Below are 72,089 nucleotides of genomic sequence, written 5' to 3' on the forward strand. Positions count from 1 at the left end.
TACTCGCTAAAATGTAATCTAACTTAAAATTAAGAGGCATAGTTTACCAAAATAGGAGTAATATATTGTTTGGAGGCCAAATCAAAACAACTATGAAATTATATGTGCTAAAATATAATTAGGAGATCATTGTGACCTATCAAAAAGATGGTATATAATTATTTTAGGAGTTGGGCCAAAGTGTAATTACTCAACAAATAAATTACAGGTGATACCCCAAATGTTCAATTAATTTTACACCAAATATTAAATGTTGGAAGCATATGATTTAAGGAATTAGATGTTATTAAATTTTGAATTATTAAACACTGAGAATTTTGAGGACAACATTTGTTGTAAAATTACGTATTTTTATAAATGAAATTAGTATATTTTTCTGAATTTTTTCTGTATAATTATTCACATTTTTTTAAATTTAATAATTTGTATATTTTTATACTGAAAATTATTTCAAAAAAAATAATTTTAACTTTTTATTATTATTTGATATTATTTTCTGAGTATTATGATATTTTATTATATTTTTCCTAAACTAAAATACACTAAAACGTAACCTTTTCTATATAATAAGGATGCATACCCCCAATTCTCTTGCTGTCCACGCCTTCTCCCCTATAAATAGAGATGTTCACCTTTTGCGTCAACATCATGTCCTAACCCAAACTCTCTTCTTCTCCCTTTTTCAGCACTTCTCTCTCTAATTGTTTTATAAAATTTTGAGTTTAGTTGGGAGCACAGTGAACGGAAAGTAAAAAGTTGAAATCAACACTAAGGCGAGTTATATTATACCTTGAATTACCACAACATATTTTACGTATATTTTGAGTTATCATAATTTATTTTATACAAGTTATGTTTTTAACTTATATTTTGATTTCAAGTACGTTAATTATTTTTTTGAACTTCATTTTCTTCAAATGAAACACATTGATATGATTGTTTAAATTTTAGAAATTATTTGGCAATAATTTTATAAATAATAATTCTTGTAAGTACCACCACGGGAATCCCATGCTTTGAGAGATTTAAATAACCACTGATTTCTGATTAGTCACTTTGTGACCTTCTGTTTGTCATGGATCTATTGACTTTTATTCTGGTTGTCACTCCAGTGACCTCTGTTCTGTTCTGTATTATGGTTATGATTATTTGATTATGTGATTTCCGCATTCTGCTTCTGTTATTTAAAATTAATTATGTATTTCAGTTACCAAATTAATCTTTGTTTAGCCAAATAATTATCTATGGTAATTTTTGTATCCTCATGCTCATTGTATAATATTTCTCACTCTGACATGTGCTTATAGCTATTAACCGCTTTCAAGTGACATGTCAAGACCAGTGCATAAGGTAGGCACAAGACACTTTGTAGTCATAGTATAACTCTGGTATTGCAATCGAATAGAAGCTCCAATGTATACGTTTTCGTTATACTTAAATAAAGATTTGGGTACGCTTTTATTTTACTCCGCTGCACTATTAATTTGTTATGACTTCAGTTATTGTCTTGTTACGACGCCGAACCTTTGGATATCGGGTTTGGGTCATGACAACAAGTGGTATCTAATAATTGGATTTGATTTGTAGAGAAGTAGATGATGTCATTCTATCCAGTAAATTAAAGTGTTCTAGAGAACCACAAAGAAATAATAGAGAGAAAGAGGGTATGCTTGGCCCTGATTTGTTATGTAATGTTTGAGGTAGTTATAGTAATTATGCATCTCTTCCTCATCATTGTTGATCTTTTCATAAAATGCCAATGTTTGTTGTTGCTAGTAATTAATTTGGACCCCATCCAGAGGAATAATCACTTGACCAAGTCTTCGAGTTTCCAAACCTGCCAACGACACTATAAATGATCTCCCAATTAAAAGTTGTAGATTTGAAATCATGATTAAGTAGTTGCAGAGAGAAATTAAGGCTCTGTTTGGTTGTATTTTCAAATTACATTTCCACCCTATCATTCGTGCTTCACGTTTGGATACCATTTTGAAAATACAATTCCATCATATCATTCAAAATACATTTTGACTTCTCGTTTGGCAGCTTTCTTTTTCATTTCTCCACTGTCAAAAGCTTTCAATGTCTTTAGTCTTCTTCATTTTTGAAAAGCCTTCCATGTTCTTCATTTCTGAAAAGGTTCATGTGCAAAAAGAAATTTAAAGCTAAACTGATCTACTCATCTTCCTCTGCTTGAAAGATCACGGTTGATGATTCATCACGGGTAGCGTTCGTTCCTGTGAACTGAGACCATTTTATAAACTATGTCTGTGAACCCCCTTCCTACCCATACCATCTCCCACAAATCAAGTGAGTTATAATTTGTGTGTTGTGGAAGATTCATTCTTCGGGCAATCAAACAACGACGACACCGAGGTCAAATAAATCACAAATTTCTTCCAAATATTTTTTTACAGCTCACTGATTTTCTGAAACATCCCCAATTTTATTCCAATTTTTTTTGTCATAGGTCAAATTTGTCAAACCTTTTCTCAAATCAAACGACTACCAAATAAGCGCACATTCACTCACTGTACCCACTCCATCACCGGTGACAACTATTCAACTCCCACTGATCTAGTACGTATATCCTTCAATCCATCTGGTATGTAGAAATGAGTTCTGAAATGGTTTATGAGAAGTCGACATGATGATAGAGATGGTTTTTGATCTCTCTAAACTATTTGAACAGTTTAAGCTGAGCCAGTCAACCGCCAGGACAACTGGCCGGTCGTCCTCCAGGTCATCCGACCGATCGTCCCCTAGGTCATCCGGCCGATCGACTGGCCGGTCGACCGCCATGCTTTCCCAGCCACCCTTTCATGCTTCTCTTCTTCTGCTCTTCTTCTCCTGCTTATTTCTTCTTCTGCTTCTTCTGGTTATTTTTTTTACTACATACACTTGTTTCACAAACTTTTTACAAACAATATTATCTTATTTTTATTTTGTATGTGTTTTGCCCTTCAATTAATCTACTTTTCCTAATATTATTTAACAAGTTCAGATAAACATTAATTTTGATTCGTACTTAAACATAAATAATAATAGTTGATTTTTGCTCTGTTATTTTTTTATATCCACTCCAGAGTAATTTAAATATAAATTGTGTGTTTTTAGATAGATGAAAACAATTCAGATGACAATTAGGATACAAGAATGTGGACTCCCAGAATTGAAATGAAATTAATAAACATGTTGAGAGAAGAGGTTAAAAAAAAATAAACAACCGGTCGTAGTACTGTGTGGACAATTAGGCATTGGAATCATTTTACAAATCAGTTGCAAAATCCGTATGAATTTCGGTATACATCAAAGCAGGTGCGACAAAAATATTAGCGATTGAAAGCTGATTACCAAACGTTTAAGCGACTGCAGGCACAGACTGGTCTGGGATAGGATCCCATTGTAGGAACTGTTGTTGCACCCGATGAATTTTGGGATAAGGTTTTTCATCAACCTGTACCATTTTTAATTTTTATTTTTTTGTAACATTTCATCACACGTACATTATGCTTATTTTCAATATTTTCAATTGCTGTAGGCTACAAAAAATGTAAAGAAGTTTAGGACAAAAGGATTTAAGTATTTCCAAGAAATGGTGAAAATTGTTGTGCCACAAGGGCCTTGTCTCGTGCATCCACACAAGGAGCCCTTGACTCAGATGAAGAAGATGAAATGCTTAATAAATTTTCGAGCCCTGAAGCGGTGGGAGTAATGCTGCTGAAGCCATTCCTGTTGACTTATTCGGCGATGAATACATGGATCCAGCGAAGGGCAAAAGTCACAAGAGGGGCCCTACAAGCAGCCAGACTGACAGTGGTCATTCTAAAAATTCATGGTCAAGTGGGTTCAATGATGTGTGCGCATCTTTCACTACTTATGCACAGGCAAAAACAGAACATTCATGTGCACGATCAACTGACACAGAGGCTGTAAGTACAGGTGGTGATGAGTATTCCCTTAATGCATGTCAAGATGCATTGCTAGAGCTTGGGGACATACCATCGGTCCAGTACGTTAGGGCACTAACACTATTTAAAGACAAGGAATGGTGAAGGTTTTTTATGCGTACTCCTACCTATATGCGCCTAGCTATGATCCTAGCTTTGCAGTGAAATGGGAAGTTGTGTTTTGATTGAGTTAGCGATTCTCTTTATTGTTGTGCAAGATGATTTGATGGTTCCTGATTTGTTTTTTATCATTTTTTTTATCCCATGATATGCGTTTTTTATCCATCTTCGTATGTTTATTTTTATTGAATTCTTAAGTAGTTTCTATTTTACATCAATATGTTGTGTTATTGTTCTGTGTTCTTTCATGTCCGTATTCTTATGACAAGATGAATACATATTAAACAAATTTTCTTCGCGTATATATTTTTGTGGATGCTGGTAAATGACTAAGGCCGACTAAATGTAGCCACTTGTTAATTCAGTTTCACCAATAATGGTAACAGTTAGTATGTTGTCAAACATTATTTTATAATTATACTTTTGCTGTGATGTAGAAGAAACAATATGTCATCCGATACAGAAAACAATGCAATGGAGATCTCATCAAAGGAGGATGAGGTTATTGAAGATTTTATGAATTTTTTGATGATTGCTTTTATGCATGACCATATGAATGTGTCAAGTAGCAGACAACTGCAGCGAACTTGTCCATTCAAAGGTGATGATTACATCTTCAATTTATTAAATGGCCATCCAGAAATAATAATAGACATTGTGCGAATGGATGCACAAACATTCATTTTATTGAAAAACACCTTACTTCAAAATGGCTTTATCGATACTGAACATATGTATATCAGTGTTGAGGAATCGCTTGAAATTTTTTTATACACTTTCACACAAAATGACCGCCATCGACTACGGGCCGATAGATTTCAACACTCTACAGAAACTATTTGTCGGCACATCAAAATTGTTATGCGGCACTGTGCAAGCTTGCATTAACGGTTATCAAACCACGTAACCAAGACGAGATACTGGCAAAAATTTTAAATGATAGGAGGTTTTTTCTCTGGTTCAAGGTATGACTATATGTTTGTCCTGTAAGTTTTCAATAACAATAAGGAACGATATATATATATTTTTTTCATGTTATAAAAGTAATATCCAAGTTTGTTTCGCTTTTAATGTCAAACAAATATCTTTCAAGTAGGATTGTGTCAGTGCTATTAATGGCACATTGGTGGATGCATGGTTCCCTACTTTAAGACAAAATACATTCCGCAATTGCAAATCTACGGTATCACAAAATGTACTCGAAGCTTGCAACTTCGACATGTTGTTTACATTTATTAATTCTAAATGGGAAGGTAGTGCTCACAACAACGCTATTTTAGTTGACTTTATTACAATAGCTGATTTACAGTTCCCACACCCACCCCCACCCCATGGTGAGTGTCACTAAATAACACACTGTACATTTTTTGAAATTATTTTTTTGTACATCTATTTGACAGAGCAGTGCATTCATTATTTACATGTAGGCAAGTATTATTTAGTGGATGCTGGTTTCATGAACATACCTAGATTTCTAGCCCCATTTCGTTCCCAATGCTATCACTTGCAAGAGTTTTATGGCCGTCATTATTCTAGACCCAAGGAATTGTTTAACCATTGACATTCGTCATTACGCAATGTCATAGAAAGAACATTTGGTGTTCTAAAGAAGCGATTCCCAATATTGCGGTCCATGCCAAATTACAAGTCTACAAGACAAAGCCCTCTCGTGATTGCATGTTGTGTACTGCACAATTGGATCCGTTTGCATGCAAATATGGACCCATTCTTCATGGAAGCTAATAATGAAATGGCGGCAGAAGCGGAAGCAGACAGGTTTGTTGGAGAGCAAGCTGACTATGTTGACATGTCACAACATGGGTTGACGTACCAATCGAACTTTAGAGATGCAATTGTTACTGCTGTGTGGCAAAATCATGTTGGCTGTGTGAGTGATTTTTTGACCACACTGCCAACTCAGTATTCAGCTGGAAAGCACTGGAAGAATAGATGACACCTGACTGACCTGTAACAGAAAGAAGAGACTCTGGCAGTGGTTCGTCCACCCGGGAGTACTCCGACGATCAAGCCAGTACTCAATGTCTCTCAAAGATAACCAATAATGCTTAACTCTCTAAACAGAATATCAAAAGCATACCTTAGACCCATGGGGGTGCCTCCCTTTTATAGCCAACACAATCCTAGTCCCAAATAGAAGCCTAGCTCTAATGGACTTAGGATTACTGCTAATCTTGGACTCCCAGTAGAATTAGGATAAACTCTCTAAGAGCCTCATCTTTACCCAAACTGAAGTCTTCTCCCATTCTAGGACTCTTGTCCCTTATCCTCTTATCTCGAATTCTGATATCTTCGGAGATAACCTCGGCCTTGCCGAGATCACCTCGGCGTCATGACCAGGACACGTGGCACCTCGGCTGGCACTTCGGTGACATCTCAGCCATGTGTCGTTATTCAAAAATTATGTCCCCACAACTGCCCCCTAGGTTTTATTACCTCGGCATTCTGAGGTGATGGAGCATATATCACTTCTTCCATTTAGAACATCGGCTAAGCTCACTCCATTATTTGTTGCCGAAGTTAGAACTTATCGGCTCAATATGACCAAGACCTATAGTTTGCTTTCATCAATGTTTTGGAACTAACAACCAAGCTTTGTTCAAGTTTCCCAGCCGAAATCGTCCTCCTAGCCGAGGCATTTGCTTCATTGAATCAAGAACTCCAAGAGTGTCATCACGCGTGAAAGCTGTCACGCACAGCAACCCAACCGTTTCAGCCATGCGTCTTTGCCTCACTGGATTGTACTTTGTTTTTCTTTTTGAAGTAATGTAAACTCTTTACATCGTCGATGTGGCTTTAATTCAACTCTTTTGTTTTGAATACTTATATGTTTGCCTTGTATGCTTCCATACTTAGAATATTTTGCATATCTTTAATAAGCACTTCAATCGTTTTGCAACCTTCTCGGGGTGACACACCTCGGTTATACAAACTGATGATTTACCTCGGCAAGTACCCAAGTACCTAATTTGACACAACCTTAGCCCTGACATGTAAATTATCTACAAATTTCAACAAGTGTTAAACAATGATCTCGGTTTAACTTCAACTTGTAAATTGTCCACAAATTTCAACAAGTGTTAAACAATGATCTCGGTTTAACTTCAACTAGTAAATTGTCCACAAATTTCAACAAGTATTAAACAATGATCTCGGTTTAACTTCAACTTGTAAATTGTCCACAAATTTCAACAAGTGTTAAATAATGACCTCGGTTTAACTTCAACTTGTAAATTGTCCACAAATTTCAACAAGTATTAAACAATGATCTCGGTTTAACTTCAACTTGTAAATTGGTTTAACTTAAACTTGTAAATTGTCCACAAATTTCAACAAGTGTTAAACAATGACCTCGGTTTAACTTCAACTTGTAAATTGTCCACAAATTTCAACAAGTGTTAAACAATGATTTCGATTTAACTTCAACTTGTAAATTGTCTACAAATTTCAACAAGTGTTAAACAATGATCTCGGTTTAACTTCAACTTATAAATTGTCTACAAATTTCAACAAGTGTTAAACAATGATCTCGGTTTAACTTCAATTTATAAATTGTCCACAAATTTCAACAAGTGTTAAACAATGACCTCGGTTTAACTTCAACTTGTAAATTGTCCACAAATTTCAACATGTGTTAAACAATGATTTCGGTTTAACTTCAACTTGTAAATTGTTCACAAATTTCAACAAGTGTTAAACAATGATCTCGGTTTAACTTCAACTTATAAATTGTCTACAAATTTCAACAAGTGTTAAACAATGATCTCGGTTTAACTTCAACTTGTAAATTGTCCACAAATTTCAACAAGCGTTAAACAATGACCTCGGTTTAACTTCAACTTATAAATTGTCCACAAATTTCAACAAGTGTTAAACAATGATTTCGGTTTAACTTCAACTTGTAAATTGCCCACAAATTTCAACAAGTGTTAAACAATGATTTCGGTTTAACTTCAACTTGTAAATTGTCCACAAATTTCAACAAGTGTTAAACAATGACTTCGGTAAGCTTTTCTCATCTCGGACCTAATCATCTAGGCCGAGATCTTGTCTTCTGGGATCTGGGATCCGAGATCTGGAATCCGGGATCTGCTTACTTGGGCTGAGCTCTTGTCTTCTCATATCCGATGTTATCTCGGCTTTGCTATGGCGAGCCATTTCTCTTATCTGTTTTGGACGCCTTTGTAAGCATCTTTCTTTCCATACCTGGAGGTCGTCCTCGTTATAATACTCGCTTCAGTCTGACTTCTTCGGCACGTCGCCCTCCTGGCCGACATCCTCTTCTCCGTGATTCTTATCATGAGTTTCTTCGTTGTAGTTGTCTTCTTCGACGCCAAGGTCAATATGTTTCCCACTCTCAGTAGGGGTGTCGCCCCCAACCTTATCTTTCTGTCCGTCGTTGGCCATCTATTCTCCTTTCTTTCCCACAGACGGAGCCAAATTGGCGTCATGACCAGGACACGTGGCACCTCGACTGGCACTTCGGTGACACCTCGACCACGTGTCGTTATTCAAAAATTATGTCCGCTAGATTTGTGACGTGAACAAGGCAAGTGAATTTCGTCGTGATTAATGGTTGAAAATGTATAATTATTTTACTAGTTTCAATCATTATGACACCTTTATTACATAACTTCCTCCATTTTTTTGTAATTGTGATTTTAATGACTTTTTTTCTCTTTTTTTAGGATAACTGACAATGAGGATAATGATTGGGCTAAATGGCAATTAAAGGAAAGGGAACCCAAATCAAATTTCTTTCCCAAATAGCATCACATGGTCAATCAACAAAATATAATTACGTGGATGAAGACACTTAATATGTTGTTGATGCAATGTATAATATGCAGGGGCAAACAGTTTTTTTTGGTTGATGGTTAAATGATGCATGCAGAAATTGTAGTTTATGATGTTTATTCAGTTTATGATGTTCATTAATTTTTTTTTTCATTTTATTAAAATAATGGTTTTGTAATCAACTTTAATTGTTTTATTAATTTGTATATTAATTATTATACGAATTTTTTTTAATTAAATTTTTTTTCATTTTATTCAAATAATGGTTTTGTTATTAACTTTAATTGTTCTATTAATTTTTATACGAAATTTTTTTTATTAATTTTTTTATTTTATTAAAATAATGGTTTTGTTATTAATTTTAATTGTTCTATTAATTTTCTTTATTAATTCTTATACAATTTTTTTTTATTAATTTTAATTTCAAATTAATTGTTCTATTAATTTTTATGATGTTGTAGACGAAAGTTGTAATTGTTATTGTAGTTAACATTCGTGCATCAGTTATGGGAGATGTATAATATGCACTTTTTAAAAAAATGCATATGGCATCTTCACTTCATAATACAACTCACAAATTGTTATAACATTGTCACTGATTAATTTTAGAGTGCACACAAAAAATTTACTATTCATAACGTTAATATAAAATACTACAACAAAATAAGAAAACAAAATAACCACAATAAAATAAGAAAACAAAATAACCACAGCATGTGTGAACCATTTAATTGCTCATCGAAACAAGTTAAACATCATTGTCAGGTGGTGGTGGGGGTGGAGGTGGAGGTGGAGGGAAGCAGTGATGGTACACCTGAGTGACTCGATGGTCAATCTGATCAATGCGGTTACTTGTCACTTCATCACGTCTTGCAGAGTCTACACGAAACTCACCAAATTGTTGAATTAGTGAGTTCTGAGCGGCGGCAAATTCATCGAACTGAGTACCCAATGTATTGACCTGATTAGCTATTTGTTGTTCCCATTGTAGGTGCTGATTGTACCGTTCTCATTCCAACGCTAAATAATCAGTCTAGTATTAGAGTTGTTGATTTGGTGGCATGGCATTGTCATTGGGGTCTTCCGGATCAGGTATTGGTTCATTTGCAAAATTAATAGCGCCTAGTAAGTTTTCAGCACCACCAGCTCGGGTCAGTGTATACTCAGAAATTGGTGAAGTGATTTTCACTTCTACTTCACCTTCAAGGTTGACATGATGCGCTTTAAAAATTTTGGTTAATAAAGCTCCAAAAGGTAGTGACTGGCCACTGAGAGTACTAAGATTTGCAACCATCATTTCTTTCAGTAATATGTAGCATAAATCTAATGTTTGTCCAATTTCAAAACAATATAACAAATAAACATTAAAACATGGAACAATATCAAAATGTTCTTTTTTGGGAATGACGTTTTCAACTATCCATCGATGAAGAATACAAAGGTGGGGTTTTTAAATGTCTTGTTTGTAAATTAGTGCTGGTAAATCGGTTCTCACAAATTGTGGCATAAACCTCAGTTAGATCACCAACAATGTTAGCTAACTGAGACTCAGTTTGAAAATGGCATTGCAAATTCCCTGTCTGAACTCCAATAATTTGTGCGAAAGTGTGAGGGTTTAGTGTGATTACTTTACCTTTCACATAAGAGATCAAACTACACTGTTCCACTTCTCCCTCAGTAGGTCTCAAGTGAAGGTAAAATAAATATACAAGACGGGGATATATTTTTTATGGTAAATTAGTTAAAGGTAACCATCCCATCGTATCCAGTCTGCCAAGCAACAGTGGATCATATTGAAAAGGTAGATTTACCTTTCTCCCCGTAACAATTGGTCAATTGGCAAAATTTGAATAAGCTTGTTTGTGATTGTATGTGAGAAAATCAATAATTGGATAGTGATGGTGTTTTTACTGTTGTTGACGTTGTGAAGGGTTAGAGGTTTCGCCACGTGAATATACCTACAGACGACAAACTGGGTCTCGCTCTTTTTGTTCTTGACATGATGACTGCAAGTTAAGAAAAATGTATCAAAAATGTATGAAAGATGTATAGCAAAATGTATGAAAATGGTGTAAAAAAAAAGCAACAGATAATCAAACTGAACCTATGCTGCTGGTGCAAAAGGCAAGCAACAGATAGCCAAACTGAGCGCAAAAGGCAAACAAACTGGTGAAAGTTGGGATTGAAATCGGTTGACGGTTGTCCTTTTTGCTGAAACATTCGGTTTTGTGCAGCTCGGCTCTGAAATTGTGAAGCTTAGTTATGAAATTGTGAAGCTATGAAGAATATGAAGCTGTGGTTCAAACTAACCTCTTATGAAAGCTCTTCGTCTCTTCTTTTACACGAATATCTACACTGAATTTATGATATTTTATGGTGAAGAAATTGCTGAAGTTGTTAGAATGAAGATGGTGAAGATGGTGTAGTTAAACAAATGAAGATGCTGACTTATATAAAGCCTCAGTTTCAGAATTTATTTATTTTTTTCATCGAATACTGACTTATAGCACTTTTTATTTATTTTTCATTTCTTTCGTATACTGATCACTGACAATTTGTGGCTCAATTTTGGCCCTTTTTTTTTTCTTTTCCTTTATCAAATAGTGACCAACTGACACCCAGCAGAGGAGAGAGAGAAGGGTCTATTGCATGAGTGAAATTACACTATTGCCCTTTTCATTTATACTTACATAGCAATTGGACATTCTATGAAAGAGGGGCAAGTTACTCATTTTATAGTCAAATACATCAATCAATAGCCCCCAATAACATGAGCTTCACGAGTGACCCCAATAATATGAGTTTCACGGGTGAGGCAGGAGTGAGAGACAATAATGAAGCTAAAAAAAGGGTACAACATAAAGAATTTTTTATTAAATTAATAAAATTTAACAAATGAAAAAATATTGATAATGTTTGGTAACATTTACGTTTTGGTTTGTATTTAAAAAAATTTAATAAATTGGTTTTTGTTAATTTTGATCAATATGTAATGTCCAAATGTGTTGGTTTAAACAAATTTTTTGAAATATATTAAAAACGTATTGCACAAAATGTTTATACAGGCCTTAAAAATGAATTGATAGAAAAATTAATTGACATAAAATAATTGACATAAAAGTTATTTGAAAAAAAAATTATTCAAAAAAATTACTTAAAAACAAATAATTGAAAAAAAAATCAATTTTTTATTTGAGTATTTTAAAAATAGTTTGGTTATGACTGTTAATCAAAAACACGGATATCGAGTTGTAAGTTGTGTGTTTGATTATCAATTATAGGTTGAATTAAGTTTTGAAAGCTATTTTGAAAACTCCTCACCAAACAAATTTTCTTATTTCACATGTCACATCAAACTTTTAAAACTTAATTCCACATACAATTCAACACTCAATTCAAAAACTATAACCAAACAAATTTTCTACACTCAAATCATAATTCACAAACTCAAAATATAACTCTTACTCTTAAATCATATTTAGAAAGCTTTACCAAACGCAAACTAATTTTGCCAATTTTATGTGGGATGATATTTTCAAAATATATATCTGAATTTTTTTATTGATAAATCTCATTTAAAAGTGTTCTAATCCAATAAGTCCATCAATAAAATTTTTAACATAGTTAGTCCTATATATTTATACTTTTACTCTATGAGGTCTCTTTCTTCTGATTTATATTGTTTGTTAGACTGTTATATCCTTATGTCTATTGTTGATATGTATTATATAGAAAAATGATATATAGATTTTCTTTTTGTTGCTATCTTCATTTTGGTAGTTACCATTATTCATGTTTTTCTTTTTGATCAATTTCATTCACATTTGTGATATTGTTTCATTGCGCTAGGGTTTCAAAACTCTCTATTTGGTAGGGTTTGGAGACTCTAGCTTACACATGGCAGTGAAATAATATTATGTTCCTCCATTGTTGCGATAAAGTTTTGTGTTCCTCCATTGTCAATTTGTATTCGAAGTTCTGTATTCGTCCATTGTTACTCTGTGTTCGAAACTCTATGTTTCTCCATTGTTGTAAGTTGAAACTTTGTTTATATCCAATCAATTTTGTTACAAACATATTCTTCAAATGTGAGTTTGGTTTGATTTGAATTGGTGGAATAGTGAAATTGCATAAATTGTTGATGATAGTGATAATGATAAAGATAAAGATGAGAATGTAGGTGATATATATATATATATATATATTTTAGAGTGATTGAGTTTTTTTGGATTTTTAATTCTATTACTGCCATTATTTCTATTTTTTTGTCAAGCAGTGTGAATGTTCACATTGCACATTATTTGAAAGTCTGAATAATAAATGTTGGAATATAGATATAGACGTAATTATATATTTTGCAAGATGTGAATGTTCACATATCATTGGTTATTTGTTACTATACTTGTTGTTTGAACAATCATTTTTTGTTATCATTAAACAATTGAAATAGTTTTTTTTTTTTTTTTTCTTTCAATTTTGTTTCATGTTGCAGTGTGAATGTTTACATTGGTATGAGTTTAGTCTTTCTAAGGTTAGTTGTATGTTAATTGCAAATTGTGAACATTCGTATTGTATTTTGATGTAACTTTTTTTTTAAAAGTTTTTTTCGAAAATTAGTTGTGACATGGATAGGCCCACAAGGCTTACGGCCCACAGCAAACAACCCCAAACCCATCGTTTAGGACCCATAGCATAACTCGGTTGGCAAAGCCCAGGACAGCTGGAGGCCATCTGGACATGGAGGGCCAATGGCATTCGGGCACATGGCAGGTGAAACACAGGCCACATCAGCAGACAAAGATCTGCAGAGTTATTGCCACAACACATCACCATTAATGCAGCCCATCACAGCATTTATTACGACAACACCTCTCCGTCGGAACAGAGCCTCCTCACCCTGAACAAGGTAAGCTACGGCACAGGCTTTCGGCGGAACGGGGCACGTCACAAGGGACAGTGAAATGATTACCAAAGGATATAAGCAAGAATCGAAGACAAGAGGAAGGTTAAGCTTTCTATCTCTCTCTCTCTCTATATATATATATATTTCCTTCTTCCTCTACTGATTTGCTTGCCGGAGGGTTCACTGGGGGACTACCCCGTCCCCTTTTGGACTTGCTTGCAGGTCATCTAGTGGAATCATCCGTCTGAATCGGAACTTGAAGAGCTTGGACCAACCCGACCCATCCACCCAGGACGAACTGCATTATCAGTTGGCGCCGTCTGTGGGAAACTGTGGTTTATTCGTGCGCTAGTTGTGTTCACTATCGCCGGAGCCCTCCTTTCTCACCGTTACCTTTTCCTCTCACCCGTCCAAGTGTATGGTCACGACTAGGTCCATGGCTTCTCACCATAATACCGCCGATCCTCAAACAGACCCTTCCCGTCCAAACAACCCACCACAATACATCATCGAACTTACTAACAGCATTAACCGCATAGCCGAGCAAAACCAGGCCCTGATCAGTGCTTTACTCCAAAGAAACCTGCCCGCTCCACCTCCAGATATTCCACCCAACCAAGAAAGAACCCCGGTCCACACTGCTCCATAACCCCCTCCGCTCAACCCAGAAAATTTACAATCCCCTCATCCTCCACATATGAGCCTACCACCTCCACCTCCACGCCCGTCAGTCGTGGCACTAGCCCCTGAGGGGGAAGCCAGCAGTGTCCAGCCTCCATTAACTAACCATGGCGACAACATTCCCCTCTGGGACGCTGAACTCCGAGCTATGAAGCTCCAACTACAAGGGGTCATGCAGAACATTCAGCACAAGCCATCAGTCACCGCCAACTCGTCTTTTGTTGCCTCCATCCGCGACAAACCATTGCCCGCCAAGTTCAAAGTGCCCACCATTGACTCATTCGATGGCACGACGGACCCAGTCGACCATCTGGAAACCTACCGCACCCTCATGATCCTCCATGCTTTCCCTGACGAGATCATGTGCCGAGCTTTTCCCGTGACACTGAAGGGATCAGCTCGGTTGTGGTTTAGCCAGTTACCAGCGGACTCCGTCTCCACCTTTCAACACCTCAGTGACTCTTTCCTGAGCCATTTTATCGGAGCCCAGCGTCAGAGACGCCCAGCCACCCAACTCCTTAACATTCGTCAGACCGAGGGGGAGTCGCTTCGCAGCTTCGTCACCCGCTTCAACACCGAAGCCCTTCAAGTAGCGGAGAATGACGACAAGGTCATCCTCACGGCTTTCATGGCCAGCCTGTGGTCGTCCGATTTTCTTTTCTCCCTCTGCAAAAACCCTCCAACCACCATGGCAGCCCTACTATCCAAAGCCCAGAAATACATGAATGCTGAAGATTCCTTGGCCGCTTGGCAAGAGCCGATCACTAAAAATCCGACCCCCAGAGACAAGAGGAAAGACTCAGAACCCAAGACCGCCCAGTATAATAGCCAAACACCCCACTATAATGACCGACCCCACCGAGCCGACCGGTCGGCTCCGACCTGACCGCCCGGTCGGTTCGAGCGGTACACACCACTCAACTCTCCCATGGAGCACGTCCTCAATCAGATCCAGCGGGACGACCCTCTCAAGTGGCCCCTGCCTTCACGAAACCCTTCCAATCGCAAAGATCAGTCCAAGTACTGCCGTTTCCACCAAGACCATGGCCATACCACCAACGAGTGTATCAACCTTAAAGATCAGATTAAGACTTTCATACATCAGGGCCGCCTTAGCCGATTCACAGACACCCGCCCTCAACAGAGGCAAAGAACCGACCTTCCCAGGAACAATCGCCGGCATACACCACCTCGCAACCAAGCCCCACCTAACCAAGGCCACGATCCCCCCACCACCACAGCCTCGACCTCCAGGCAATCCCCCTCCACCAGTCGGAGAAATCAGAGTCATTTCAGACGGCCTTGCTTGCGGGGGACCATCCCACTCGGCTCAGAAGGCAGAGCTCAGAAAAATCAGGCAGGGCTCAGACAAAGCAGTGGCGGCGGTGGACCGACCTCCCAAACAGTCAAAACAGTGGATCGAACCCATCACCTTCACAGACACCGACTGTGTAGGAGTCCGTTACCCACATGATGACCCCCTTGTCATTTCTGCCATCCTCTCCAACTACAAGGTTAGATGAGTCCTCATAGACAACGGCAGCTCTTCAGACATTATCTTCCTCAATTGCTTCCGCCAGCTCAAGATTGGGAAAGAAAGCTTGTCTCCTCTCCAAACCCCTCTGGTCGGTTTCACCGGCGACCGTGTAACCTCCATCGGCTCCATCGATCTACCTATCACCATTGGCGAACACCCGAGGCAGACCACTAAGTTGCTCACCTTCCTTGTGGTCGACTGCCCCTTTGCTTACAACATTATCCTTGGCCGCACAGCCCTAAACGCCTTCCAAGCCATCACATCCACCTATCACCTTGCCATCAAATTTCCTACCGATCTCGGTGTCGGAACTGTCAAAGGAGAACAGACTGTGGCCAGGGAGTGTTATGTCGCCTCACTCAAAGAAGTCAAGCTAAAAGAGGCCATGATCATCGAAGGGCTTGACGTCCGAGACGAGGACGAGCTGGTCAGAGGCGAACCCGTAGAGGAACTTGTTGAAGTTAACATTGACCCCACTAACCCAATCAAAACTGCCAAAATTGGCAGCCAACTACCTTCCCAAGCCAAGGCCGACCTTACCGCTCTTCTGACCGAGCACAGAGATGTATTCGCCTGGACCCATTCTGACATGCCAGGCATTGACCCCTCCTTCATAACCCACCGCCTCAGCATCGAACCCCACTTTCGACCCCACCGCCAGAAGCAACGCGTTTTCCATCCGGAGCGCAACACTCTTATAGCCACAGAAGTTGACAAGCTCCTCGAGGCCCAATTCATCAAAAATGTGGACTACCCTAGATGGTTGTCCAACGTGGTCCTCGTCCGCAAACATAATGGCAAATGGCGACTCTGTGTCGATTACTCTGACCTGAACCGAGCTTGCCCCAAAGACAGCTACCCCCTTCCCCGCATAGATCTGCTGGTCGACGCCACGGCCGGTCATCAAATGCTCAGCTTCATGGATGCCTTCTCTTGGTACAACCAAATCCTGATGCACACATCTGATCGGGAACACACATCATTTATTACCGACCGAGGTACCTACCACTATTGTGTAATGCCGTTCGGATTGAAGAATGCTGGGGCCACCTATCAACGGTTGGTTAATGCCGTTTTCCACCACCAAATAGGCTGGAATATGGAAGTCTACGTCGATGACATGCTAGTCAAAAGCAAATACTCCTCTGATCACCTCACTGATTTACGAGAGACCTTCGCCACCTTGCGCAAGTACCAGATGAAGCTCAATTGCCTACCCTTCTTCAAAGTTCTTCGGCAGACTTTTGAATGGACAGCCGAATCCGAAGAGGCCTTCCAACAGTTAAAGCAATGCATGGCCAACCCCCCATTCTTTCCCAAGCAATCACGGGCGAGCCCCTCTTCCTCTACTTAGCAGTATCGAGCACCGCAGTCAGTGCAGCTCTCCTCAGAAAAGATGGCTGAATCCAACGGCCGGTCTACTACATCAGTCGGGCTCTCAGGGGAGCGGAGCAGAACTATCCCTTATTAGAAAAACTGTCCCTGGCCTTGGTCATTGCCTCCAGACGACTCCGCCCATACTTCTAAGCCCACTCCATAGTGGTCCTCACCGACCAGCCCCTGAAAAAGGTCATGTAGCAACCAGAACTCTCAGGCAGACTGATGCAGTGGTCAGTAGAACTCAGCCAGTTCAACATCTCCTACCGCCCTCGGACAGCAATCAAGGGGCAAGCTGTAGCTGACTTCATCCTGGAGTTCACCAATCCGGCCCTGACCACTACACCTCCACTCCCACCACCTCCAACAGAGCCAGAAGATCCTCATTCTTGGACTCTCAATGTCGACGGTTCGTCTCGCAGAGAAGGAAGTGGGGCCGACATCATCCTCACCTCCCCCGAGGGCGGCTATTTCAAGTGTGCCCTCCGTTTCTTGTTTGAAGCAAGCAACAATGAGGCCGAGTATGAGGCATTGATAGCAGGACTCCGCATTGCCAAGGACATTAGGGTCAACCACCTCCGACTATTCAGCGACTCCCAGCTCGTCGTCGGTCAGATGACGGGGGACTTCGACGCCAAGGAAGACACAATGCGAGCTTACAGGGATATGGCACTCCCCCTTGCTCGCCTTTTCAATACCTTCCACATCAGCCACATTTCTCGGGCGAAAAACTCCAAAGCAGATGAAATGGCTCAGCTGGCCTCTACTGACCATCCTAATCTCAGCCATGATGTCCGTCTCGAATATCTATACCACCCGGCCATTTCACCCGACCTGCAAGCTGTACAGTTCATCCAAAACGAACCCATCCCTTGGGCATCCGACATTCTCCTATTCTTGACCACAGGGACACTCCCAGATGACCAACAGCAGGCAGCCAAAGTCCGATCTCGAGCATCCAATTACATCATTGTCGACGGTATATTGTACAAGCGCGGCTTTTCCCGGCCATATCTACGGTGCCTCAATCCAGCTCAAGCAACCTATGTAATGCAGGAGATCCATGAGGGAATTTGTGGTAATCATTCAGGCGACAGGTCCCTTGCCCAGAAGATACTCCGTACTGGGTATTTTTGGCCAACTCTTAATCAGGATGCGACCGATTTCGTGCTCAAATGCGATAAATGTCAACGTTTCGCCAACATCCCCCATGCTCCTCCTACAGAACTAATCACACTCTGCAGCCCTTATCCGTTTGCCAAATGGGGGATCGACTTGGTTGGTCCACTTCCCACTGGTCGAAGCCAGACCAAGTTCGCGATTATCGCCATTGATTACTTCACCAAATGGGTCAAGGCTGAACCCCTTGCCACAATCACTGAGCGGAACACCACCAGGTTTATCTGGCAATCGATCATTTGTCGATTTGGCATCCCTTAAGCCATCATCTCTGACAACGGCAAACAATTCGATAACGCGAAGTACAGAAAATTTTGTGCAGATCTCCAGATTCAACCATGCTTCTCTTCCCCCGGTCACCCCCAAGCAAATGGCCAAGTTGAGGTCACCAACCGTTCCCTTCTGAAAATCATCAAAACTAAGCTCGAAGCCGCTAAAGGCCTTTGGGCTGAGGAACTACCAAATGTACTTTAGGCCTACCGCACCACTGCTCGCACTCCCACTGGGGAAACCCCTTTTCGCTTAACATATGGCGCTAAGGCGGTTATTCCGATAGAAGTCGGTCTGCTGCCCACCCCCAGGGTTTTACATCCAGATCTGGCCTCCACCGAAGAGCTCCATCGAACAAACCTAGACCTCGTCGAAGAGCTCAGAGAGACTGCTGCTGTCAGATTGGCTTCGTACCAGCAGAAAATGAGAACACACTACAACCGCAAAGTTCGACCACGAGAGTTCTCTGTGGGGGACCTTGTCTTGAGAGAAGCAACTCTTGCCACAAAGAATCCAATCGAGGGCAAACTAGTAGCCAAATGGGAGGGACCCTACGTTGTGAAAGACCGACCACGACCAGGCACTTACCGACTTCAAGACATGGAAGGCCGAGACCTCCCCCACCCCTGGAATGCGGAACATTTGCAGCGATACTATCAATAAGTTCATACTTTTGTATCGTCAACATTGTTGTCTTTCCCTCTTTAATACATAATACAAATTCTGACTGAAGTTCTCAGCTTTTATAATTCAATTGTCTGTATGTCACTCCCATGACACTTTCACTTGCAGCACTTCAAAGCCTCGGCCAGACCAAGCACTCAAAGCCTCAGCCAAACTGAGCACTTCAAAGCCTTGGCCAGACCGAGCACTCAAAGCCTCAGCCAAACTGAGCACTTCAAAGCCTCGGTCAGACCGAGCACTCAAAGCCTCAGCCAGGCGGAGCACTTCCAAGCCTCAGCCAGACTGAGCACTTCAAAGCCTCGGCCAGACCGAGCACTCAAAGCCTCGGCCAGACCGAGCACTCAAAGCCTCAGCCAGACTGAGCACTTCAAAGCCTCGGCCAGACCGAGCACTCAAAGCCTCAGCCAGATCGAGCACTCAAAGCCTCGGCCAGACCGAGCACTCAAAGCCTCAGCCAGACTGAGCACTTCAAAGGCTCGCCTAGACCGAGCACTCAAAGCCTCAGCCAGACTGAGCACTTCAAAGCCAAGCAGGACCACATTTTTAACACTTAGTCACATTTTGAAGCTTATTCACAATTCCAGGACCACGTTTTTACCTAGTTAAATTCCAAAGATGTTCTCACGTAATTCATTTACTAATCAGATTATCTACCACCCCACCCAATTTGTTTCACCAACCTCTTCTCTACAAGTTTACAACTAACTGTTTAGTTACGATTTGTAACCCACTTTTCTATTCCCATCCATGGATCCTTCATCCCTCCTTATTAAACTAAAAGTCCTAACCCCATTCGAATATTATGTTCTACAATTTCATAATCCAATTTTTCAATAAACCACTATCACCCTTTCAATTTTCATACAAATCCAATCTCGCTCTGCAGGGAGAAACGTTTAACTTAACAATTTTTAATTTTCATACACATTTTTATTGCACAATTTTTATGACCAGTTTTTATAACAAGACTTCATTCATTTTAGCCAGTACAGGTCAACACAGTCAATTGACAACATAAACGAAATTTTATTCATTTACAATGTGTACACAAGTTCATTACAATAATACAAAAAAAAAACAAAAAAAAACAAAAACACAAAACAAGCATAGAGAGGGGGCTCTTCATCTCCCTTAATTACTCCTCCTCGCTGGACACAAGCTCTTCTTCTTCAATGCCCTCGTCCAGGGGGGTCTGGGCCACATCATCTTCACTAATCGTTACACTACTCAGGTCCAAGTCTGGGAACAGCTCTTCAGCTCTGCGTTTGAACATCTTCCAACCGCTGTCCCAGAACTCAGTCATTTCGTGCTTGTAGAAGTCGGATTGCTGGAACCTCTCAATAATTTCTGCCTCTGTCCTACCTCCAGCAGTCGTCCTTGATGGGCCCACCCCACCAGATTCTTGCCCAGCCAGACTCCTGGCGACTGCGGCATCTACCGCCATCTGAAATTCGGGAGACCCTTTGTATTGCTCCACTGCTGCGACGCACAGATCAGGGTAGGCCGCCCTCTCAGAAGCCGCCTTCGCCCTCTCTTCGTCCAGCTCTCTCTGCAGGGTCCCCCTTTCAGCAGCCGCCGTCGCCCTCTCCTCTTCCACCCCCTTCTTCAGACTCTCCATCTCCGCTATCGCCTTCGCCTTCTCTGTTTCCAACTCCCTCATCAGCCTCCCCTTCTCCTCCTCTGTTTTGACGCGCTCATCCTCCAACCCCTTCAACAGATCTCCAATTCTGGCATCTGCCTCATCTTTTTGCCTAACCAGCTCTTCATTGCTGCTCATGGCCTCTTCATGCCGCTCGATCGCAACGGCGCAGGCTCTTTCAGACTCCTCCAACTTCTTCTGTTCGCCAGCCAGTTGGAACTCGAGCAACACGACCTTACGGTGTGTGTCCTCCAGCTCCAACTTGACTGCTTGCAGTTCAGCATGGGCAGTCTTCCAGTCGGCGCTCTCCTTCTTCAACTTGGCCAACTGGGCCTTGGCCTCTTCAGCATTTAACTTGGAAGCCCCTGCCTTCCTTAGAAGGGCCCCTGCCAAGGTAGTTACCTCCATTTGGGCGGAGCATAACCCCCTCAGCAGGTCAGCCTCATTATATCCTGATGCCGAGCACAAGGCTGTCTCCTCCACAATCTTCACCAAGCGGTCTGCCCCCGCCCTAGCTGGGCCTCCTTCTCCCTCCAACCTTCCAGCTACCGTGCGAGCGTGATAAATCGCCGTAGCCAGACGGACCCCTCCTTCCTGGGGGGCAGGCCCCTTTTGGGTCTGCTCCCTCCCGCGCGGCACAACCTCAGTCAACTCAGCTCCTACTTGCACTGTTGGGGCAGTCTCCACAACCTCCAGTGTTGGGGTGACCCCCACCACCTCTGGGGCATCCTTGGCCACAGGGACCTCCACCTCAGCTGGGGCCACCTTAGCCCTCTTGGCCCCAGACTCATCTGCAGCTCCCTCTGGGGCACTCTTCTTCTTCTTCAGAGCCTCCGCCTCCTTTCTGGCCTGTTCTTTTACAGGATCTACGGGGGGCGGTCGTGGCTCAAAACTGCTTAAGTCCTTCCCCCTAGCGGCCTTGGGTGCGGCCGGATCCTCTCCCGCGCGATCGGTTGAGGTGGTCGGTCTCCTCGCGCTTCCTTCAACTTCGTGGCTTTGGCCAGTACGGCCTGATCCTCTACCTCCTGAGCTTCTCTTCTCGCCTCCAATTCTGCTCGGTCGAGGTCCCCACCCCTCGCCTGCGGTCCCAGCCCTGCCTCGAACAATGCAGACGGCTGAACAAGCTCGTCCCATTTGGCCTTCTCTTTCTCCCTCCACTCCTTTACCCTCTTCACCCTCTCTTCTGTCGCTGCCCCCAGTCTTGACTCCATCGACCTAATGGGCACCTTCCAGATGGTGCGCAGCCCCAGTCCCCCATTAGCAGACACGTAGAATCACCGTGGCCGCCACCCCTTGATCGATGTCGACAGCCCCGCCACCAATTCCCTCCCCATCACTGCCTGTAGGGTGACCCACATCTCTTGCTGCCCCGAAGCCTTATAACAGGAAAAGAACTCGTCTACCGCCATGGCCTCCTGTAACAACCCTCATACTGTTTACTGATTAATGACTGATTGATTACCGATAATCACCGATTACTGTTAAACGAAACTGATAATGACTGATAACTGACTGAGAATTGAACTGATTAAAGTACTGAACTGACTGACCGAAATTGAAACTGAATTGAGTGAATACATCTGTTTGAATTGCATTTTATCTGTTGACTGTTTGTTTGATCTGTTCGTGTTTTATGTTTAAACTATTAATTGAAGGCCTTATCGGCGGCCGAACCGAAAATTGGTTAGTGTATTATGATCGTCATATTTAATATGATTTTATGGTATAATTATCTGAAAACTGATTAGGTATGATTAAATTAGTTTAAATATTGACCAATTGCAGAGTTGGCCTTATTTACCGAACTACCCCTAGTGGGCCATTATCTCACACACACACTTGAGCCTTATACATTGAATCAAACATTTCTTTAGCCTATTTGTGAGACCCTTAGCCGACCATAGAGAGAGAGAGACTTGAGGAGTTGAGTTAATCTCAATATTGCTTAGAATTTGAAGAGAATTGAAGTGTAGATTGCTAAATTGAGCTCCTAGTCTTCTAATTCAAGACCTAAGGTAGAGTAATTACCCTCTTGTTTATGAATTGAGCTTGTTCTTGCATGATTCATGTCAAATTGAGGAGCTAAGTCTTGTTTTAGTTCATACATGTTGAAATAGAACATAATTCATGCATGCATGCTTGAATTGTTGGATTTTGAGTTGAATTCATGGCAAATTGTCACATGCAAGTTCATAATTATGTTTAAGTCCATGTTTTCATCTTGTTTGTGAATCAATTGGCTCACTAGAGCATGTTTTTAAGCTTGAAAGTTATTTAAAGATCATGCATGTCATGTTTGAAGATTGTTCTTGACAATGATTTGAAATTGAGTTTGAATTAAACACCCTTGGGCTTTGATTTCTCAAAATTGAGCTTTGAACCATGTTATACTATGTGTTTATAAATGTTTTCCAGAAAATGGGCCCAAGAGGATTGGTTTTGATGCATTTGAATGTGAGTTTGAGCTTGGAGGTGCAATATGGAATTCCCAGATTTTGCACTTACGCTCGAGCGGGGAAAGTGGCGCTCGAGCGTGGAATCCGAGCAATCAGCATCTCTCTGCACTGTTTTGCAGTCCGCTCGAGCGGAGGATTGGGCGCTCGAGCGGAGTCAGGTCTCACGCTCGAGCGGGCGTCGAGCGGAGATTTCACCCATCCAGTACTTTTACAGTACGCTCGAGTGTGTGCCTTTGTTGCATGACCGCTCGACGGGGAAACCTGCGCTCGAGCGGGACTCTGTTTTTCTGAAAATGCTTTTAAATGTACATCTTTGCATCCTCATCCCATTCTAGGCATTCTTAGGCCTAGTTTAAGGCATCTTGTTGAGGATATAGATGTAGAACACACCGAGGCATTAGGGATTAAGTTATTACCGTTCCCAATTGTGTGGCTTAGTGTGTTCAATCTGTTAACTGTGTAGGGTTGGCGACTGGGGAGACACGCTCTAGCATACTGTAGCCCGAACTCTGTGAGTAACAATTGTGTAAAGATATGTTCAACTGATATCTTTTGAATACTGAACTGAACTGTTTACTGAACTGGTATTACTAAATGAATGTATGTCCTTTATTTCTGAACTGTACTGTGGCATCCTTAGTACCTACTGTTTACTGTTACTGTTACTGTTACAGAGATCTCTGTCGGTTCCCTTGTGGAGCCACTACTGTTTACTGACTGATGGCCATCATAACTGTTCGGTCTTTTAAGACCTACTGTTACTGTTATGCTAATGGATGTACCACATATGACTGTTTACGGTACTGAACAACTGAAATACTGTTTGAATTGAACTGTTTTCATTACTGTAAGGACATTCATTCTAAACCCCTTTACGCTTTATGTTATTCACTGGGCTTTAGCTCACTGCTCATATATATATGTAGGTGTACAGGCACCAGACCGCGGCTAGAGGCGTCAGGGTAACTCCAGTTTTGTCAAGCCAGCCTTTGTGCCTCACTGTGAGGTTCCGAGCCTATCGTGTTAAGGCTTAGGGGTGTTTTACAATTCCCCCTTCTGTACCGTCTACTGTTCTGTATAGACTGAATGTTTACTGTACTGCTATCAAGGGATTAGGTCCCTGTACTGTGTGACTGTAAATTTTGTATAGACTGCACTGTTTGTTTATGTGAATGCATGAAAAGTCTTTTTGCATACAGACTGTCATAGCTCATTGGGCATTGTTTATTTACTGTTTTGGCTTCCGCCAGGCCCTTTGCTCTGTTTTACTGTATTACTGTTCAGCAGGCCTTCGGTAATCTCGGATTACTAGCCGGTTACAGTGCTAAACCCATAGGGCCGGGTTTGGGTCGTGACAGAGTGGTATCAGAGCGATACTTAACCACGATTTATACCACACACACGTGTCCAAATGAGCTATATGGTGTCCTAGAAACGTAATTAGGGCATCTCATGAGCATGATAAGTGTGTGATATGACTGACTGAATATATGCTAACGTGAACTGTTAAACAAATGACTGCTTATGTTTAAAACTGTTGTAACTGCTTATAGTGAAAATGGATAATGCAAATGAACCCGAATCCTCATCTACTGAGGCAAGAATGGAAAGAATGGAAAGAATGATGGAACTGATAACTGCTAGACTTGAGCAACAGAACCAACAGCCCCCACCTCTTCCTCCTCCGGTACAGCTGGAACCTAATGTTAATGTGAATGACGGGGATATAATTGCTCTGACCCAGAAGTTCAGCAAAATGAAACCGCCATCCTTTCAGGGAGGCCTTGAACCGTTAAAAGCTGAAGCTTGGGTTCTGGAAACAGAAAAACTATTTGAAGTATTCCCGTGCTCAGAAGCGAATAAAGTACTGTTAGCTACCTTCACTCTACAAGAAGAAGCTAGAAGGTGGTGGATGTTGATCCGCGATACAAATACTGTTCTGACTTGGGCTCAGTTCAAGGAGTCTTTCTTTGAAAAGTACTTCCCACAGTGTGTCAGGGATAGGAAAGTAACTGAGTTTGAACAACTGAAACAGGGCACCACGTCGGTTGCCGAATATGAAACAAAATTTACTGAACTTGCCCGTTATGCACCGCATATGGTGGATACTGAGTATAAGAAGGCCATAAAATTTGAAGGTGGCCTTAATGTTGCAATTCTTGACCGAATAAATGTTTTGAAACTACCGACTTTTGTGAGTGTTCTCGACCGGGCGTTGATGGCCGAGTCGAACATTGCAGCAGTGAAACAATCTGAAATACCAGCAACTGAATGGCATGGTAAAAGGCAGGGTTTTAAGTTCAAGAAAGGCAAGCATAACCCGACCAACAAGAAACAGAATACGGGGTCGACAGCTAGCCCCAGCCAAGGGAGTGGGTTCATACCACCCTGTTCTGAGTGTGGCAAGAAGCACAAAGGGGTCTGCTACAAAATATCTGGAGCCTGCTACAGGTGTGGCAAGGTGGGCCACATGGTTAAAGACTGCCCCTCTGTCCCACAAGCCAGTAATAAAGCTGCACCAAGCGTGGCAGCATCAACTGTAGCACCAAAGCCTAACCCCAAAGCTATCGGGAAAGAGCCCATGAGGCAGGGCCGAGTGTTCGCCCTAGTACCGGGAGACGTGCAAAATACAGAGACCGTCGTGTCAGGTATCCTCTCTATTTGTGCACAAAATGCATATGTATTGATTGATTCGGGGTCTATACATTCTTATGTATCGCATGCTTTCTCACGGAAATTGAATAAACCCTTAGAACCCATGAACTATCTGCTAGCCGTATCATCACCCATAGGGGGATCCATGACATGTGCTTATTTGTACCCCGCATGTGAAATTATTGTTGGGGATATGCATCTGTTTATCGATTTACTGCCATTGAACATTGATCATTTTGATGTAATATTGGGAATGGATTGGTTACAAAAATATCATGCCACTATTGACTGTGTGACCAAGCAAGTTGTTTTCCGTCCACCTGGTCTGCCTGAATTTGTGTTTAATGGGGTTGGAGTAGTACCTCCCCCGTATCTGATTTCATCTGTGAAAGTTGTAAAATTGATTAGAAAGGGCTGTAAGGGATGTTTGTGTTCTGTACTGACTGTATCTACTGATGATAATGCTAATGTGAACTGTATTCCTATAGTCAGAGAATTCCCAGATGTTTTTCCAGACAATTTGCCAGGGGATTTGATTGATAGGGAGATTGAATTTACCGTTGATGTAATTCCCGGAACACAGCCGGTTTCTAAAGCTCCTTACCGAATGGCTCCAACTGAACTGAAGGAGTTGAAGTGCAATTGCAAGAACTGTTAGACAAGAAGTTTACCAGGCCCAGTACTTCACCGTGGGGCGCACCTGTCTTGTTCGTAAAGAAGAAAGACGGCTCACTGAGACTGTGTATAGACTATCGTGAACTGAATAAGGTAACTGTAAAGAACAAATACCCATTACCGCGTATTGATGACCTGTTTGATCAGTTACAGGGTGCTAAAGTATTTTCCAAGATTGATCTCAGATCCAGATACCATCAGTTGAAAGTTAAACCAGATGACATTGATAAAACTGCTTTTAGAACGAGGTATGGACATTACGAATTTTTAGTTATGGCTTTTGGAGTCACGAATGCCCCTGCTGCTTTTATGGACCTCATGAACAGAATTTTTAAACCTTACCTTGATGACTTTATTGTTGTATTTATTGATGACATATTGATTTACTCCAAAAGTGTAGAACAGCATGAACATCATCTGGGACTTGCCCTACAAACCTTAAGAGAACAGAAACTGTATGCTAAACTGTCTAAATGTGAATTTTGGCTTGACCATGTTATGTTTTTGGGGCATGTTGTTAGCAAAGATGGGATTTCTGTTGATCCACAGAAAATTGAAGCTGTAGTGAACTGGTCTAAACCAACGAACGTGACTGAAGTCTGAAGCTTTTTGGGATTGGCTGGATATTACAGAAGATTTGTCAAAGATTTCTCTAAAATTGCCCTACCATTGACTCAGTTAACTCAAAAGGGGACATCATTTGACTGGACTGATCAAAGAGAATCTGCTTTTCAGGAGTTGAAAACTCGATTAGTGACTGCACCTGTTCTGACCTTACCTTCAGGTACGGATGGTTATACTGTATTTAGTGATGCTTCTCATAAGGGTTTGGGATGTGTTTTAATGCAGAATGGGAGAGTAATTGCCTATGCTTCCCGTCAACTGAGACCGCATGAAAAGAACTACCCGACCCATGACCTGGAACTTGCTGCAGTGGTGTTTGCACTGAAAATTTGGCGTCACTATCTGTATGGGGTGACATGTGAAGTATATACCGACCACAAGAGTTTAAAATATTTCTTCACACAGAAAGAACTGAACATGAGACAACGGAGATGACTAGAACTGATTAAAGACTACGACCTACAGATTCTGTACCATCCGGGAAAAGCCAATACCGTTGCCGATGCATTGAGCCGGAAATCGATTGGAAACGTAGCATGTTTGCTCACAGGACAAAAAGAGTTGCTTTGTGACCTTGAAAAATCTGAAATTGAAATTATTTTGAGAGAACAAGGTGGAACCTTAGCTGCTATTTCTGCTCAACCGGCACTGATTGAAGAGATTAAAAAGAAACAGCAACTGGATGACTTCTTGAAGAAGATCATCGAAAAAAGAGAATCTAAACCGAGACCGAGATTCAAATTTGAGAACAATGTACTGAAATTTCATGAAAGACTGTGTGTACCAAATGATACTGAACTGAAAAGAAGAGTTCTGCAAGAGGGCCACAATTCGAAATTGTCTATCCACCCGGGGAATACGAAAATGTACCAAGATCTGAAACAGAATTTCTGGTGGCCGGGAATGAAGAAAGAAATTGCTGATTTTGTGTCCAAATGTCTTCATTGCCAACAGGTCAAAGCTGAACATCAACGACCTGCCGGATTATTGCAACCCCTACCCATACCAGAGTGGAAATGGGAGCATATCACGATGGATTTCATTGTGGGATTACCTCGCTCCAGAAAAGGTATGGATTCAATTTGGGTTATTGTTGATAGACTAACCAAATCTGCTCACTTCTTACCTGTCAAGACAATCTATAATGCGGACAAACTGGCTGTTATCTATATTGATGAGATTGTAAGACTGCATGGAGTACCTGCATCTATTGTTTCTGACAGGGATTCGAAGTTTACATCGAGGTTTTGGCAAAGCCTACAGACTGCACTGGGTACCGAACTGAGGCTGAGTAGTGCCTATCATCCTCAGACAGATGGACAGTCGGAAAGGACCATCCAAACTCTGGAGGATTTACTGAGAATGTGTGTCCTTGATTTTCAGGGAGATTGCGAAAGTCATCTGCCATTAGTTGAATTCGCCTATAACAATAGCTACCATTCGAGTATTGGTATGGCGCCTTTCGAGGCATTGTATGGCAGGAAATGCAGATCTCTGATTTGCTGTGCAGAAGTTGGAGATGGGCCTTTGCTTGGGCCCGAGATTGTTTATGAAACAACTGAGAAAGTGAAATTGATACAACAGAGACTGAAAACTGCACAGAGCAGACAAAAGAGTTATGCTGACGTCAGAAGACGAGACAGAGAGTATGAAGTGGGTGATCACGTATTTGTGAAAGTGACACCGATGAAAGGCCAGACTCGTTTTGGAGTCAAAGGCAAGTTAGCACCGAGATACGTCGGACCATACGAGATTATTGAGAAAATCAATCTGGTGGCGTATCAAGTTGCGCTCCCTCCTGAAATGGAGCACATGCATAATGTTTTCCACGTTTCGATGTTAAGAGATTATCTCCGGGATCCCTTCCATGTGATAGAGCTTACTCGTGTAGTGTTGAGTGATGACTACACTTACGAGGAACGACCTATACAGATTGTAAACAGACGGATCAAGAAACTGAGGAACAAAGAGATCCCGCTAGTGAAAGTTGACTGGCAAAACCATGGTGGCGTGTATGCCACTTGGGAAAAGGAAGATGACATGGCCAAAAGATATCCTGAACTGTTTCCACTGAACCCTGTTTTCTTCCAGAATGAAGGTAACTCGAGTTTAGAGGACTAAACTCTTTATAAGGAGGGGAGACTGTAACAACCCTCATACTGTTTACTGATTAATGACTGATTGATTACCGATAATCACCGATTACTGTTAAACGAAACTGATAATGACTGATAACTGACTGAGAATTGAACTGATTAAAGTACTGAACTGACTGACCGAAATTGAAACTGAATTGAGTGAATACATCTGTTTGAATTGCATTTTATCTGTTGACTGTTTGTTTGATCTGTTCGTGTTTTATGTTTAAACTATTAATTGAAGGCCTTATCGGCGGCCGAACCGAAAATTGGTTAGTGTATTATGATCGTCATATTTAATATGATTTTATGGTATAATTATCTGAAAACTGATTAGGTATGATTAAATTAGTTTAAATATTGACCAATTGCAGAGTTGGCCTTATTTACCGAACTACCCCTAGTGGGCCATTATCTCACACACACACTTGAGCCTTATACATTGAATCAAACATTTCTTTAGCCTATTTGTGAGACCCTTAGCCGACCATAGAGAGAGAGAGACTTGAGGAGTTGAGTTAATCTCAATATTGCTTAGAATTTGAAGAGAATTGAAGTGTAGATTGCTAAATTGAGCTCCTAGTCTTCTAATTCAAGACCTAAGGTAGAGTAATTACCCTCTTGTTTATGAATTGAGCTTGTTCTTGCATGATTCATGTCAAATTGAGGAGCTAAGTCTTGTTTTAGTTCATACATGTTGAAATAGAACATAATTCATGCATGCATGCTTGAATTGTTGGATTTTGAGTTGAATTCATGGCAAATTGTCACATGCAAGTTCATAATTATGTTTAAGTCCATGTTTTCATCTTGTTTGTGAATCAATTGGCTCACTAGAGCATGTTTTTAAGCTTGAAAGTTATTTAAAGATCATGCATGTCATGTTTGAAGATTGTTCTTGACAATGATTTGAAATTGAGTTTGAATTAAACACCCTTGGGCTTTGATTTCTCAAAATTGAGCTTTGAACCATGTTATACTATGTGTTTATAAATGTTTTCCAGAAAATGGGCCCAAGAGGATTGGTTTTGATGCATTTGAATGTGAGTTTGAGCTTGGAGGTGCAATATGGAATTCCCAGATTTTGCACTTACGCTCGAGTGGGGAAAGTGGCGCTCGAGCGTGGAATCCGAGCAATCAGCATCTCTCTGCACTGTTTTGCAGTCCGCTCGAGCGGAGGATTGGGCGCTCGAGCGGAGTCAGGTCTCACGCTCGAGCGGGCGTCGAGCGGAGATTTCACCCATCCAGTACTTTTACAGTACGCTCGAGCGTGTGCCTTTGTTGCATGACCGCTCGACGGGGAAACCTGCGCTCGAGCGGGACTCTGTTTTTCTGAAAATGCTTTTAAATGTACATCTTTGCATCCTCATCCCATTCTAGGCATTCTTAGGCCTAGTTTAAGGCATCTTGTTGAGGATATAGATGTAGAACACACCGAGGCATTAGGGATTAAGTTATTACCGTTCCCAATTGTGTGGCTTAGTGTGTTCAATCTGTTAACTGTGTAGGGTTGGCGACTGGGGAGACACGCTCTAGCATACTGTAGCCCGAACTCTGTGAGTAACAATTGTGTAAAGATATGTTCAACTGATATCTTTTGAATACTGAACTGAACTGTTTACTGAACTGGTATTACTAAATGAATGTATGTCCTTTATTTCTGAACTGTACTGTGGCATCCTTAGTACCTACTGTTTACTGTTACTGTTACTGTTACAGAGATCTCTGTCGGTTCCCTTGTGGAGCCACTACTGTTTACTGACTGATGGCCATCATCACTGTTCGGTCTTTTAAGACCTACTGTTACTGTTATGCTAATGGATGTACCACATATGACTGTTTACGGTACTGAACAACTGAAATACTATTTGAATTGAACTGTTTTCATTACTGTAAGGACATTCATTCTAAACCCCTTTACGCTTTATGTTATTCACTAGGCTTTAGCTCACTGCTCATATATATATGTAGGTGTACAGGCACCAGACCGCGGCTAGAGGCGTCAGGGTAACTCCAGTTTTGTCAAGCCAGCCTTTGTGCCTCACTGCGAGGTTCCGAGCCTATCGTGTTAAGGCTTAGGGGTGTTTTACAATTCCCCCTTCTGTACCGTCTACTGTTCTGTATAGACTGAATGTTTACTGTACTGCTATCAAGGGATTAGGTCCTTGTACTGTGTGACTGTAAATTTTGTATAGACTGCACTGTTTGTTTATGTGAATGCATGAAAAGTCTTTTTGCATACAGACTGTCATAGCTCATTGGGCATTTTTTATTTACTGTTTTGGCTTCCGCCAGGCCCTGTATTCTGTTTTACTGTATTACTGTTCAGCAGGCCTTCGGTAATCTCGGATTACTGGCCGGTTACGGTGCTAAACCCATAGGGCCGGGTTTGGGTCGTGACACCTCCCCTCCATTCGCCTTGGGCCACGCGCTCGCACAGGCCAGCAGAATCTTTCATGCATTGGGCATCAATTGCCCCGGCGCTACCTCCAGACGGTTCAGTACGTCAACCACCACTTGGGGCAGTGGCAACCTCAGCCCACCTTTTAGCGCCTCCTCGTAAAGGGAAAACTCCCCTGGCCTAGCATCAGACGGCCTTTCCCTTGATGTTGGCAGCAATAACTCCACCTCTGCCGGAATCTGGTACCTTTCCCTGATAGCCTCCAAATCTGCCGCAGTAATTGTGGATTTGTCAGCCTTAGTGTGCCACTGATCCGGCTCTACCTGGCTTATTGGCCTTGGGACCAATATCAGGGCCGACGCCTGCGATTGTCCCACCGGTTCCCCCATCCCCACTACTCGTGTCTTCGCCCTGTATCGCGCCACTAGCTCTTCTGCATCATCGTCTCCCAAAGGATCCACCCTCACATTCACCGCTTCTTCTTGTGCCATTTCTAGGGTTCGCTTACGAATCACTTCTGACGCAGGAGCAAGGAAGTTGAGAAAATGTTGCACAAGTGAGTCGTGCGCAATGACGGAATTAACACTTGGGCATTTTGATTTTTTGTTAAAAGGTAGGTGAAACGAATCATACCAAAAACCCACGGTCTACCCGTATTCCATGGATCCACATTAATTTTCGCCCGTTTCAAAACCTTTCCAATCAACCGCCAAAACCGCCTTTTCAAAACCCTCCCTCGTGACCTATCGTTTCATTTCTGCTCCAACGCTTCACTTCCCCCACGATTTCACCACGTGTATGGCCACGATGCACTGTCCCCTCCCCTTACCCTGTCTTTTCCATTTCACATCATCACATGGCACCCCCCTCCTCTTTTTGAGCCCCGTGCCGTCCTGGTCGGCACGCCTAACGGTTGACGCCTCCCGCTCGGCCACCCTTGCGATCGGCACGCCTCACGGTCGACCCTTCCCGCTCGGCCACCCTCGCGGTCGGCTTCTTCCGCTCGGCCACCCTTGCGGTCGGCACGCCTAACGGTCAACCCCTCCCGTTCGGCCACCCTCGCGGTCGGCACGCCTAACGGTCGACCCCTCCCGCTCGGCCACCCTTGCGGTCGGCACGCCTCACGGTCGACCCCTCCCGCTCGGTCACCCTCACGGTCAGCTTCTCCCGCTCGGCCACCCTTACGGTCGGCACGCCTCACGGTTGACCCCTCCTGCTCGGCCATCCTTGCGGTCGGCACGCCTCACGGTCGACCCCTCCCGCTCGGCTACCCTCACGGTCAGCTTCTCCCGCTCGGCCACCCTTGCGGTCAGCACGCCTAACGGTCGACCTCTCCACTCGGTTCGCACTTCTCTTCCTTATTACTATTCCCTTCGTTGGGCTAAAGCTGTACTCGGAAATGGGGGACTACTGACATGGATAGGCCCACAAGGCTTATGGCCCACAGCAAACAACCCCAAACCCATCGTTTGGGACCCATAGCATAACCCAGTTGGCAAAGCCCAGGACAGCTGGAGGCCATCTGGACATGGAGGGCCAATGGCATTCGGGCACATGGCAGGTGAAACGCAGGCCACATCAGCAGACAAAGATCTGCAGAGTTATTGCCACAACACATCACCATTAATGCAGCCCATCACAGCATTTATTACGACAACACCTCCCCGTCGGAACAGAGCCCCCTCACCCTGAACAAGGTAAGCTACGGCACAGGCTTTCGGCGGAACGGGGCACGTCACAAGGGACAGTGAAATGATTACCAAAGGATATAAGCAAGAATCGAAGACAAGAGGAAGGTTAAGCTTTCTATCTCTCTCTCTCTCTCTCTCTCTCTATATATATATATATATATATATATTTCCTTCTTTCTCTACTGATTTGCTCGCCGGAGGGTTCACTGGGGGACTACCTCGTTCCCTTTTGGACTTGCTTGCAGGTCATCTGATGGAATCATCCGTCTGAATCGGAACTTGAAGAGCTTGGACCAGCCCAACCTATCCACCCAGGACGAACTGCATTATCAAGTTGTATTCTGTTGTTGTTTTTATTTTTATGATTGTTGGTTGAACAATTATTTTTGTTACCATTGAACAATTGAAATAGTCGATTTTCACTTTTTTTAATTTTATTTTATATTTTCACATTACAGTATGAATGTTCACATTGGTATGAGTTTATTTTTTTTTTAAACTAGTTGTATATTAATTACAAATTGTGAACATTCACTTTGTATTTTTGTATAAGTTTTTTTTTTTTCGAAAGTTAATTATATTTTTGTTGTTTTGTTACTATGCTTGTTAGTTGAACAATCATTTTTGTTACGCTTGAACAATTGAAAAAGTTAATTTTCACTCTTTTTTTAAAAAAAATTTGTTTTATATTTTCACATTATAGTATAAATGTTTACATTGGTATGAGTTATTTTGATAAGAATTTTATTTTTTCGAAAGTTAGTTGTATGTTTATTATTTATTATGAACATTCATATTGTACTTTGGCATATGTTTTTTTTTTTCAAGAATTAGTTGTATGTTTGTTATTTACTATGAACATTCACATTGCATTTTGATTTTCTTTCAAATTTTTTGTTGCGTTATTTTTAAAATTTACAAATTACAAAAAGGTTAAAAATTCATAATTTGAGATTTTTTTCAATGGAATGTGGGAAATATTTTCTCCTTCGAATAAGTGAGAGATTTTCTCAATGGAATAAAGGAAAGGTTTTCTCTTTAGAATGAGGGAGAGATTTTCTCCATAAAATGAGGGACTATTGTTATGTATTAGTTTGAAAATAGAAACATGTGCAAAAAATTAGAAAGTATGATTTGGTCCTATTACATTAAATAAGACTTAATGGAATATTTAAAAAGAATATAGGTTAGATGGAATAAAACACCTAGAAAGATAATTTATCAAAAAATGACCCATCTATCTACTAATTTGTAATAAAATCTATTTCTCATTTATTTATAATTTTTCCTTTAACTTATTTGAAAAATCAATCTCACGTACAACATATATTTGAACTTATATAAACCACAAACAACACAAAAAACAAAACAAAAATAGCACATTGTCAACTAAGTCACTATTAACGTGTGAGAACATATCGATAGATTTTTCAAAAAAAAAAAAAAAAGTGCTCAAACAACGTTTGTAGCTTCAGAGAAAATGTTATTCATGATTATGTCACGTGCTTTGCACATAGCTTCTAATGGCTCAGCTTTAGGCATGGTAAGTCCTTTTCCTTCCGTTAGATCAACTGTCTCCTTAGTAACCCTCTTCCACTCGAAGCATTGAATCAATGACCCCAAAGCTAAACCCACGACACGTTGTGCCAGACCAGCCCCAGGGCAAGCCCTCCTTCCCATCCCAAATGGCATCAACTTGTGTCCTTCCACTTCTCCACCTTCGAATCTCTCAGGCTTAAAGCTTATAGGATCATCCCAAACCTTAGGGTCCCGGTGAATGGCCCATGCATTAACCAATAACAATGTACCACGTGGCACGTTGAACCCGCCTATAATGCAATCATCCGATGATATATGTGGTACCAACAATGGTGCTGCTGGGAACAATCGAAAGGTCTCAGAGATAATAGCTTGAAGATAATGTAGCTTTGAGATATCGTGTTCATCAATCAAGCGATCTTGGCCCACATGAGCATTTATCTCAACTCTCGCCTTCTTCAACACCTCTGGATGGTTCACTAGAAGGGACATTGCCCATTCCATTGTCACTGCTGATGTATCAGTGCCCGCTAATATCATGACCTGGACATTAAAACTTAATAAATTAAACTGAAAAAGTAAATTATATTTTTTACATAATCAATACTATTTTTGCAATAAAAGGTATTTTGTTTTAAAGTGTTCGACCTCAATTCTACTACATTCTTCTTCAACACCTTTGTATTTACAAATCATTACTCACAAAAGTATGGGACAATAGGAGATGAATTTACCATTTGTTTAGCCTATTATGTTTATATACACAACAAATATTATATGAGTATGTAAAATACTTCATATCTACAAGAAAAAAAAAATAAATTAAATACAATGAGTTCTACCTGCAAACATATTTTTATAGTGCCAATCTACTTTAAAAAATGAAAAAAATAATGAAAGTCATCCCCTAACATATATCTTGTTTTTTTTTTTTTATATATTTTATTTATGAATATTAATTGCTATATAAATTAAAAAAATATTTCAGTTTGTTATGAAATACTTTGTTCTTAATTTAATCAGAAATTAATAATAACATTTATGCGGACATAGCGTTTTCTTTTGTCCGGTAGTTCACCATCAAATTGTGTTTGAATAAAGATTTGGAGGAAGGTTCTGTGGAAGGAAAAGAAAATGAATAAGCCTCCGTTTGGGGGAGTGGGATGATTTTTTGGCTTTTTAGTTTTTTTGGCTATTTTAGTCTGGATTTAAAAGTTTGGTTTGGGAAGGACTTTTTGGCTTTTTAGCTTTTTTAAGTTTTTTTGTGAGAGAAAAATGTAATGATTCTGGGTTGGATGTGATGTTTTGTTTGTTATGACTAAAATAGTCTATTTTATTTTTTGTGACTAAAATAACCAAAAAAAACCTGCAAATCCGCTTACCAAACACAGGCTAAATTAGATTTGGAGGAAGCTTCTGCGGAAGGAAAAGAAAATGAATAAATTTATGAAGTCAAATTTGTTATTATGACAAATCATGCGATATATATAGATTTTAATTTGCAGAATTGCAGCATAAAAGTTGTATGATGGGCTAGAGAGAGAGAGGGGAGAGTCCACAAACCGCGATTAGTCCTTTGATGATTTCATCTGTATAATATTCTGGCTGTGATTCTTGCAAGGAAAGCAAATGATCGATCATGGTGTTCTTACTCTTGTCACGCCTGTGCTCATCGATCAGACCTTGCAGGAAAGCGTCCATTTTCTTATAAAGTATCCCCAAATTCTTCTCAAAACTCTGATAATCAATCCACCTTAATACCGGTAGAAAGTCCCCTGGGTACGATGCACCGGCATACTCGAATGCCTGCCTCATGATTTCCCGGAACTCCTTCGCCTCCTTGTTGTTCGACAACTCCTCGGCGTCGTCGCCGCCATAATACCTCTTTCCGGCGATCATTCTCATCATGATATTAAAAGTCAGTTCAGAAAACTTGGATTTCAATTCGACTCTGGCGAAATCACGAGACGAGTTTCGATACAATCTGCGGAGTAAAAGTTTGATTTCATCTCGCCTGATCGATAAGAAGCCGTTGAGGCGGCTGGTCGAGAAGATTTCCAGCGCCATGAGGCGGCGGAGGTTGCGCCAGTGGTCGCCGTAACTGGACGCGCCGATGCTGGTGTAATTGTAGCCAAAGTACTTGCCGATGATGAGACGAGGGCGGTTGGCTAAGACGACGTCGTTCTTGGTGAAGCATTCCTCCACTGCGGACGGCGATGACACCACCACCACCAGGCGTGACCCGAACCGGAGGGAGAAGATCGGCCCCAGGTTTTGGGATAGTCCGTGGAGAGTGCGATGGATAGGTTGTTTGAGGAGGTGGAGGTGACCGATGACCGGAAGAGCCGGTGGGCTTGGAGGGAGATTCTTCTGTGTTCTTGCTTTTGTTAACAACTTGAAAGCAATGGTAAGAAAGAAAAGAGAGAGAGATAAGTATAGCAAACTAACTTCCATGGTTCGTAATGAAGATTGGATATATATTGTTTTTGTGAGGATGGATGGATCTGAAGATTGTAATAATATATATATACAGTAGTGTGCGTATGGTGTGAACCTGTAGAAATTTCTGAGAATCGTTCCATCGGTACGGTAGAGATGATCACGACACAGTGAGCGATCATTTTTTCCAATTTAGACAACACAATTAGGTATGCGATCATGTAATCAATCGGGTTTATAAAATAATTATTACTGTAGTAGAGGATATGACAAGGGATTATTTGGAATGTTCTGAATAAGTGTATTTTTTTGATTTTTTAAACTAAAAATTTGAGGAAAAAATATGGCTGCTTGGGATAATTTTTGACTTTTTACGAAAAAAATATGTATTAAAAAATTGTATAAATTTATGTATAGAAGAAGATTATAGTGGAATAGGCCGTACGGTCGGAAGGCGTAAGGGGCAACGTGCGCAGAGTGTAGGGTAGGAGATGATTCTCTCATTTTCGGGTATTGAATTGGACGGTGCTGTTTGGCCTTTGAAGACCCACCACGGGTCCCGTTTTGCTAATCGAAACCATTCAATATATAGAACTTGTCGAGTACTATTGTTTGTAAAAAATTACATTGATCGGATATCGATAGTTATCTGATCGGATTGGTTTTTTTTCAAATCGTTAACTAAAATACTATTTATTTTTTTATACAAAACTGATTTGATCATATAGTTAGCGATATCCAACCAACGTGATTTTTTATAGGCATATAGTACTCGACGAGTTCTATATATTGCATCGTTCAGATTATCAAAACGGGATCCGTGATGACTTCTACGGGCCGAACAACACCGTCCTTAAGCTTGCCTGTGTAATTTGTCCTCACCAAAGTCAAGCAAAGACAACTCAGGTAGTTGTCTTACAATTTGTATAAAAATAATTTTTTTATAATTTTTTTTTGTAAATAATGATAACTTTTTAATTTTTTTAGTTATTTTTTGACTTTTTGTCTTATTTTAAAGATGCCAAACCAGGCCAAAGGGGTTGTTTGGGACATCCTAAATAAGTGCATTTTTTATCTTTTTGGACTAAAAAGTTGAGAAAAAAAAGATGGATGTTTGAGTTAACTTTTTTATTTTTTACGAAAAAAATGTATATTAAAAATTTGTATAAATAAGTGTATAAGAAAAGTTAGTGAAGTAGCCCGTACAGTCTGGCAGAGTAGTGGGTTGATTAGGAGATAGGAAATGGTTGTCTCCTTTTCGGGCTTGAATTGGACGGTGTTGTTCGGCTCGTGGGGGCCCACCACGAGTCCCGTTTTTCTAATCGAAACCGTTCAATGTGTAGAACTCGTCGAGTACTATACATTTGTAAAAAATCACATTGATCGGATATCAATAGTTATCTGATCGTCTTAGCTTTTTGTCAATCGTTAACTATAACACTATCTATTTTTTATACAAAACTGATTTGATCATATAGTTAGCGATATCTGATCATTGTGATTTTTTCTAAATATATAGTACTCGACGAGTTCTACATATTGAACGGTTCAGATTATCAAAACGAGACCCGTGATGGGCCCCATGAGTCGAACAACACATTGTTGTTTGTGCACCCCTCCTGTGTAATTTTTTCCAAAAAGTCAGCAAAGTCTGTGAAGGAGACAGGCACCAGTTGTAATAATTAAGTATAAAATTAATTTTTTAAATATTTTTTTGGTGAATAGTGATAACTTTTTAACTTTTTGAGTGACTTTTTGACTTTTTAACTTTTTTCATGTATCTAAAACCAGGCCTTTATATACTTTAATAATTAAAATTATAAATTTATAATTACTTTAAGATAGCAATACTGATTTGTAAATTCATTATATGATTTTTTAGGTAGACCCCACACTGATAAATCTTATAAAATTATGTTTATGATGTCTTAGTATTACTAAGATAGATTGTGCATTTACATAAGGGGAAATGACCAATCCGTGTGTAGTTGAATTTTTTTTTTTCTGGAATAATGATAAAATTTATAACAATAATGCTAGGTATCATGAAAGAAGTATCGTGAAAAGTTTTCATAAAGATTCTCCATTCTTGGATTAATTTATAGTGTTTGTAGTGTTTTATTGTATGTTATACAATCACCCTTGGATTAGTTTTATGAAACTTTTCATGATATTCTTTTCATGACGCATAGCATTACTCTATTTATAAATTTTAATTATTAAAGCCATCAACTTTTTCATGAATATATAATTATTTTTTTAGAATTATACCAGAATTATACATAAACATGATAGAGTGCAGATAATGTATACTTTTTAATTTTTTGCTTTAAAAAATTTATTTATATACATAAGATTATACCAATAAAATAAAAAACATATATAATAGTGACTGTTCTTTAAATAATATGTTGTTCTGAAGGTTCTTATGATTGGAAATAAGCGAATACACATTTATAATTTTATTTTATATATATATATATATATATATATATTTTATAAATAATTTTATAGAACATATTTCATTTGCACAGTATGTAATATTTAAATACACACAATTATTCATAAATCATTAAATCATGTGTATTGGTTTAATCTATAATTTTGTAATATGCATTCTGATTTTGTAATTTTGTAGCAATAAGCATGCTGATTCTATAAATAATAATTTTGTTTTTAAGTTTTAACAAAAATTATCATGTGTCCAAAAAACCTGTGTTTGTATCTCCAACTAATATTGTTTGATGATTTCTCCATTACCTTCTCCATTTTTTGAGATAATGTAAACACTTGGAATTATTAAGAATATAATTTTGTGAAAATAAAATGACAAGATGAGCTCTTTATAGAGATTGGAGTCTGGCTTTAAAATGAATATTGAAGTTTGGGAGATTAACTCCAAAGGAGTCGCTAAAATGATATTTTAGTTAATAATCAACAAATCAAAATAAAAATAGTTTCATCAGACTAACTAAAGCAAAATTAAAAGGAGAGATTTTGAATAATTAATATAATTTTGTGAAAAATGATAACGTAATAAATGAGTTCTTTATGAAGATTGGAGTCTGACAAATAAATATTGAAGTTTAGGAGATTAACTCCAAATGAGTCTCTAAAATGGTATTTTAGTTAATAATCAACAAATCAAAGCAAAAATAACTACGTCAGACTAATTAAAGCAAAATTAAAAGAAGAGATTTTGAATAATTAATTTCACTAGTTTTGTTGGAGTTGTGTCAACTTAAAAGTGGAATTTGAACAGTAATTAGTGATTTGACTTTAGGACTAAGTTTGTTTTTAATTAGAAAATTTAAAAAGGAATTTGAAAAGAAATATATATATATATATATAAAACTACATGAAATATAAAATTATTTTATTTATCTTTTACTTATTATTTTTTTTTCAAATCTTCTAACTAAATATTTTCGCATCATCTATAAAAAGGGGGCGAGGTAAGCAATGATATTTGAGCTTGACTGCTACCACCGTGAAGCTCCCAGAAAATACAGCCTTCATTTTTTTGGTTTTTTTTTTTGTTTTTTTCTAAAACAATCACATAAAAAAATAAAATAAGTTAAAAAATTAATAAAATAAAATATTATTTTCAAATCATAATCATTTTATTTTTTTCTCATAAAAATTAAAAAAATTAAAAAATTTATCTCAAACAAAATAATTTAGTCCAGACTAAAATAGCTAAAAAGCTAAAAAGTCAATTCACATCCAAAACGAAGCCATAATAAATTTTAAAATAATTACATTAATTTTATTTTTAATAAAGTTAACTAAATTAAAATTACTATATAGTATGAAGGGCAAATTTCACTTTACTCCCCTATAGTTTGGGCCGAGTGCGATTTGTTCCCCTAACATTCGGAAATTACCACATAACCCTCTTGTAGTTGATGGACTAAAACGCACGCTAATTTTTGTTAACCGAAGTTGTAAATTGACAATTATACTTTCATATATAATTCAAGAGAAACCCAATTCTTTCTCTCTGCATCTTCATCTTCTTCTCTCTCTCCATTTCAACCTTCTTTTTCTTCACCTTTTCTTTTTCTTCATCTTCTTCAACACTTCTATTAAAACCCATAATAATCACAAATATTTTCTGATTCTCTACTTTTTTAATCAAAGCTAAAGAAAGGCTTAGAGAATTAGGATCATCCCATTAAATTTAATGATATAATATCCAATAATATCATATATATTTGCCTCAGATTCAGACTAAAATCGTCTGGGTTCTCTTTCTATCTAGGATCGTCCCATTGTATTTAATATGCATATATATTTAATGATATAATATCCTTTTTTGAGTTCTCTCTCCATCTAGGATCGTCCCATTGTATTTGCCTCGGATTCGAACCAAAATAGAATCAAGAAAAAGTTTGATTGGGTTGTATATATATGCACACACACATATATATATATATATATATAAAGTTTGATTCAGAAGTTATACAACTAATATATATATATATATATATAAAGTTTGATTCAGAAGTTATACAACTAATATATATATATATATATATAAAGTTTGATTCAGAAGTTATAAAACTAAAAAAAAAGTTTGATTGGGTTGTATATATATATGCATATATATATATAAATTTTAATTCAGAAGTTATAAATAATGCCATCAATATCCACATCTATAAACTTCTACCCAAAAAAAATAAAAAATAAAAGATGGTTTGATCTAAATTCTATGATTTCTTTATTTGATGAATATAATTAATTGAGTGATTTGGTGAGAAATATTGAACCAGTTTTAGTTTATACATATGTAATCTCATAGAATGGCATCTTTTGTAAATTTGCAGAGGTAGAAAGGATATTTTCGTTATAAAAACGGACTCACTCTCTATTGAGGCACATGACTTTCACATTCTGTTATTTTAGACAGAGAAGCTAACTGTATGTTTTAGTCCATCAATTATAAAGGGTTATGTGGTGATTTCCGAATGTCAGGAGGGTAAACCACATCCGGCCCAAACTACAGGGAGGTAAAGCGAAATTTTCCCTATGAATATACAAGTTCGAATTTGTTCATGTTGAAAATTCTAGCTTCATGGGTGAATTTTGAGCATTGTAGGGGTAAATTCTATTTATGGTAACGATTGAATCATTCATCTCATATGACAAACTACAAAAAAATATGCATGTAAGAAATTGAGTTGGTCAAACATAAGTAATCATATGATCCAGTTATATATATATTATAATACATGGATGGTTTATTCTTAAAAACGCATAGACCGTATAGATAAAAATAGTTCAATAGTATGACAATCAATATTGGATCAATTTAATTTTTGGATAAATTACAAATATATCCCTTGATATTTGATTAAAATACAAAACGCCACCTGTGATTTTGGAAATTACATTCCACCCCCTGAAGTTTCTAATTTCATAACAAATTTTTTCTTTTATTAATAAATCATCAAGTCAATTAACTATTTTTAATGATATTAGAAATATGTTTCAATTAATAGTTTAGGTAATTTATTATTGTATAGGAGACCAATTATAAATTTTATTTTTTTAGTTAATTCTGTAAAATAAAAAATTCTAACAAGGGTGTATTTGTAATTTTTTAAACCACAGGGGGCAATCTGTACTTTAAGCAAATCTCAGAGGGTATATTTGTAATTTACCCTTAATTTTTTGCATGAATAATTTTCTTAATTAATTGTATAAAATAAATGGTTTAAATCACCGAAGTGAATCCAAATTAGTTCGAACTAAAGAATTATTGATGAAAATATGACTAAATATTATGTAGATTAAAATATTGAGGGAATTTGATATATTATGCTAAAATTGTAAAATTTACTATATTTTATTTAAACTTCACGAGAGATCAGTATAATTTATCCAAAAATAAAATAAAGTTGGGTTACTTTTTTGAAAGTATGAGTGTTTTTTTCGAATTGAAAATAAAAAATGAAAAACAATCTCGTACTTACTAAAATAAATAAATAAACTTTCAATTTTTTTGGTTAAGATTTCATAGCCTATTTTGTTAACAAATTATGTTTTCTAACGCAATTCTCCAAATTTTTGTTTTATTAAAAAAAATTTAATTGCAAAACTTTTTAGTTAAAAAATCATGATTTATTAACAATTTTCCAAATTTTGATTTTATAGAAAGTTGTTTTTAAAAAAATTTAATCCAGATTTATGCAAAATATTATTTGACTCATAATGTTAGGCCCAATTTCATTTGGAGTTGTACTATTTGAATCCATAGTACATGAGCCAAAGCAATGCGATCCTATGACACTGGAATACAACGTAATTTGGATAACCAACAAATATCAAAACAAATAATGGACTTTGATAGGGTGTTAAAAAAATAAATAAATAAATTAAAAGGGGAAGAAGAAGTTAAACAGTAAAACCGTCTGAACCAATTAAAAACCTACTTATTTGATTTGATTTTTTAAGGGGATGGTTTGATTTCAGTTTCAAAAAAAATTAAGAATCATCGATACGATTAGGATTTAATTCATGGATTAAAGTTCAAAAGAATCAAAAATTTTAAATTGAACCGTGTCATATGTTTATGAAATTTTGGAAGGCTTGTTTGTATAGGTAGAATCAGTTTTTATAGTTACTAATTTTTTGTGTGGATATTCCTTTCTTTTACCAATTTGCAAATAATTTTTTCTTATTTTCCAATTACTTCATATTTTCCCTTTTAACTCAATTGGAAAAATCAATCTTTGCCTTGTTCATTATCACAAGAGTGTTGTTATTCAAAACTAAAAATTAGACCCATCTTTCAAATACAATGATATAATAATTAATTAGGATATTAAAACAACACCCTCTCTCATATCTCCTCTAATCATCAACTAATCATATAACTTACACATTATTAGATTTAAAAAATAAACTTATATATCATTTTCCTTACCACAAACATCATAGCGAAAAAACCAAAAGATAAAGCAAAAAATAACATGTGGAACATATCATAAATGTTTCATAAAAAAATTTGCTCAAACATTGTTTGTAACTTTACAGAGAACCTTGTTCATTATGTTACGCACTTTGCACATGGCTTCCAATGGCTTAACTTTGGGCATGGTAAGCCCAATCCCTTCAGTTAAATCAACTCTCCCCCCATTAACCTTTTCCCACTCAAAGCATTGAACCAATTAGGGGTGGTTGCCGTTCGGTTTTAGACGATTTGCGGATCAGTTTGGACTCATCCGCATGTATACAGTTTGGGAAAAATTCAACCTGCAATTGCTCGTAGTGCGGGTCACGGTTTGTGCGGATAGGGTTCACGGATGAGCAGGCAGTTGCGGGCGGTTTGCGGATTGGACTTTTTTCTTTAAAAAATTATTTTGGAGCCTTTTTTTTTTTTTTTTTTTTTTCTATTTTGCAAATATTTATTTTGGGCCATTTTCCCCTATTTTCTAAAATGTTCCAACATGAATAACTAATGAATTAAAACTTATAAAATTAAAAACATAACAAATTAATTCCTAACACAAATAAATCATTCAAAATCCCAAACTTTTAAATCAAATCATAACCTAACACAAGCACATCTTTTAAAATCTTAAATTAGATCATCAAACTCATTCACTATTTATTACCCAACAATACAATTATAGTAAAATCATTCAAAATCTTAAGTTTACCTCAAAGTAATTCTTCATTAACTTCTACATTCATTCAAAATGCAATAATAAATAACAACGGTCCAAGTTTTTTTTTTTTTAAAAAAAAAAAGTCTAAGTGCGGGCGGGTTCTTGCAAGTGCGGGTTAAACCCACAACCCTCAATCATGCCATATTTCAAACTGCATCCACCCATATTGTGTTTGCGAAACCGCTCATTTGTATGCGAATCGATTCAAGTTGGACGGGTTGTGCGATTTGAATAACCCTATGCCTCCCAAAGCCAAACCCACCACGTGTTGTGCCATACCAGCCTAGGACAAGCTCTCCTTCCCAACCCAAACGGCATTAATTTGTGTCCTTCTACTTTCCTACCTTCAAACGTCTCTGGCTTAAAGCTTGTAACATCATTCCAAACCTTAGGATCCCTTTGAATGGCCCCTGCATTAACCAACAAGATTGTGTCGCGTGGCACATTGAATGACACAATCATCGTATGATATGTGTGGTAGCAATAACTGTGTTGTCGGGAACAATCGGAAAGTCTCAGAAATAATACCTTGAAGGTAATGTAGCTTTGAAAGATCAGGTTCATCATTCAAACGCTCTTGGCCTACATGAGTGTCTACCGAAACTCTCGCCTTCTTCAACACCCTTAGGTGGTTCACAGAAAGTGACAATACCCATTCCATTGTCACTGTAGACGTGTTGATGTCTCCTAATATCATGACCTGATCATTAAATGTTAATATATTAAATTAGGGAAATCACACTCTTACATAATTTTTACAAGAAGGCTCCAAGTACAACTTAATTATGTAGTGATGGTGTCTTTGTAAAATAAATAATAAAAAAAATGAAAAATAAAAAACTATCTATATATATATATATATATATTTGGTTTTAAAGTGTTAGATCTCAATTTAATAATATTATGGATATTAGCATACACTACTAATAACACAATATAATATTAGTTTTATGTCAAATGATGGGATTCACTTGCAAGTTTTATGTTTTAATTGGTATAGTGTGTGTTGAAATTGTTCTAAATCTCATCTTAAACCTGAGGCCATTTTTATTAATTTGATTAATCATAATTATTTGACACTATATTTAACGTCAAAATAATATATAATAAATTAATAATGTAGACAAATTATACCCATAATTTATTTAGTTTGTCTTTTATGACATTTTGATTGTTATAATTCTATTACATTAGTTTTATTCTTTAACTTTTCATATTATGTTAATTTAATCCTATTAATGGCTCGCCTTTATAAATTATATTGAAATTAAAAAGACAAATGATCTAATTATTTTATCCTTAATCTATATCTAATTTTAAATAAATCTTTTATTACACTAAAATGAAAAAAAAAAATTGGCACAAAAAATACCAGCACTGACGTTTTTACACTAATAATTTTGAATAATGCTATATGTATCAATTGGTATACTAATTGGTATACCAATTGGTGCATGTAGCACTACCAAAATAATTTTATACGAATAAGTTTGAGATCTAAACTTATCCACTCAGATTTTTTCGATGGATAGTTTGTGTGGTGGAAATTAAATTTGTATAGTATGAAATTCATATACAGAATAAATTTGAATCATAAGATGATAATTTTAGGTAATTTTTGAATAATAAATCTGAATTGTTTTGATAACTAGTTGACTTTTTGGCTTTTAGCCCAGGCTAACAAGTCTCATTCGGGATAGATTTTTTGACTTTTGTGAGAGAAAAAATAAAATTATTATGATTTTGATATGACATTTTGTCTTATTGACTTTTTAGTTCATTTTATGGCTAAAATAGCCCCAACCTCACATGTCAAATATAGCCTAAAAGTTTATTTGAATTGGCTTTTTTAACTTTTGTGAGAAAAAAGTAAAATGATTATGGTTTAAATATGATAATTTGTCTTATTGACTTTTTAACCTATTTTATCTTTTAGTGACTAATTTAATCCCAACCCAACCCAATCCACATAGCCAAACGAAGCTTTAAATTCAACAATCTACAAATTTAAAAAAAAAAAAACAAAAACAAAAACTTAAAAAACTATCAAAATAAACCACATTCGTGTATTCCATATTCTACTTGAGAGGGTAATTTTTGGGAAAAATTGGGCCGAGCTGCGAGTTGGGCTTTGAGTCCCAAAACGCGAAGGACTAAGTAAAAAGGGCGTAATGGATACTCCGGCCCAGGAGAGCAGGGTTATTCCGGCCTTGGAGAGACAAAGTTATTCCGGCCCAAGGAGGTGAAATTACTTCGGCTCACAAATGATAAAGTTACTTCGGTTAGAGGATTGTAAATGTACTTCGGTCTGGGAGCAACTTGAAGTTATACCGACCTTAGAGGTATACCAGTTTGGGAGTTATACCGGTCGAGAGTCGTTGGTTCGGTCCAAACACATCATGGGTTGAACAGATGAGAAACCGATATAAGGAAGAGTAAAGGGAAGGGCTGAACTAAGGTTAGTTCGGCCTACTTTACCTCGGTCAAATGGTAGTTCGGCCATGGAGAAAACCATCCCACTTGGTTTAAGCAGTGGGGGAGGGTGTAAAAGGATAAGCATTATCCTTAGGAGTATGAATCCTAGGAGGACTCTGCAAGTAGAAATACAAGTACTACTAGGATTGTGCCACGGGAAACTTATAAAAACCCACAAACATCACCTTGGAGGAGGTAATTGAACATAATTCTTTCTGAGAGCATAAAACTTTGTCTATTTGTCAAGTTTACTGACTTAGGCATCGGAGAGGTTTCCGGCACACACCCGCCGGCTAGCTTACGTTTGTGTTTTCAGGTAACAAAGCGACGTCGTACGGAGGAGCGTGAACTTGGTCAACAGGATTATACGAGGAGAATTATTTCCTCCCCGTACAATTGGCGCCGTCTGTGGGAAGAACAGACAAGGACAAAAACCTCTTGACTAAGCTTCTCCTTTTTTCTCAAATCAATGGCACACATTGAAGAACTACCGCAGTCCGCCGTCGACGGACTAACTCCAGACGGAGGCGCAAGGCGCGAAGGATTACCCTCTGTCCCTCCTATGGCAGATCTGGAGCCCCAACAACATAACTCCAGGAGGAGTGGCAGGGGAAGGCGGAATAACAGCCCTCGTTACTCTCAAAGTCCTGACAGGCAAAGGAGGAGGATTGATCCTCAAGCCCTGGAAGATCGCGTGAAGGAACAAGATGAACTAATTCGGAAGATGGCGGCGGACATGGAAGCATTAAAACGCCAGATGAAGACTAAAGAGGTGGCGACAGGAGAGGGGCGCAAGCACAAGACGCCCCCTCGCCACTCAGAGAATCGTAGTAGGAATACTACACCCTCCCAAGGAGAGAGCAGAAGCCTCAGGTCAGGCGCCACTCATTCCTTATCTTCCAGGACTCGTCACTCCAGGTCTGAGAGGACGAGATCCGAAAGATCATACACTGAAGGAAGCACGTATTGGCCTTCACATTCACACCAAACCAGATCTAGACAAACAGAGCTACCCAGGTCATCTGACTTACAAACCGTGCTCGAAGAAAAAGCACGATGCAAGGAGGATGCCAGGGTAAGGGATCCACACCGAGTTTCGGCCTTACAACGGTTGGCTCCTCGGACACATGGAAGCGTCGAGGTTGGAATGCCAATACCGCGACCGCCCTACAAACCAACGGACAAGGCATTGGCAAGACTACAGACTTCGCCGTTTGTCCCAGCAATCGAAAACGCGCCCCTACCATCAGGCTTCCTTCAGCCGAAATTCACCACATATGAAGGGAAGACGGACCCGTATTCACACTTGAGCCACTTTCGCCAAGTCATGGCTGTGTACAGGCGAAACGAGGCCTTAATGTGCATACTCTTCCCGTCAAGTCTTGGCGACCTAGGCTTGACTTGGTTCGAAAAGCTCCCAGAGGGCAGCATAGCCTCCTGGGCCCAATTGGCAGAAGCGTTCGTAACGAGGTTTCGAACAAACACTAAAATGCCGGTGGAGATAGACCAGTTACTCTCCATCGACATGGGTGAAAAAGAGACCTTCAGATCTTACAATAGTCGCTACTGGGAGACATTCAACCAGATTGGAGACTGCCCCACCAATCTCGCCATTGCACAATATAAAAGAGGCCTACCAGTAGGGAACAGACTAAGGGATTCGATTACCATGACGCCACCCCTCACCATGGAAGCCCTGATGGAAAGAGTGCATCAGCACATCAGGGTAGAAGAGGATGGCGCACGTGCAAAAGCAAAATCTAGTGCAACCGCAGTACCAAAAAAGAAGACCTCAGCAAAGGTCAATACAGTAGATCGGCAGAATAAAAACGGGCGTGGCAGACGAGATAACGGGGAAGACCCAGACAAAAGATGGTTAAGAATCCGCACTGCCATAACAACGGTGTTCAAAAAGCCAATATATCGAATTCTGAGCGAAATAAAAGATGAGCCTTTTGTCAAGTGGCCAGCCAAGCTAGGGGAAGGTCAGAAAAATTACGACGACAGATCACGGTGCACCTTCCACAAAGAAAAGGGGCACCGAACTGAGAATTGCACGCCACTGAGACAGCACTTGGAAGAATTGGTGGCAGCAGGCCACTTGGACAAATACATTGAAAGAGGAGCGCAACCGGCCCCCCAAGATCATAATGACCATCCCAACAGAATGCCAATCGATGCACCACCTCAAGGCATTATCAATGTAATTCATGGAGTTTTTGAACCTGAGCGCGTATGCGAGCTCAGAGGTTCAATCAAGAAGGCTGAGCACTTTAGGGAAGTATTAAGTGCCCAACCTGCCCTCAAGAAGGGGAAAACAGAGGCAACAAACGTCATGTCTTTTTCAGATAAGGACCTGGATCGAATATACTGTCCTCACAATGATGCTTTGGTTGTCACTCTCCGAGTCAAAGATTTTGACGTCAAGCGGATTCTGATTGACCAGGGTAGTTCATGTGAGATCATGTACTATGACACATTTAAACAACTGAAGCTGCAAGACAAAGACCTGGCGCCTGCAGTTTCTCCCCTGATTGGATTCAACTCCATGCCAGAGTGGCCTGTCGGCAAAATAATTCTTCCAGTCAGAGCAGGGAGTGTAACAAAACAAGTGGAGTTCTGGGTATTGAAGGTCCCCTCCACATACAACATCATCTTGGGCAGAACATGGCTGCATGCCATGCGTTCGGTAGCGTCATCATACCATCAGGTAATGCGGTTCCCCAATGACACCGGTATAATTGAAGAAGTCTATGGCGATCAGATCATGTCAAAACAATGCTTCGCCACAGCAAATGGAAGCCGAGCTGCCAAAGGATACGTTCATTCTGTGGAAGAACCAGAGAGTAATGAACTATTCGCGGACGTCGGCAAAGAGGCTGATCAGAAAGCGGTAGAGGACTTGGTGGAGGTAAAAATAGATGAGAAGAACCCGGATAAGTTCTTCTTGCTGGGCTCATCGTTGTCCAGCACTGAGAGATTAGAGGTCTTGGAATTCTTGACCTCTAATATCGAAGTGTTTGCCTGGACACCTTACGACATGCCAGGCATTGATCCAAACTTCATCAGTCACCAACTCAATGTCCACCCGTCCGCCAGACCTGTCATTCAACGCACACGTAGATCGGCACTCCACCACGCCGAAATAGTGGCAGAAGAAGTAGGCAACCTGCTGGAGGCAGGAGCAATAAGGGAAGTGCACTACCCAAGATGGATCTCCAACACAGTCGTAGTGCCAAAAAAGAATGGTAAATGGCGTGTCTGTGTCGACTACAAAACAGTCAACAAGGCGTGCCCAAAAGATAGCTTTCCTCTACCAAGGATAGATCAATTGGTGGACCTAACGGCAGGGCATAACCGACTTAGCTTTCTGGATGCATACAGAGGCTACCACCAGATCGCCATGCATGAACCAGACCAAGAGGTCACATCCTTCACAACACCAAGGGGGTTATATTGCTACAAGGTCATGCCCTTTGGCCTAAAGAACGCAGGGGCGACATTCCAAAGGATGGTCACCAAGATGTTCGAACCATTGTTAGGCAGAACAATGGAGGCTTACATCGACGACATGGTGGTCAAAAGCAAGAATGAGAATGACCATCTTAAAGACCTAGGCGAGATGTTCCAGATCCTGAAGAAACACAAGTTGCACCTCAATGCGTCCAAATGCGCATTCGGAGTTGGATCTGGCAAATTCTTGGGCTTCCTGGTGACCAACCGAGGTATAGAAGCAGACCCCTCTCAGATCAAAGCAATCCAGGAGTTGGAGAGACCAAACTCAGTCAAAGAAGTGCAGCATCTCACTGGTATGGCAGCTACGCTCAACCGGTTCATAAGCAGGTCATCAGACAGACTACGACCATTCTTCCAAGCTTTAAAGGCCAAGTTTGAGTGGGATGAAGAATGCGACCGAGCTCTGGAAAGCTTGAAGGAGTACATGTCCTCCCCACCACTACTTGTTACTCCAGTACCTGGTGAAGAACTCTTTTTGTACCTGGCAGTCTCTCAGCACGCAGTCAGCGCAGTGTTGGTTCGTGCAGAAGGAATACAACACTTGCCCATCTTTTATGTCAGCAAGACATTGTTGGGAGCCGAAACAAGGTACTTGCCCTTGGAGAAACTAGCATTAGCATTAATGATGGCATCCAGAAAATTGGCACACTACTTTCACGCCCACACCATAGTCGTCCTCACAGCCTTTCCACTAAAAGCTCTGTTTGAAAGGGCGAACTTTAGTGGGCGAATTTTGAAGTGGGCAGTAGAGTTGGGACAATTCGACATTAAGTTCCAACCCAAGACCGCAATAAAAGCCCAATCTTTGGCAGACTTCGTCGCAGAGTTTACTCCTGGAAGTCATCATATCTGCCCAGTCGACCTAACTGACACAACCGAACTAGGGACGGAAGTTGACGCCGGAATAGCGCAACCCCTAGTGGAAGGTGGTCAATCAAGTACCAAGGCAGACCATACTAAGGACAACAAGGAAGAGGCAAACAAAGGCTCACCAACAGTTCAAACAGAAGACGAAGGGCGGACAGCCAACATGGACCTGGAAGAAAACACTGTTCTTGACCTCACGACATCATCTGATCCTTCCACTTGCTGGAAACTATTCGTTGGAGAGATGTGGAAGCTCTTTGTGGATGGAGCATCCAACCGACATGGTGCAGGGCTTGGCATAGTCCTCATCTCTCCAGACGGCCTGGTTATAGAGCAAGCAATCAACCTTGGCTTCCCAGCATCCAACAATGAAGCGGAGTATGAGGCGCTTCTCGCAGGACTCAAGTCAGCACACTTCATGAAAGCAAACGAACTAATGGTATACAGTGACTCTCTACTGGTGGTAAACCAAATTTCTGGCGAATACAAAGCAAAGGATGACAGAATGGCCAAGTACCAAGAGTTAGTCAGAACAGAGATCAAGAAGTTTGATGTGGTAAGGATAGAACAAATTGGCAGGGAGGAAAACTGCCGAGCGGACGAACTAGCAGGCCTGGCCTCAATAGCAGACACATCAATCCCTCATCCATTACTCATCGACTTCTTACCAAGACCAAGCATAGAAGACCCAGAAGCAGAAGAAGTATGTTGCGCAGAATTAGGCCCTTCTTGGATGGATCCCATCATCCTGTTCCTGAAAGACGGCATCCTACCAGAAGAGAAAAAAGAAGCAAACAAAATAAGAGCAAAGTCGCAGCGATTTTGGCTATCTCCATCTTTGGCATTATACAAGAAGTCATTCTCTGGGCCTTACCTCAAGTGCGTTCATCCCAGCAAAGTAGAAGCATTCTTGTTCGAAATACACGAAGGGGTGTGTGGAAGTCATCAAGGGGGAAGGTCGCTCGCTTACAGGGCTATTTCGCAAGGATATTGGTGGCCATATATGCAAGCAGACTCAGAAAAATATGTAAAAAAGTGTGAAAAATGCCAAAAATTCGCGCACCAAATACATCAACCAGCAAGGGAACTCCTACCATTAACTAGCCCATGGCCTTTCGCAATGTGGGGCTTGGACATAGTAGGACCACTTCCAACAGCGCCCGGGGGCAGAAAATTCTTTCTCGCAGCAACAGACTACTTCACAAAGTGGGTGGAAGCAGAAGCATTGGCGTCAATCAAAGAAAAAGACGTGAAAAAGTTTGTTTGGCAGAATATCATCACTCGGTTTGGTATACCAAAAGCACTAATCTCAGACAATGGAACTCAGTTTGACGGCTGTATCTTTAGAAGCTTTTGTGAAGAATACAAGATAGAGTTCTACAATTCTACACCGGCATATCCTCAAGCAAATGGGCAAGCTGAAGCATCAAATAAAGTCGTCTTGGATGGCCTAAAGAAAAGGCTAGAGAAAGCAAAAGGCAAGTGGGCAGATGAACTTCCTCACGTCTTATGGGCTTACCGCACCACGCCTCAGCGATCAACTGGAGAAACACCATTCTCCTTGGCCTATGGAATGGAAGCAGTGATCCCACTAGAAGTCGGCCTCCCCACAATTCGAAGCGAAAATTTTGATCCAGACCTAAATGGAGAAGCCATAGCCTTAGAACTCGACCTTGCAGAAGAAAGAAGAGAAAGAGCACTAGTCCACATCGCCTCATACCAACGAGAGTTAATCAGAAAATACAGCAAAAAGGTACATCCAAGACAATTCAAGATTGGGGATTGGGTACTACGCAAAGTAATGGGAAACACCATGATCCCAGGAGACGGCAAGTTAGGCCCAAGTTGGGAAGGTCCTTATAAGGTGGTTGGGTTAGCAGGCAAAGGGGCATACCACCTAGAAGACAAGGATGGCAAGGCAATCCCTAGGCCATGGAATACAGCCAATCTCAAGTTATTTTACTTTTAGCCTTTCTTCTTCAAACATATGTAATTTCTTTTTCCTTCAATAAAACAAGCAATTCTTTTTCAGCACAAGTTATTTTTTGTAAGAGTTAGCCTTAGTATAGATTAGGTTTAGTGCAGGCATTTTATTCTAAGTTAGCTGGAAAAACTAACTTAGAGGTTAGCTGGAATAAACCAACACTTGTTACTCTTCAGCCGAAGTAAGTGTATGGCTGAAGAGTGGTTGGCTGGAATAAACCAATACTTATTACTCTTCAGCCGAAGTAAGTGCATGGCTGAAGAGTGGTTGGCTGGAATAAACCAACACTTATTACTCTTCAGCCGAAGTAAGTGCATGGCTGAAGAGTGGTTGGCTGGAATAAACCAACTCTTGTTACTCTTCAGCCGAAGTAAGTGTATGGCTGAAAAGTGGTTGGCTGGAATAAACCAACACTTGTTACTCTTCAGCCGAAGTAAGTGTATGGCTGAAGAGTGGTTGGCTGGAATAAACCAACACTTATTACTCTTCAGCCGAAGTAAGTGCATGGCTGAAGAGTGGTTGGCTGGAATAAACCAACACTTATTACTCTTCAGCCGAAGTAAGTGCCCGGCTGAAGAGTGGTTGGCTGGAATAAACCAACACTTGTTACTCTTCAGCCGAAGTAAGTGCCCGGCTGAAGAGTGGTTGGCTGGAATAAACCAACACTTGTTACTCTTCAGCCGAAGTAAGGGTAAAGCTGAAGAGTGGTTGGCTGGAATAAACCAACACTTGATACTCTTCAGCCGAAGTAAGGGTATGGCTGAAGAGTGGTTGGCTGGAATAAACCAACTCTTGTTACTCTTCAACCGAAGTAAATGCATGGTTGAAGAGTAGTTGGCTGGAATGAACCAACACTTTGTACTCCTCAGCCGAAGTGATTATATCAGCTAAAGAGTGGTTGGCTAGTAAGCATAGTTTAACCAGCCAAAACCGAAATAACAGTTGAAGTAAATAGAAGACATTACAAGTGCAAGCATACACATCAAAACCAGAGTAAGAGTTGCGTAAAATTTTCATTCAAAGAAAAGTCATTACAAAGATTCATAGTCCGGTTACAACGGCAAAGAACAACAAGGAAAAAATCAAGAAAAAAGATCTTCGATTTCGGCGTCAAAGGCAACATCGGCATCAACCTGAAGATCGGTTTCAGGCGCAAGGACGTTTTCAGTCGGAAGAGTGGTTTCGGCCAGAACCACGGTTTCACTTGGTTGATCAACAGTTAGATCTTCCACCATGGGCTCCGACCGAACTACCTGGTCTACATTCACAACCGAGGTATCCTCAGGGGCAGAGTCTTCATCTGAGTCTGAGTCCTCAAGGAATTGCTGCTGCATCGCATTGGCGTATTCCATCAGGGAGTTCGGTATAAAGTAGGCTGGAGGGTCGAAAACCTCGGTCTGAGGATCATGACCGAGCTTCTCAACGGCTCCCCTCCAGCCGCACTTAAAGAAAAGCTCCTTCGCAGCATTGCATTGTTGGGCATAAGCATCCTCTGCCCTCTTGAAGCCTTGTTTGTCAGCTTCCTTTGCCCTCTCCTTTATTTCGGCATCCTTCTTTCTTTTAAGTTTTAACAGCTCGCGCAAGTACTTGTCCTTCAGAGCAATGGCAGTCTTTTGTTTTTCAGCTTCGGCCGAACTAACCATTCCGGTCAGTCGGCCGACTTCACCTCGGAGTTCGGCCAGTTCCTTTCTGGCCTCTTCCAGTTCGGCCGATTTCGCCTCTGCCTCGGCCGCTGCTTGCCTAGTTACTTTCCTAAGCTCCAGTACTTTCCTATGGGTGATTTGGTTTTTCTGAATGGCCTGACAAAGCAACAACTTCCCTTTAGCCGAAGTAAAAGTTGAAAAGAAAAAGAAAAATAAACAGAAAAACGACCGATGTTACTAACCAGAATCATGGATTTAGTCGCAGACCGGATGGACTTCAGCTCGGTGGTTAACTGTTTGTTGTGATGCTCCATGTCTTTGGGCAGACACACACTCTTGGCCAGATTGATGGCCAACAGGTGGTCTTTCTCAGCAACAACCGAATCTGTATCTCGAATGTCTCGGTCGTTGAAAGTAAGTTTTGGTGCCCAGCTGCCGATGGTTCGGTCGGAAGACTCCGGTTGGGGGCTTGGTGGTAAGCTCGGCTGAATAGCAGGTTCTTCTTCATCAACCAAAACCTGTTCGGTTTCGGCAATTCGGGCACGTTTGGTTCGGCGGGAAGAGGATGGCTGTTGAGAAGGAAGGGCCACAACCGCAGGCTGCGATTGACTGGGAGGCGTTACTTCGGGCCTAGTTGTTTCGGTGAGAAGGGCCCTAACTCTGCTCCTCTTCGCCATCTCTTCTTCAGCGGTTAGTGGGACAAGTCTTATTTCGGGCAAGGTTGGGTCCGGTTCAGGCGCTTCTTCAAGAAGGAAGTCAGTCACTCTTGCTTTTCGGCGACCGCTGTACCGATAGGTTGGCTCAAAGTTCAGAAGCTTAGCCCAACTCCTTTCTTTAAATCGTAGTGCGGCTCGCAAAATTGCAAGGTTTGGATAACTATATAAGGAATGAAGATGGGCGAAATCTGCAAAAGGAGAACTGTTAGTTCGGTTAATTGACTTAAGAAAAGCCGAAATAAAATACAAGAAAGAAGACCGAAGTCATATTACCGGGCTCCCCCTTTTTCCAATTTATAGGCCGACCAGGAATTTGGGCTTGGAAATCCTCAAAGTTCCCAGAGACCCAGAAAAAATCATCATCATTAAGGTCTTTGTCCGGTGTCTGCTTAACTATCTTTTCTCGGCGGCGGCGAATCCTAAGGTAATAGACCCACCCAGCATCTTTTGAGCCGATGGAGTATTGGTGGAAAATTTCGGCCAGACCAAGGTTTAGTCCGGTTTGGTGGTTTAGTGCGGCTATTCCCATAATAATGCGGTATGTATTGGTGGACAGTTGGGTGGGGCATAACCTAGTCTGCCTAAGGAACTCACAGATCAATGGTTGGACAGGAAACCGTAGTCCGGTTTCTATTATGGATTGAAGGGTAAAAGGGACGAAGCCTTCTTTTTCCCACGGAATAACATCTTTTTCGGCCAAACTCAGATGAACATCATCAGGAATTTGGTAATCTTTCCTAAATTCGGCCATACCACCAGGGGTCTCAACTAGATACCTATACTTACCCATCTGATGAATAAATTACTTATAACTTATATCGGTGCAAAAATCGTGCTCAGTAGCTCGGTTGAGCGCACGTAGGAGTGCCTGGGTAACCTAAGTCTGCAAAGTGAAAAAAACAGAAGGGGTTAAAGCACTGATCAACGGACCGTGCTACAATTTAAAAGCAAGGTATAAAAGCCCTACTTCGGCCTCAAAGAACTGGTTCTTTCATCAAAAGGTTTGGTAGCTCGGTTTGAGCAGTTTGCTCGGTAGACCGGTTTAACGTCTAGGGGCAGCTTTCTGAGTTCGGTCTAAGAAACTAAGAAAGCTGGTTTAGCCCCAAGGCCTAAATCGGTTGCAGTGTGAAGAAAGTTACTTCGGTTGAACCCCTTGGGGCGGCTTTCTGAGTTTGGTTTAGGAACCAAGAAAGCCGGTTTGGCCCCAAAAACTTAGTTTGGTCGACAACCGAGGTTCCTAGTTTGCTATATTCAAAACTCGGTGATCTTATTTCGGCTCAAGAAAGTCAGGCTCTGGTAACCCTTTGAAACTTTTAAGTTCTAGTTCGGTTATTGACTACAGATCTACGTATTTGGGGCAAACAGGATCCTAGTTCGGTTGCTATGTGATTTTGGATCTAAGACTGGTTTTTCTACATAACAGTTCATACACGTACAAGTTCTATGGTTTTTTCATGAAAATACAGAAGCAAACCAGAAATGGACAAAATGTTTGCAAAAAACATACGAAACAAGATATACAGGTGCATAAAACGAATGTGAAAGCAAAAAAAAAAAAAAACATGAAGGGAAAGTGGATTTGCTTACCAGGTTAAAGGAGAAGGGACTGAAGTTGAAAATCTGTTGCAGTAAAAGGAAGAACACGAGCAGCAAGAGAGCGGAGAGAGAAGATGAAGGAATAGCAAAAGTGAAAGGACCCTAGCCTCAGGGATTGTTTTTGTTAGAAAGCCCAAAATTTGGGCGTGACTGTTCAAAATTCACGAAGTACGAAAGACGGCGTGACAGCCGTTCTCAGCCTATCAGAATCTGCCACGTGTCATTGGAAAGGGAAGCGTTACAGTCGCTGTGATTGAAGAGACGTTTTGACCGGACATAGTGAAGCCCGAAGTAAAATTAGCTCGGTTGGAGAGCCCGAGGGTTTTTCGCTCGGCTGGAGAGGCTAAAGGGTTTTTAGCTCGGCTGAAAAGGCTTAATAAACTCTAGCTCGGCCAGTAGATTGGTAATCCCAATCATGTTGTGCAGATGGAATTAAGGGGTAATTGAGAGGGTAATTTTTGGGAAAAATTGGGCCGAGCTGCGAGTTGGGCTTTGAGTCCCAAAACGCGAAGGACTAAGTAAAAAGGGCGTAATGGATACTCCGGCCCAAGAGAGCAGGGTTATTCCGGCCTTGGAGAGACAAAGTTATTCCGGCCCAAGGAGGTGAAATTACTTCGGCTCACAAATGATAAAGTTACTTCGGTTAGAGGATTGTAAATGTACTTCGGTCTGGGAGCAACTTGAAGTTATACCGACCTTAGAGGTATACCAGTTTGGGAGTTATACCGGTCGAGAGTCGTTGGTTCGGTCCAAACACACCATGGGTTGAACAGATGAGAAACCGATATAAGGAAGAGTAAAGGGAAGGGCTGAACTAAGGTTAGTTCGGCCTACTTTACCTCGGTCAAATGGTAGTTCGGCCATGGAGAAAACCATCCCACTTGGTTTAAGCAGTGGGGGAGGGTGTAAAAGGATAAGCATTATCCTTAGGAGTATGAATCCTAGGAGGACTCTGCAAGTAGAAATACAAGTACTACTAGGATTGTGCCACGGGAAACTTATAAAAACCCACAAACATCACCTTGGAGGAGGTAATTGAACATAATTCTTTCTGAGAGCATAAAACTTTGTCTATTTGTCAAGCTTACTGACTTAGGCATCGGAGAGGTTTCCGGCACACACCCGCCGGCTAGCTTACGTTTGTGTTTTCAGGTAACAAAGCGACGTCGTACGGAGGAGCGTGAACTTGGTCAACAGGATTATACGAGGAGAATTATTTCCTCCCCGTACACTACTATACACTACACTCTACTTTCACAATAAATTTCGAGATATTTTTTCATAATTAATAACACTTTTATTTAAACTTTCTTAATGATTGATAGATATAATAAAGAGTTAGGTTTTAAATAATTAAATTTAAATTCCATTAATAATTTACATTGAATAATTTATATTACTGTGAATAAGGTCAAGTTTGGGTACTTCCAAAAAAGTCAAAAAGCCAAAAAGTTATTCAAAAAGTTATTCAAAAAGTTAAAAAGTTAACACTATTCACCAAAAGTCAACAATTACGGCTGCACAACTCCCAATTCAAATTTTTCCCTACAAATCAATTTTTATAATTTTTTATTACACATTTTTCAATAAAAAGTCAAAAAGTTAACCCAAACATCTATATTTTCAACCTCAATTTTTTATGAGTAATGCTAGGGACTCCAAATTTTCTACCAAACAAATGACCAAATGTCTCACATGGGTGTGGGGTCCGCAATTTTGTGGGCCCCACACCCATGTGAGACATTTGGTCATTTATTTGGTAGAAAATTTGGGACCTCTAGCATTTTCCATTTTTTAGTCCAAAAAGACAAAAAGTGCACTTTTTTAGTCTTTCCAAACTTGGCCTAAATTTAAATAAGTAATAGAATAATTTAGGAATTCAATTTTTTTTTTTTATTAGTGAAACCTATAAAAATAATCATAGCGGTAGAGGATGTGATAAATCAAATAAAGGTTGAATATAGAAAAATAATAATTTATTAATAAAAAATCCATATGTAATTTAATGTGAATTTTTCACTTTAAAACAAAGTGCCTATGATACGAAAATAAATTTAATTATAAAAATTGTATTATTATATTATTCTTGTGGTATTTTTTATATTACTTTTCTCTAAGAATAATTTTTTCATATTAAAAATATATTGATAGAAATGATTTTTCAAGATTGGCCCCACACTAATAAATATTATAAAATTATGTTTATTCATGCGTTTTATTAATCTGATTATGTGTTCCTATTAAAAGTATACATTTTTAATTTGTTGCCTTAGAAAAAATATTTATATACATAAATTTTATACAAAAAAAAAAGAAAAAGAAAAAGAAAAAACCATATAGCAATACAAATTTTTTGCATCATTATGTACAAATTTTATGAATAATTTTTATGTTTGTATACTATTTTTTTTTTAATATGATGAGAAACTACAAACAGCCCACATTTGATATGTATAGTATGTAACATTCAAATACACACAATTATTCATAAATCAATAAATCATGTGTATTGGTTTAATATAGATGCAATGCAAGGGAGGCAAACTGTGTTTGCACCTTGGTTTTTTGGAGAAAAAACAAAAAAAATTGTTACCAAAATAATTAAGTCCATGTTTTTGTCATTTTTAAGAAATCTATCATTAATTTTTTTGTCATTTTATTTTATAAATTCTAGATTCAAACAAAAATGAGTGATTGAAATAAAATTTAAATTTTGTTGCAATATGCATACTGATTCTATAATTAATAGTTTTGTTATCAAGTTTTAGCAGAAATTTATATAAGAAATTAAAATTTCATAGCTATCTATAATAGAAATAATATTTAAAAAGAAAAAGCCGAAGGATAGTTAATTTTATTTTTGTTGGAACCAAGGAAATCAATGCTTTGGTCACATTTGAGATTGTGGATAATTAGTAAAGAAATTATTAATATGACGTTTGAAAATAGGTTATTTTAATAATTTTTTGACTTTTTACGAAAAGATATTCAGAAAAGTAGAGAGAGTGATGTGACAACTTATAGTGACTTCTTATAGTGACTTTTTGGCTTTTTGGTTAAAATAATTACTCTCCAAAGTATGTTTGTTTTAATGATAGTAGGAGAGATGATTAGTGATGGATTGTTAAATTATTTTTATATAACATAAAAAAAAAACTTCTATATTAAAAAAAAAAATCTAAAACAAGTATAAAAAAAATTACAAATAACAAGTTGCACTTGGGTTAAAAAAAGAAAAAGAAAATGCATTCTAATTCCCTCATTATTTTTTTAATCCCAATCCATATGAGGGCAACTTAATTATGTCGGGTTGTAGGAGTAATACTCCACCTGGAGTAGCATTCCTCTCCACAAAGAAGCCACTAAACAAGCTATAGTAGGACCCATCTCTTTACTACTCTAATCCCATCTCCTAATCTGCAAAACAAACATGATCTTTGGGTTTAGCTAAAATTGCACTGCATAGTTGGATAGCACTGGGTGCTTTCCGTGCACTTCATTTTTTTTTTTAAATGAATTTTTTTTTAAATATGTAATGCACACCGTATATAATTTTAATACAAAATTGTATAAATTTTCATAAACTTATATAAGTGATCTTATAAAAATACGTAAATTAAACATAAATTTGCATAAATTCACAAAATCATGTAAGTTTTTACAAACTTATACAAATTTATATTCCATTTATATATTTTTTAAAAATTACTTGGGTAAATTCATAAAAATTTATATAGTTTTATATTACATACCGCATGTAATTTTGCATAATTTTATATTATGTACCGCATGTAATGATCATTTCTTAAGAAGGAGATAGAATTTTAGAGTAAACTATCAATAGGTCCTAATAGTTAGATTTAATTCCCATTAAGTCCTATTGAAAATAAGTCTTGGTAAAATTGTCGCTAAAAATAATTTTTTTGTCATAATTTTTTATATATGTTGCTAAAAATTGACAATTGGTGACTTTTTTTATCATGATTTTTATAAATTGTCGCTAAAACTTACAATTAGTGACTTTTTTATGATAAATTTTTTCCTTAAGACCTATTATACAATAAGTATACTTATTAAGACCTACACGTAAGTACCCCTAGATTTTAAATAATTATTTTACTGCATGTATATTACATACCGCGTGCATATTGTTTTCGTTTGGGAATGGGGGTTGATTTTTTTATTTTTTTGGCTTAACTTGGCGCTAAAAAGTCTCATTTGGGACAAATTTTTTAATTTTTGTGAGAAAAAAAATGAAATAATTATAAATTGACTGTAATATTTTATCCTATTTAATTAAAATAACCTATTTTATACTATAAGACTATTTTAACCCAAAATTACTTCCCAAACATAGCGATTCTATACCGCGGGTATATTACATACCACGTGTAATTTTATATTATATACCGCGTTTATTGATCATTTCTCAGGAAGAAGATAGATTTTAAATAATTATCTTGACCAAATTTGCCCAGGTGCTATGAATGAATGTCTAACCTAGAAAAGAATAATTTGAACTGTAATTACTGAGGAGTTGTTTGGAGTCCACGTTTTTAATAGTTTTTTATTTTTTAAATTTTCTTATTGATTTTTGTAGTTAATATATTTAAAAAATTATTTTTAAAATTATATTTTGTAGAAGAAAAAACGACATTGAATTTTTTTTAATTAATTTATTATTATTTTTGTTGTTGTCAAAGAGCCTCTGAATTTATGAGATAAATTACAAATACACTCTTTACGTTTTTAATAGTTTTTTATTTTTTTATTTTTCTTATTGATTTTTGTAGTTAACATATTGAAAAAAATATTTTTAAAAATATTTTTTGCAGAAGAAAAAATGACATTGAATTTTTTTAATAATATTTTATTTATCTATTTATTTGTTGTTGTCAAAGAGTCTCTGAATTTATCGGATAAATTACAAATACACTCTTTAAGATTTATTTAAAATATGAATTATCTCCTATTATTCTAAAACTTACAAATAACTCATTGTCTAAATTTTTTATTTAACAAAATAAATAGTAAAAATAAAATGTCTAACTACTCTCTTATACAATAATAAAGTTACTTAAATTGTTAATTAAAATGTAATTTTGATATTATTAAAAATTATTATTGAATTGATAATTTATTAATAAAATAAGTTATTTGTTATACGAATGCAAACTTAATGGATAAAATATAATTTATAAAATTACTTTTAAACAAATTTTTCTCTAACTTTTTCTGTCTTTCTCTATCATTCTCTTTTTTGTTGTAAGAAGTAATGAGCTTAGGTTACTAATTGTTTAATTAGTTTAAGTGATCAAGTTTAACTCAAATTAATAATAATTAGTTTTATATTTCACGATTTCGTCATATTGAAATACATTTAACAGTATAAGAGTATTTTCAATTGTTAAATTTTTTAATATAATATTTAAACTTAATAAAAAAGTATTAAAAAATCATCAAATGTTTATCACATTAAGGAAGAAATATTATTTTCATCAAATTGATAATTTATGAAATCTTTCATTAAATTTAAATTTAATTAAAAATGATTTTTTCTTCAAATTTAAAGAAAAGAAAATTGAAATAAGAGAGAAATTTTTAAAAAGGTTTCAATGAAAATTTAGTTAAAAATTTGAAAAATGTTTGAGACCTTAAAAAATTACAATATGGTGGGATATGTATTAACTTTTAATTTGTTACACACTTAATGATAGTGGGTCAAACTTTCATGCCATATCATTGCAAAAATGCTAAAGACTCAAAAATTCGGACTTGGGGATGTTGATATGCCTTCAAAGTACAGCAACTTGCTGTATGGGAGTTCGTCCTGAATGTTTTTCGATAATCTGAACTGTTCATATGGTAGGGTTCATCAAAAATATTAATAATGTAAAAAATGAAGTTAATTGGATATTCATAACCCCATGATTAGGTCTTAATTGTTTTTAAAATTTTATTAAAGTTATGTTAACCGTTAATTTTTATAAAAACAAATGTGTTTTGGTTATAGGGTTGCAGATATCCAATCAATTTGATCTTTTGTATGGAAGATCTACTCGATGAATCTTACAATTTGAATGTTTAAGATTATCGAAAAAGACTCAGGACGACACTCCACAAGGGAATACAGCAAGCTGCTGTGCCTTTGGGCACAACAGGATCCCCAAATCCCAAAACTTCTATCAAATGTGTCACATAGGTGTGGGACCTACATGGGACCCACATTGCGTAAATCTCACACCTACGTGAGACATTTGATAGAACTTTTGGTAGAATTTTTGGAGTCTCTAGCATTACTCCACATCATTGTGGTGGGTGAATTTATAAGTATAAACGTGTGGATCTCTAACATTACTCTAAAAAATTAAAATAATTTATATCAAATTAAATTTTTTATTCAAATATAGGCTTCACTTGGGGAGTATCTTATAAGTTGGCTTTTTGACTTATTATAAAAAATAGAGAGATAATATGATCCAAATAAGTTAATAAGCTAACTTATAAGTTTCTTTCTAAAATAGGCCTTGAATTGAAATAAAATTAGGGGTAAATAACAGTTTGACCCCTTATGATTTATCGAAAAAACATAGAGTCCTTATGTAGTTTCATTTGTAACACTTAACTCCATGGATTTCATACCACATTTTAATTTCTAACGAAACTGTTTGTTTCAGCAAAGTGTGTGTTGCATGACCATAAAACCAAAATTTCTCCCCTCAATCACACTGGATAATTCCTTAGTTTTTTCTTTTTCCAATTTTTTTTGAAAACCAAGGACGTTGGTTCTCTCTCTAAAATTCTTCCATCTCTCTCATTTCTCCATCTTTCCCTTTCATTTTTGTTTCATTATTTTGGAGAATAATTTTGGTAAACTTAATTAATTGCGAATAATAAATAAAATAAAATAAACTTACACATTTTCGAAGATCACACTATTGAACAAAGTTGTGATTGAGGCTAGCGTATGGACATTGTGTCTTGAAGATAAAATAACGCCCTCTCCGCTGGTACTCGAGATTAATAGGTATCTTGTCTCCAGGATACAACAACAACCACACAGAATTCACACTAGCTCTATAACAACCTTGACCCATGATTAGCGTTAATCCATGCTTAGTTATGCCTAATAAGTAATTAAAGTGAAATGTTGCATCATGTGTTGCCTTATATGTGTTTATATCTGTTTAACGTAGAAAGATCTGTTCATGATTCTGTTTCGGTTTGCGAATTGAAGGCCTTATCGGCATCTAATTCAGAAATTGACTTGATTTATGTGTTATTTAGAATTTTTAGAACATTATGGTAGGTTTAATTAAAATTCGATTTGGAGCGACTAAATTATATTAATCTAATGCCCACTTAATTAGTCTTAATAAATTATCATTAAACAAGCCTATATAAGGCTTCTTATGTGCCTTCACTCCTGAAAAATCTAGAAACCCTAGATGTTGATTTGTGATTATGTACCAATTTTAAGCAGAATATAACAATCCCAATCAAACATTCAAAGACAAATCAACACAACGATTTTACGTAGAAAAACCACAATTGGACACCTCCAACTGTGATTAAAAAACCACGGGCAATAGCCACAAAAACAATCCACTAAGAAGATTTAAAGGAATTACACAGGTATACTCTCAATTACCTAGTGAATCTACGCCTAAGTGAACCAACCTCTATGTGCCTCTTCCAACCCCGTCTTCACCTTGGAATTGTCTTTATAATGAGCCACTTCAGAATCCACCGAAGCTTCAAGCTCGAATTCTTCAGAATCCACCGAAGAATAACTCTCTCTTTTGTATAACAAACAAAACCTTTGATGTACTCTATTTTAAACCATGAGTTGAATACTCAATAAAAATATCAAAGAAAACCTAACAAAATATCTCCAGATATAAACCTTAAGATCCAAAAAGAAGATCTGGAGAAGTAAACTTAGCTTTGGAAGAAAACCAAGCATTTATAGAAAACCAAAAGTAATCCTAGATTTGGAAGAAAACCAACTCTTTAAGAAATCTGGATTTTGAAGCTCGCTCGAGCGAAACTTTTCTCGCTCGAGCGAGGAGCTTAACTTTCGTTATTTCTACTAGTGCCTTGGCTCGAGCGAGAAATCAACTCTTTCAGGTTTTTGTGTGGACGCAATCTGTCGCTCGAGCGAGAACTCCTTGGATCGAGCGAGCATTCCTTGGCTCAAGCGAACAAGGGCGGACATGCAATTTTGAATGCAATTTTGCATTTTGCTTCGACCGTGAGCTGACCAAGCAGCTCGACCCCTGTAATAATCAGCGAAGTGGCAATCTTAAAAGTATTGACATCACAAACTTCTCTACAAAGCACGATTCGGGTTGGATTCGCCTCTAACAACTCATAGTCTCACTGAAATAAAAATGCGAATAAAATTACAACTCAAAGGAGTTTTGTCAAACGGGATTGCCAAGAATAAAAACATAACAATCTCCCCCTTTGGCAATGCCGTGACAAAACACACCTAACAAATAAAATCCTAAACACCCCAACCCATTACAGCCAACAAAAACAAACTTCTTTCTCAAGGTCATGATCTGCAAAACTGCTATTAGTGCCACAATAATCAAAACAACTATTAGTCCCACAAGAGTATAAAACAAAACAATAAACATAGGACAAGATTATCTTGAAGCATGAGATGGAAAACATGAATAGATGTAACTTGGAGATGTTAAGAACATGTAGCATGAATAGATGAAGACTAAGACTCATGAAAAATAACTTTCTCCCCCTTTTTGTCACGAATTGACAAAGGCAGCTCAATCAACTAAAGCAAGATCAGAAACCACACAAGCAATGATAAGACTACGTAAAAATCAGGAGCATTCAAGAAGGAAATAATAAAAAAGCAGTGCAAGGCAACATGCACACCAAGTATAGCCAATCTCCCTTACCAAACAAATCAAAGTGTTCATGCTAACTAACTCTTGTAATGAAAAACCAAACTCCCCCTTACTTAAAGCAACCACAAGCACTGAAAACAGTGAACTGGAAGAAAACGACAAAAATAATATGGTGGAGCAAGCAAGGAATTTCTGATTTTTACGTTGAAACACACAAGATTATTCAAGAAGCACAATTACAAGAAAACACAATGTGCACAGCCTCTAGAAAATTCCTCATAAAAGAAAGTGATGCATTATATGAAAAGCATAGATCCCATGAGAAAAGTGTGTGTGCGACTCTTGGAATTCGACAAACACTAGATTCAATCCTGGTAATGATCTAAAAGTTAAACCTCCGACAAGAGAATCTAAGCACAACAAAGGAAAGTCAAACCACTAGGAATCAAGGGGTATTTGTTGAGTAATAGCAGAGGCTCCCCCTCAATTAATGAATCCCTTTTTTTTTTTTTTTTCACTTTTTTTTTTCTTTTCTTTCTTTTGCATATTTTTCTCTTTTCTTTCTTTTGCACATTTTTTTCTTTTCTTTCTTTTGCACACTCATTGACGGCTGACACGCTTAAGAGTCTGAAAACCGAACCAGAGAAGCATGGATATAAAAAGGATAGTCTGGTTGGTGACTCTGAGGTAGCCTTTTCCTTATGGCTAGACTACAAAGAACAGAGGGGAAAGCCGTGGAGATGCAAAAAGATAGAAGGTGGTTAAGAGACTCAACATCACCCATGATATGCTAGTATAGGTCAATTCCTTTAGAAAAGCAAAAGATACAATGCCAGAAGTCCATATCGCTAAGGCAGAAGGCTCCGATATTTGCTAATCCAAGAGTGTGTGCAGAATGAGACATACTAATCAAAAAACACACACTCCAAAATGAGTAAGAACCATAGAAAGCACACACATATCAACATGTAATGGATATTCTTATCAATTCCAATATGCACCAAGGACCACTCAAAAGTTTCAAGCTTGCAAAACCATACTAAGAAAATCTTTTTGGGTTTTTTTTCTTTTTTTTTCTTTTTCTAAACCAAGCAAGACAAAAAACAAAGAAGCACACATTTTTTTTTTCTCATTAAAAAAAAACACACAGAAATCCAAAAACTAAAACAAATAAACAAATTAATACAAGTCAAGTTTTCTCACCCAAACCGCTTTAGTATAAACAAAGTTGTGAGCATTGCGGTTTTTGGGTGATGTCTTGACATTGTGGTTCCTTTTGCTCTCAATGGGAACCTGTCTCGACTTGGTTTCCAACTTCCTATCAATGAAGTGTCTCCTACGTCACGAGATGTTGGAATTTCTTCCATCTCTATGAGACACTGTCCCATGCAACTTATAATAATAAGGCCGAATATGACCATGCATACCACAATGATGACAAATAAAAAACAGGGTGTACATTTTTTTCTTTTACCTTACCAACTCTAGGAAGTTTGAGAAGTTCATCCTTATGTTGAATTTTTTGTTCTCCCTTTCCTTGAGTTCTTGTATAATGAGATGTAGATGCACTCTGTTTTTGCTCTTTGTTATCACCAAAGCCAATGCCACTCTTGTCACGACACATTTGTTGAGACCCAATGATATCCTCCAAAGTCTTTGATCCTTTGTTCCAAATACCAATTGTAGTCATAGCACACTTGAGCTCTTCTTCTTTCTTGATCATTAGTTCTTCCAAAGCAACTTGAGACATCTCGAGAGATTCAATCTTTTCATCATATGTTGTATAGATTTGCTGTAGCTCATTCCTCTCTGTCTCACAAGTCAATAGTTTTGCACAAAGAGCTTGTCGATCATCAGCTATCTTGATGGAATCAATCCTGGCCTCGAAAATCTCCTCCTTAAGTTTGACATTATCACTTTCACATGCTTTGAGTTTCTTTGTGAGTTTGTCATTCAATTTGAATAAGTTAAGAGACTCCTTATACAACTTTTCATAAGCTTGCTCAAGCTCTTCATGATCACTCTCCGAGGATTCATCATCAGTGGTATTCTCAACTGACCTCTTCGAAGACTCTGTTTGTCCTTCAGTTTCGGAAGCCGCCATGAAAGCAAGAAATTGTTTATGCCCCTCTTCGCCTTGATCTTCATCGTCACTTTCATCTTTATCAGATTCTGATTCATCATCCCAAGTGATAGCGAGGGCTTTCTTCTTCCTCAAACGAGTGGGGCATTCTGAAGCAAAGTGGCCAAATCCTTGGCATTCATAGCATTGGACACTTTCAGAGTTCCCTTGTATCTTTCCTTTTTCTTTCTTGGCTATAGGATTAATTTTAAGTTTATCTTTGCCTTTGGATTTATGAGTATGAGTAGATTCTAAAAAATTGGGATTCTTTTTCAAAAAAGATTTTTTGAATTGTTTTACAAAAGCATCCATAATCTTGGAATCTATCTCACAATCCTCATCAGAATCCTCTCTAACTTTATGAGCATTACTAAAAGCAATATCTTTTTGTTTCTTTTTGAAATTCCGGTGTGCCTCTTAAGTTTGGAGATTTCCAACCAACTGATCCAGCTTGAGGTTGTCAACATCTTGAGCCTCCTCAATAGCCGTAACTTTTGGTTGGAACCGATCGGGCAAGGATCTCAAAATTTTTCCCACAACTTTGGATTCTGGAATTTTTTCACCTAAATTGAAGCTGGAATTTACAATGTCACTCAATTTCGCATAAAATTCATCAAAGGTCTCATTATCTTTCATTGAAAGGTTTTCGAAACTAGACGTGAGCCTTTGAAGTTTTGAGCGTTTAACCGAATGAGTGCCCTCATGAATAGTTTGTAAGATATCCCAAGCCTCTTTTGTGACTTCACAATTGCAAATACGACTAAACTCTTCAGGTGTGACAGCGCAAAAGAGAGAATTGATAGCTTTACTATTCTAGCTACTATTTTGGTAATCAGTTGTGTCCTACTTATCAATCGGTTTGGGAAAAGTTACTCCATCAATGGTAATCGTTGGTATAGTCCACCCATACATGACAGATTGCTAGACTTTTTCATCAATAGATTTTAAAAACGAATCATCCGAGCTTTCCAAAAAGAATAATTAGATCCGTCAAGTAGGGGTGGTCGAACCATAGAATTTCCCTCACGAATTGTATCCATTATCACATATCAAACAAGATCTCGTTCTAAAAGAATTTAAAAAAAAAATAAAAATAGAACGACCCGCTCTGATACTAATTGAAAAATCTAGAAACCCTAGATGTTGATTTGTGATTATGTACCAATTTTAAGCAGAATATAACAATCCCAATCAAACAATCAAAGACAAATCAACACAACGATTTTACGTAGAAAAACCACAATTGGACACCTCTAACTGTGATTAAAAAACCACGGGCAACAGCCACAAAAACAATCCACTAAGAAGATTTAAAGGAATTACACAGGTATACTCTCAATTACCTAGCGAATCCACGCCTAATTGAACCAACCTCTATGTGCCTCTTCCAACCCCGTCTTCACCTTGGAATTGTCTTTACAATGAGCCACTCCAGAATCCACCGAAGCTTCAGGCTCGAATTCTTCAGAATCCACCGAAGAACAACTCTCTCTTTTGTATAACAAACAAAACCTTTGATGTACTCTCTTTTAAACCATGAGTTGAATACTCATAAAAACATCAAAGAAAACCTAACAAAATATCTCCAGATATAAACCTTAAGATCCAAAAAGAAGATCTGGAGAAGTACACTTAGCTTTGGAAGAAAACCAAGCATTTATAGAAAACTAAAAGTAATCCTAGATTTGGAAGAAAACCAACTCCTTAAGAAATCTGGATTTTGAAGCTCGCTTGAGCGATGCTTTTCTCGCTCGAGCGAGGAGCTTAACTTTCGTGATTTCTACTAGTGCCTTGGCTCGAGCGAGAAATTAACTCTTTCAGGTTTTTGTGTGGACGCAATCTGTCGCTCGAGCCAGAACTCCTTGGATTGAGCGAGCAAGCCTTAGCTCGAGCGAGCATTCCTTGGCTCGAGCGAACAAGGGCGGACATGCAATTTTGAATGCAATTTTGCATTTTGCTTCGGCCGCGAGCTGACCAAGTTAGCTCGACCCCCGTAATAATCAGCGAAGTGGCAATCTTGAAAGTATTGACATCACAAACTTCTCTACAAAGCACGATTCGGGTTGGATTCGCCTCTAACAACTCATAGCCTCACTGAAATAAAAATGAGAATAAAATTACAACTCAAAGGAGTTTTGTCAAACGGGATTGCCAAGAATAAAAACCTAACAACCCCAAATGCAAGTGTCATTGAAATTGCTAAAATTATGCATTATTATATCTGGTTAGACATTCTGCCATATATATATATATATATATATCGTTTAGAAAGCCATTTGATGGTAGAGTTGTAACTCCGGCGGGTTTAAAGATTGTCATTTCTAAGCCGTTAGTACATTTTATGACATTTCTTTTTAAGTTGTTAATGTTTGGCATGCAAAAATATGCTGTAAAAATGTATATTTTCACGACTTACAAAAATATGTCGTAAAATATTTGCACTTAAGACGACATATATTTCATATCGTAAAATATTATAACTTTACACGGCATGCATTAGCATGTTGTGAAAACTTCTACTAAAAAATATTTTAATTCGATTTTTTTATGATATGCAAATGTATGTGTTAACAAAAATTTGGTTTAAACTCAATCGATAGTGATTGATCGACAAACTTAAATAAATTTTAAATGAACACAAATAAAAATTAGGTTTTGTAGTTGAATTCTATGCCTTAAACAGATTAAGGACTTCATCGAAAGTAAATAAATAAAGAAGAAACAAAGCATAACAGAATATGTATTTATTCATTTGGAGTTATAAGAACTTAAACAAAAATAGTGAAAAGAACATATACAGTAATTGACAAAAGGAAAGAAATGGGGATTGAAAAGCTATCAC

The 72,089-nt window shown here is 38.6% G+C and overlaps 2 protein-coding genes across 2 annotated transcripts; both read right to left on the reverse strand.

Moving 5' to 3' along the window:
• Positions 1–35,043: 35,043 nt before the first annotated feature.
• Positions 35,044–38,129, reverse strand: LOC114286449 (cytochrome P450 81Q32-like). Its single transcript, XM_028229615.2, has 2 exons — positions 36,898–38,129; positions 35,044–35,877 (listed from the first exon to the last, which is right to left on the reverse strand). The coding sequence occupies exons 1-2, from the start codon at positions 37,786–37,788 to the stop codon at positions 35,248–35,250; spliced, it is 1,521 nt and encodes a 506-aa protein (XP_028085416.2). The 5' UTR covers positions 37,789–38,129; the 3' UTR covers positions 35,044–35,247.
• A 7,189-nt stretch (positions 38,130–45,318) lies between these two features.
• LOC145807018 (isoflavone 2'-hydroxylase-like) lies at positions 45,319–55,628 on the reverse strand. Its single transcript, XM_082904915.1, has 4 exons — positions 55,548–55,628; positions 45,981–46,152; positions 45,797–45,862; positions 45,319–45,335 (listed from the first exon to the last, which is right to left on the reverse strand). Exons 1-4 carry the CDS (start codon positions 55,626–55,628, stop codon positions 45,319–45,321), a joined length of 336 nt encoding a protein of 111 aa, XP_082761041.1.
• Between the last annotated feature and the right edge of the window lie 16,461 nt (positions 55,629–72,089).

Source organism: Camellia sinensis, chromosome 14 (assembly GCF_055761805.1).
Source record: "Camellia sinensis isolate YWXY chromosome 14, ASM5576180v1, whole genome shotgun sequence".
NCBI classification, from domain to species: domain Eukaryota; kingdom Viridiplantae; phylum Streptophyta; class Magnoliopsida; order Ericales; family Theaceae; genus Camellia; species Camellia sinensis.

Excerpts from the sequence above, each read along its gene's own strand:
- LOC114286449 (XM_028229615.2), bottom strand. The coding sequence starts at position 37,788 with ATGGAAGTTAGTTTGCTATACTTATCTCTCTCTCTTTTCTTTCTTACC. Across the intron at positions 35,878-36,897 it reads TCATCAAAGGACTAATCGCG|GTCATGATATTAGCGGGCAC; the intron begins GTTTGTGGACTC and ends TTTAATGTCCAG.
- LOC145807018 (XM_082904915.1), bottom strand. The coding sequence starts at position 55,628 with ATGCAGCAGCAATTCCTTGAGGACTCAGACTCAGATGAAGACTCTGCC. Across the intron at positions 46,153-55,547 it reads CGGTTGTGAATGTAGACCAG|GTCATGATATTAGGAGACAT; the intron begins GTAGTTCGGTCG and ends TTTAATGATCAG. Across the intron at positions 45,863-45,980 it reads AAAGCTACATTACCTTCAAG|GGGCCATTCAAAGGGATCCT; the intron begins GTATTATTTCTG and ends TGGTTAATGCAG.